Below are 70,687 nucleotides of genomic sequence, written 5' to 3'. Positions count from 1 at the left end.
TATAAAGGGTCCTACTACTGTTTGCCCTTTATAAAGGGTCCTACTACTGTCTGCCCTTTATAAAGGGTCCTACTACTGTCTGCCCTTTATAAAGGGTCCTACTACTGTCTGCCCTTTATAAAGGGTCCTACTACTGTCTGCCCTTTATAAAGGGTCCTACTACTGTCTGCCCTTTATAAAGGGTCCTACTACTGTCTGCCCTTTATAAAGGGTCCTACTACTGTCTGCCCTTTATAAAGGGTCCTACTACTGTCTGCCCTTTATAAAGGGTCCTACTACTGTTTGCCCTTTATAAGAGTCCTACTACTGTTTGCCCTTTATAAAGGGTCCTACTAGTGTCTGCCCTTTATAAAGGGTCCTACTACTGTCTGCCCTTTATAAAGGGTCCTACTACTGTCTGCCCTTTATAAAGGGTCCTACTACTGTCTGCCCTTTATAAAGGGTCCTACTACTGTTGCCCTTTATAAAGAGTCCTACTACTGTTTGCCCTTTATAAAGGGTCCTACTACTGTTTGCCCTTTATAAAGGGTCCTACTACTGTTTGCCCTTTATAAAGGGTCCTACTACTGTTTGCCCTTTATAAAGGGTCCTACCCTTTATAAAGGGTCCTGTTTTGCCCTTTATAAAGGGTCCTACTACTGTCTGCCCTTTATAAAGGGTCCTACTACTGTCTGCCCTTTATAAAGGGTCCTACTACTGTCTGCCCTTTATAAAGGGTCCTACTACTGTCTGCCCTTTATAAAGGGTCCTACTAGTGTCTGCCCTTTATAAAGGGTCCTACTAGTGTCTGCCCTTTATAAAGGGTCCCTACTGTCTGCCCTTTATAAAGGGTCCTACTACTGTTTGCCCTTTATAAAGGGTCCTACTACTGTTTGCCCTTTATAAAGGGTCCTACTGTTTGCCCTTTATAAAGGGTCCTACTACTGTTTGCCCTTTATAAAGGGTCCTACTACTGTTTGCCCTTTATAAAGGGTCCTACTACTGTTGCCCTTTATAAAGGGTCCTACTACTGTCTACCCTTTATAAAGGGTCCTACTACTGTCTGCCCTTTATAAAGGGTCCTACTACTGTCTGCCCTTTATAAAGGGTCCTACTACTGTCTGCCCTTTATAAAGGGTCCTACTACTGTCTGCCCTTTATAAAGGGTCCTACTACTGTCTGCCCTTTATAAAGGGTCCTACTACTGTCTGCCCTTTATAAAGGGTCCTACTACTGTCTGCCCTTTATAAAGGGTCCTACTACTGTCTGCCCTTTATAAAGGGTCCTACTACTGTCTGCCCTTTATAAAGGGTCCTACTACTGTTTGCCCTTTATAAAAGGGTCCTACTACTGTCGCCCTTTATAAAGGGTCCTACTACTGTCTGCCCTTTATAAAGGGTCCTACTACTGTCTGCCCTTTATAAAGGGTCCTACTACTGTCTGCCCTTTATAAAGGGTCCTACTACTGTTTACCCTTTGTAAAGGGTCCTACTACTGTCTAGCCTTTGTAAAGGGTCCTACTACTGTCTAGCCTTTGTAAAGGGTCCTACTACTGTCTACCCTTTATAAAGGGTCCTACTACTGTCTGCCCTTTATAAAGGGTCCTACTACTGTCTGCCCTTTATAAAGGGTCCTACTACTGTCTGCCCTTTATAAAGGGTCCTACTACTGTCTGCCCTTTATAAAGGGTCCTACTACTGTCTGCCCTTTATAAAGGGTCCTACTACTGTCTGCCCTTTATAAAGGGTCCTACTAGTGTCTACCCTTTATAAAGGGTCCTACTACTGTCTACCCTTTATAAAGGGTCCTACTACTGTCTACCCTTTATAAAGGGTCCTACTACTGTCTACCCTTTATAAAGGGTCCTACTAGTGTCTACCCTTTGTAAAGTGTCACACTACTGTCTCTTATCTTCGTGTCTTCTGGGGTATAAGGAATCATTAGTGAGGAAATGCTCTGGTGTAAATGCTCTGGTTTTATCAAGCTCAGAGACCACAGACTTAGAAACAGCAGAAAAGATGGAATCTCCCATTATTAGCCAAATACTTAGAGAATTAACTTTACTGATGCATTCCTCTATGTCTGGTAATTTCCCTGACCAGATGTCATTTCCCTGACCAGATGTCATTTCCCTGAGTATAATCATTGGTTACATACTTCAAGACAAGCAAGCACACACATTCTCAACATGCAATTTCATTTTTCCACAACACACTTTTTACTGTTTGAATATACAGTATGATAACATCAAGCAAAGCCAGTGTAACATGACTACAGAGCCACACTGCAACAGCATGAACAACGCTCACCAACGAGCATGTACGTAAACAAAATGTGTGTGTGTAGTACAGGTAACTGAGGGATACAAAGTATATTGAAAGCAGGTGCTTCCACACAGGTGGAATTAAGCAATTAACATCCCATCATGCTTAGGGTGAAGTATAAAAATGCCCAGTGGCTACCATGGCTAGAAGAAGAGATCTCAGTGACTTTAAAAGAGGGTTCTCAAAGCAACATAGGAGGTGTGTGTGTGTGTGTGTGTGTGTGTGTGTGTGTGTGTGTGTGTGTGTGTGTGTCACCAGATCTCAACCCAATTGAACACTTATGGGAGATTCTGGAGCAGCGCCTGAGACAGCGTTTTCCACCACCATCTTGTGGAAGAATGGTGTCGTGTCCCTCCAATAGAGTTCCAGACACTTGTAGAATCTATACCAAGGTGCAGTGGAGCTGTTCTAGCGGCTCGTGGTGCCCAGTGCCCTATTAAGACACTATATGTTGGTGCTTCCTTTATTTTTAGCACTTACCTGTAATATGTCAATTTATTCACAGTCCCATTTTATAGTCCCAGCAATAGACTAGCATCCTGTCCAGGGGGTGTACTACATCAAGCTGTACTCACGCTACAGAAACCAGAGATACAGTATGCTCCTGTTCCTATGAGCCATTCTAGTTCACACCAACAAGCTGTACTCACGCTACAGAAACCAGAGATACAGTATGCTCCTGTTCCTATGAGCCATTCTAGTTCACACCAACAAGCTGTACTCACGCTACAGAAACCAGAGATACAGAAACCAGAGATACAGAATGCTCCTGTTCCTATGAGCCATTCTAGTTCACACCAGCCAAGGCTTGTGTAAGGCTACTGACTGTGAATGTGAGTGTGGGCTGTGTGGCATGGCATTCATTCCAACACCTCTGGGTAGAGCAGACCAAACTCAAAAGGATTACGCTAGCACAGAGCGTCATAGAGAACAGTGGAATAAAAATATATAACCTCCGATTCCTACAAAAATTACCATTAATTATAATCCACATAATAATTCACATTTCCTGTTACTGCAGGATTATTTTCCTGCTGTGAGAAGCAGGGTCAAATTCAGATTAATTAAGTGCATCTGTTACGGTTCTCTTCTATCTCCTCCTCGGATGAAGAGGTGGAACAAGGATCGGACCAAAATGCAGCGTGTAGATTGCGATCCATGTTTAATCAACAAAACGTAAACACGAATCAATACAAACACTACAAAACAATAAACGTAACGAAAACCGAAACAGCCTATACTTGTGTCAACTAACACAGCAACAGGACCGAAGACACTAAGGACAATCACCCACGACAAACTCAAAGAATATGGCTGCCTAAATATGGTTCCCAATCAGAGACAACGATAAACACCTGCCTCTGATTGAGAACCACTCCAGACAGCCATAGACTTTGCTAGATAACCCCACTAGCTACAATCCCAATACATATACACCAAAACCCCAAGACAAAACACACCCCAATACAAAAACCCCTGCCACACCCTGGCCTGACCCAATACATGAAGAAAAACACAAAATACTTAGACCAGGGCGTGACAGCATCTGTATAGTGTCTGGAGCAGGCAACATTCCCTTTGGGCATATTGCTCATTGCATGGCACCACTCTGCAATGCAAACAGAAATGGACTCCTCCACTTCTCCACTTCTGCTGCCTGCTGTGCAGTGTAACTCCCTCATACACTCTCAGTCAGGGTAACAGAATGCAGAGAGATGGGGAGGGGGGATATCAAAGGAACCAGAACATTCAAGGCTCCTCTTTGATGGTTATTCCGAGCGTATACGTCTGTCAATACTCCAGGGGCCCCGTGGCACAGGTTGCTTATTAGTGGCTCTGGGCTCCCAAAGTTCAATAAAACATCAGCTGCTAGCGAGGACCCTACAGACCCCTACAGATGGTCAGTCCCCTGGTACTGCCTCTGGTCAAAACACACTCATCAGGCATTCATCCTCTCTCCCCTCTCTCTCTCTCTCTCTCTCCCTCCTGCCTCTGGTCAAAACACACTCATCAGGCATTCATCCTCTCTCCCTCTCTCTCTCTCTCTCTCCCTCCTGCCTCTGGTCAAAACACACTCATCAGGCATTCATCCTCTCTCCCCTCTCTCTCTCTCTCTCTCCCTCCTGCCTCTGGTCAAAACACACTCATCAGGCATTCATCCTCTCCCCCCCCTCTCTCTCTCTCTCTCTTCCTTTTTCATTTTTTTCTCTCTTTTTTCTCTCTCTCTCCATCCTGCCTCGAGGCACAGTAGGAAGGTGTCAGTGAAATGGGGTGACTGTGGAGTTCAAAGCAATTTGAGCCATTTCTATTCAGTCCTCCGAGGATAAACTCAATCTCTCAGAACAGTGGAGCACCTTCAATGCCTCAAGGGCTTCGCTCCCCCATACAATGGCACCTTCAATTTTCCCTCTCTCTTTACTTGAGTAATACAGTTGGAGAAGTGGAGAAACACCTTCAACAGCATCAGGTGCATCGTAAGTCTACTTTTTAGTCAACTGTCTTGAGTCTTTTGTTGGTGTGTGGGATACTTTCCCCTTCCTGTCTCTTACCTGTAACACGCAGTAGAGCAGTGCTTGACTTGGACGGAAATAGGTACCGGTTAAAAAACAAAACCATTTTTTGATTGTTGGAGATAAAAGACTGTGAAAACACCAGGAAATCAGCTCCAAGTAATTTTCATTTTGAAATCTGTTCCCAAGTATTCCCACACATAGTAGAGAGACGTGATTATATACAAATGTAAACAAGGTTTTAAATTATTATGTTTTAGTCAAATATTATATCTGTTTGTGTCACGTTCTGACCTTTATTTCCTTTGTTTTGTATTTATTTAGTATGGTCAGGGCGTGAGTTGGGTGGGCAGTCTGTTTGTTTTTCTAGGTTTTGGGTATTTCTATGTTTCGGCCTAGTATGGTTCTCAATCAGAGGCAGGTGTCATTAGTTGTCTCTGATTGAGAATCATACTTAGGTAGCCTGGGTTTCACTGTGTGTTTGTGGGTGATTGTTCCTGTCTCTGTGTTTGCACCAGATAGGACTGTTTAGGGTTTCACACATTTATTGTTTTGTTAGTTATTTCATGTCTAGTTCCTTTATTAAAGAACATGAATAACCACCATGCTGCATTTTGGTCCGCTTCTCCTTCACCACAGGAAAACCCTTACAGTTTGGGCTTCTTACAGTCTACAAATGATTAGTAATTATGTTCTGGCCCCCTGACCATCCACTCAATAAAAGAAACAGCCTGTGGCTGAATCTAGTTGATGATCCCTGCAGTAAAGCAACCTCCCTCGTTGATGATCCCTGCAGTAAAGCAACCTCCCTCAATGTTTTTCCCCATAATGCCCTTTTCCTTTGCCGTGAACAAAGGTGAGTGGTGACTTCACTTGATGTATTAGCAGGTTCTTTTCCAATTTAACCTCAGACTGGTGGTTTTTATATTATTACAAATCCTCAGTGTAGCTCTGTACTCACCTCTACCCCTTGTTGAAGGTGGCAGGGCCCACCTATTGCCGGTAAACAAGCAACTTTATCAAATAATGTACAAAAAACTATATTTTTCACTCAAAGGAATTGTATTCCCTTACAACTTTGGCTATGGTGAATACTTACTATGAAGAACTAGGACCACGTGTGTTTGCAACACCTTATCTCTACAGTATGACCTATGACCTGTCCTCAAATCTCCACAACCTAATTCAGAACATGAAGAGCGTGTAGAAGAGGAGCCATCCGTGCCTATTGCTCAATGAATCCCTGAGAATATTCCTCTGTAGGTTTGTGCTTCTTTCCCTTATTGGCTCAGCAGGTCACTACAGTGTGTGTTGTTAAAGTTGGACAGCCCTGGAAAGTACATGTGGACACCCTAATGACAATACAGTCAACACGGCTAGAAACAGCCTCTATCAAACAGCAACTGTCTGTGTCTGCACATCATGCCCTTGGAGAAGCACAGACCGATATGATTGGACAAAGCAGATACATCACTTTCTCTTGTTCTAAGCCGACATGCGTTTTAATGGAACACTTTATCCTAATGGCCAGAGCTGTGCACAGGTTCTCTCCGGGGTAGGATGTGTGTCTGTGCAGTCCAAAGGGCCTCTGGGCCCAATAAAAGCTTCACCTCCTTTCCGTAATGACTTCCTTGTCTATTGCAAATTACAGTCATTCCATATAATTGCTTAGATTGTAAATTAGAACAAGAAGTGTTCACCTCTTGCAGGCCAAAGCTTGACCAGAGTGTCTTTATTGAAATGTGTCAATGTGTTATTCGCTCTCGTTAATCTAATATCCTGATAGTCACACATTGTTCAAGTCTGAAGCAGGATGTACCGTGACAAGGGTAGGTGTCACGGCCGTCGTTCAAGGAAGACCAAGGTGTAGCGTGGTGAGCGTACATTTTCCTTTATTTTGTCAAATGTTGCAAACAAAACAAGAAATAACAAAAACGACCGTGAAGCTTACAAGGGCTATAGTGCCCCTAACAAAGACAACTTCCCACAATGACAGAAGGGAAAAAGGCTGCCCAAGTATGATTCCCAATCAGAGACAACGATAGACAGCTGTCCCTGATTGAGAACCATACCCGGCCAAAACATAGAAATACAAAAACATAGAAAACAGAACATAGAATGCCCACCCAAATCACACCCTGACCAAACCAAAAAAATACATAAAAAGGTTCTCTAAGGTCAGGGCGTGACAGTAGGACAATGTTACCTGACACAAGTTTGTACTGTACACCTGAGCATCCATGATTGAACCCCCAGATCTGTCCTGGGTCTTTATTGATTCTAACACTGGGGATATCCTGAATTGAATTGTATGGGGTAGCCTAGCGATTAAGAGCTTTGAGCCAGTAACCGAAAGGTCTCTGGTTGGTCAAATCCCAGAGCCAACTAGGTGAAAAATCTGCCGATGTGTCCGTGAGCAAGGCACTTAACCCTAATTGCTCCTGTAAGTAGCTCTGGATAAGAGTGTCTGCTAAATGAAAAAGTAAGTTACTGTCCTTAGGAGACCACTTCCATAGTACAGTTCAACCCTCCATCTTTGCCATAATTAGACGGGGCTTCCCTTAGCTTGGCATCCAAGCTGATTTCACTATATTTTAGTGTTTCAAGTGAAATAATGTTGAGGACAGTGATCAGTCTGGTTTAACCAGGCTAGTTGTCACTAACTTGCCACATCTCAATGGTGCTGTAGCATCCACAATGACTGGTCTCAGAGTTGTGATGATAGTCTCTGGGGAGCTATCATTTAAGGCACTGTCTGATTGCCGTCACAAAGACAGAGAGGATGCTGCCTACAGTACATACAGACTTCAAATAATTGGCCACCTTAATAAATGGATCACTAGTCACTTTAATAATGCCACTTTAATAATGTTTACATATCTGGCATTACTCATCTCATATCATCTCATACACCGTATTTTATACCATCTATTGCATCTTGCCTATGCTGCTCTGTCAGTGCTCATCCATATATTTTTTTGTATATATTCTTATAGTTGTTGTGGAATTGTTAGATTACATGTTAGATATTGCTGCACTTTCGGCACTAGAAGCACAAGCATTTCGCTACAGTCGCAATAACATTTGCTAACCATGTGTATGTGACCAATAAAATTGGATTTGATTTTGATTTGATTTTGATTGTGCACCCCAAGCAGTTACCTAGGATCCTCTGCTCCAAATCACAGTGGAATCGATTACCAGACCAACAGAGCCACTTTATCTCAAGAACTGACGTAAACGCATTAAATAATATTTTTTTTACATTTTGAGCTCTTCATTTCAATGTCCTCATTTTCTTGTTAAAAATGGTATTGGTGTAATGATGTTTCACTTAGCCAGAATGTCTAAATTTCCCCTGTGCCCAAATACATAAAACAGTCATCCTTTCCCATTCTCCACAGTCAATCACAATTCCACCTGAACCTGAGTAGTTTATCTCTCTGTCTCAGCGTCATCATTTCCTTCAAGTCAGAAGTTCAGGAGAAGTGTGGCAGTTAACTTTGACATTTCATTGAAAAGTATTCTTCAGGATTGAGAGGGAAAAAATATTGTGAATTAGAACCTTTACCCTTTCACTTTCCTCAGTCAAACCAGCCTAGTGGTTAGAGCACTGGGCCAGTAAGTGAAAGGTTACAAGTTCAAATCCCTGAGATGACAAGGTAAAATCTGTCGTTCTGCCCCTGAACAACGGCAGTTAGCTCACTGCTCCTAGGCCGTCATTGTAAATAAGAATATGTTCTTAATAACTAACTTTTCTAGTTAAATAAAGGTTTTAAAAAATGTTTGATAAACAATAAAAAACAACTCAAATCTTTGGGTATCTGTGGGTTTAACCATATACTACATTGCAGAGCTGAGCTGCATATGAATCTAACCAATCCCCATACACCGTCTGCTGGCCCTCTCTCATGAGTAAAGGGGAGCTATTGTATAGTGAGAACAGGATGAGACCCTCATGGGTTAGAATACTCCAGGAACAAGGAATACAGGAATTTCCCACTGGTAATGTACATACAAACACAGCCATCAGTGTGCTGAGACTGTATAATTAGGATCTCAATGATTCTAAACAGTGGTTCTACAGAGTAATATTACAAATGTTCCATATTGTTATCACTCACTTTCAAACTAATTTGTTGATGGAAAAAAAAAATCCTAAAATGTTTATGCTTGAATGAAGATAGTTATTATTTGGTACACATCTTAAACTTTGAAATACAGAACCAGTCAAAAGTTTGGACACACTCATTCAAGGGTTTTTCTTTATTTGTAATATTTTCTACATTGTAGAATAATAGTGAAGACATCAAAACTATGACATAACACACATGGAATCATGTAGTAACCAAAAAAGTGTTAAACAAATAAAAAAATGTTTGCCTTGATGACAGGTTTGCACACTTTCGGTATTCTCTCAACCAGCTTCACCTGGAATGCTTTTCCAACCATCTTGAAGGAGTTCCCACATATGCTGAGTACTTGTTGGCTGCTTTCCTTCACTCTGCGATCCAACTCATCCCAAACCAGGACAGGTCATCTGATGCAGCACTCCATCACTCTCCTTCTTGGTCAAATAGCCCTTACACAGCCCGGAGGAGAGGACCAAGCATGCCCCCATTCTCATCGACGGGGCTGCAGTGGAGCAGGTTGAGAGCTTCAAGTTCCTTGGTGTCCACATCACCAACAAACTAACATGGTCCAAGCACACCAAGACAGTTGTGAAGAGTGAAGCGACAAAACCTATTCCCCCTCAGGAGACTGAAAAGATTTAGCATGGGTCCTCAGATCCTCGAAAGGTTCTACAGCTGCACCATAGAGAGCATGGTTGCATCACTGCCTGGTATGGTAACTGCTCGGCCTCCTGCCGCACGACACTACAGAGGGTAGTGTGAACGACCCAGTACATCACTGGGGCCAAGCTTCCTGCCATCCAGGACCTCTATACCAGGCAGTGTCAGAGGAAGGCCGGAAAATTGTCAAAGACTCCAGCCACCCTAGTCATAGACTGTTCTCTTTGCTACCGCACGGAAAACAGTACTGGAGCGCTAAGTCTAGGTCCAAGAGGTTTCTAAACAGCTTCTACCCCCAAGCCATAACACTCCTGAACATCTAATCAAATGGCTACCCAGAGTATTTGCATTGCCCCCCCTCCCCCTCTTCCACACCGCTTCTACTCTCTGTTGTTATCATGTATGCATAGTCACTTTAATAACTCTACCTACATGTACATACTACCTCAACTAACCGGTGCCCCTGCACATTGACTCTGTACCGGTACGTATATAGTCTCGCTATTGTTATTTTACTGCTGCTCTTTAATTTCTTGTTACTTTTCCTTATTATTCTCATCTGTATTTGTTTTAAACTGCATTGTTGGTTAGGGGCTCGTAAGTAAGCATTTCACTGTTGTATTCGGCGCATGAGACTAATAACATTTGATTTGATTTGATGTGTGTTGGGTCATTATATTGTTGAAAAACAAATGATGGTCCCACTAAGCGGAAATCATATGGGATGGCGTATCTGTGGTAGCCATGCTGGTTAAGCGTGCCTTAAATTCTAAATAAATCACTGACAGTGTCACCAGCAAAGTACCCTCACACATCACACCTCTTCCTCCATGCTTCACAGTGGGAATCACACATACAGAGATCATCCGTTCACCTACTCTGCGTCTCACAAATTTTGGACTCATCAGACCAAAGGACAGATTTCCACCGGTCTAATGTCCATTGCTTGTGTTTCTTGACCCAAGCAAGTCTCTTATTATTATTTGTGACCTTTAGTAGTGGTTTCTTTGCAGCAGTTCAACCATGAAGGCCTGATTCACACAGTCTCCTCTGAACAGTTGATGTTGAGATGTGTCTGTTACTTGAACTCAGTGAAGCATTTATTTGGGCTGCAATTTCTGAGGCTGGTAACTCTAATGAACTTATCCTGTGCAGCAGAGCTAACTCTGGGTCTTCCTTTCCTGTGGCGATCCTCATGAGAGCCAGTTAACTCTAATGAACTTATCCTGTGCAGCAGAGCTAACTCTGGGTCTTCCTTTCCTGTGGCGGTCCTCATGAGAGCCAGTTAACTCTAATGAACTTATCCTGTGCAGCAGAGCTAACTCTGGGTCTTCCTTTCCTGTGGCGATCCTCATGAGAGCCAGTTAACTCTAATGAACTTATCCTGTGCAGCAGAGCTAACTCTGGGTCTTCCTTTCCTGTGGCGATCCTCATGAGAGCCAGTTAACTCTAATGAACTTATCCTCTGCAGCAGAGCTAACTCTGGGTCTTCCTTTCCTGTGGCGATCCTCATGAGAGCCAGTTAACTCTAATGAACTTATCCTCTGCAGCAGAGCTAACTCTGGGTCTTCCTTTCCTGTGGCGGCCCTCATGAGAGCCAGTTAACACTAATGAACTTATCCTCTGCAGCAGAGGTAACTCTGGGTCTTCCTTTCCTGTGGCGATCCTCATGAGAGCCAGTTAACACTAATGAACTTATCCTGTGCAGCAGAGGTAACTCTGGGTCTTCCTTTCCTGTGGCGGTCCTCATGAGAGCCAGTTAACACTAATGAACTTATCCTCTGCAGCAGAGGTAACTCTGGGTCTTCCTTTCCTGTGGCGGTCCTCATGAGAGCCAGTTAACACTAATGAACTTATCCTCTGCAGCAGAGGTAACTCTGGGTCTTCCTTTCCTGTGGCGGTCCTCATGAGAGCCAGTTAACTCTAATGAACTTATCCTCTGCAGCAGAGGTAACTCTGGGTCTTCCTTTCCTGTGGCGGTCCTCATGAGAGCCAGTTAACTCTAATGAACTTATCCTGTGCAGCAGAGGTAACTCTGGGTCTTCCTTTCCTGTGGCGGTCCTCATGAGAGCCAGTTAACTCTAATGAACTTATCCTGTGCAGCAGAGCTAACTCTGGGTCTTCCTTTCCTGTGGCCAGGTCCTCATGAGAGCCAGTTCCTCAAGAGCCAGTTAACTCTAATGAACTTATCCTGTGCAGCAGAGGTAACTCTGGGTCTTCCTTTCCTGTGGCGGTCCTCATGAGAGCCAGTTAACACTAATGAACTTATCCTGTGCAGCAGAGGTAACTCTGGGTCTTCCTTTCCTGTGGCGGTCCTCATGAGAGCCAGTTAACACTAATGAACTTATCCTGTGCAGCAGAGGTAACTCTGGGTCTTCCTTTCCTGTGGTGGTCCTCATGAGAGCCAGTTAACTCTAATGAACTTATCCTGTGCAGCAGAGGTAACTCTGGGTCTTCCTTTCCTGTGGCGGTCCTCATGAGAGCCAGTTAACTCTAATGAACTTATCCTGTGCAGCAGAGGTAACTCTGGGTCTTCCTTTCCTGTGGCGGTCCTCATGAGAGCCAGTTAACTCTAATGAACTTATCCTCTGCAGCAGAGGTAACTCTGGGTCTTCCTTTCCTGTGGTGGTCCTCATGAGAGCCAGTTAACACTAATGAACTTATCCTGTGCAGCAGAGGTAACTCTGGGTCTTCCTTTCCTGTGGTGGTCCTCATGAGAGCCAGTTAACTCTAATGAACTTATCCTGTGCAGCAGAGCTAACTCTGGGTCTTCCTTTCCTGTGGCGGTCCTCATGAGAGCCAGTTAACACTAATGAACTTATCCTGTGCAGCAGAGGTAACTCTGGGTCTTCCTTTCCTGTGGCGGTCCTCATGAGAGCCAGTTAACTCTAATGAACTTATCCTCTGCAGCAGAGGTAACTCTGGGTCTTCCTTTCCTGTGGTGGTCCTCATGAAAGCCAGGTAACTCTGGGTCTTCCTTTCCTGTGGTGGTCCTCATGAAAGCCAGGTAACTCTGGGTCTTCCTTTCCTGTGGCGATCCTCATGAGAGCCAGTTTCATCATAACACTTGATGGTTTTTGTGACTGCACTTGAAGAAACTTTCTGCGTTCTTGACATTTTCTGGCTTGACTGACCTTCATGTGTTAATGTAGTGATGGACTGTTGTTTCCCTTTGCATATTTCAGCTGTTCTTGCTAAGTCTCTCCTTTGAGTCTTCACTATTGAGAGCAGGAACTGCCACTGGGTTTCAAACATCTTTCAGCATCTTCTATTTCGTTTTGACTTTGCCAAATAACCGATCTTACTCTGGGTCCTTTATTCAAAGAACCACAGACTGTGTGGAATTGCCTGAGTGAAATACAATTAAAAAGCCATTAGTCTTTTTTTATTAACTTCCTTTTTGATGAGACAGAGAGAGATGGAGAGAGATTCTGTAATGATGCTTAATTGATTTTCATTATTAGCCTGCAGTACACAATTGGTTTACTTTGTTAGTTATATTGTCCTCCCTGGAGCTTCACGACAGTATAGTGCAGCCCTTTTATAGTGAGATAACATCATTTTGTAAACAACATTTCACCGGTGTCAAATATGCATGATTTTGAAGTGAAGCAATGCAACGATCAGGCCTACTTTATATTTTCTTTTGTTTCTCTGACCTTCTTTACTTACCAGTCTGCGGGGCATCATCATGTATCAATAATGATAATGTACTGCCACCGTGTGGAGATAAGTTAGGGGTGCGAGTTATTGAAAACCGATGCAAAATATTTTATTAGCTTTGGTTTTTATTAAGTTGTGCAGATCATGTATGTCTTTCTGATAACCCGGTAATGCAAATGAATACGCAGGATTATTTTATTTTACAGTGAGAGTGACCACATTATTTGACGTATGGGATGGGGACCAGGCTTTGAGTAATACACTTTTCTTGAATTTTCCCTCCATACCGGTAGATGGTACTATTTATCTGTGTTGACAGGCGTCTGTGTCACGAGCTGCCCCTCTTTCAGATTTGTTTACTTTAGCGTCATTTCAATGGCGGAACACTGAAAAAAAGCATTTGAGAGCGGTCAGATTTCGGATATATTGTTCTAGTTACGAACGAGCTGAGTACTTACATTTATCATCTTGGCTAGCTAACATAGTAAACGAATCGTTTTGTCCCAATATTTATCTTAGTAAACCTTCTGGCTGGGGCATTTCCATCAATTAAAGCACGAGATCCCCGAAATGGCAGATAACAACACAGGTGGGAGAGTGACTAGCTTGCTAGCTAATATGTGTTAACTAAAGTGGTATGCTAACGCGGTTATTTCTATCTTGCTAACTGTACGGATAGCTAGCTAGTACAAACACTAGTTTTAATCATCCACCAGCATTTACATGGGTTTTACATTTAACCAACCATCGGTTGTTTGCTAGCTGATATTAGCAAACGCCAGTGTTGCTAGCTAGCTATCCTTCCAGTGTCCTTGCGCTAGCTGCGTTGGTAGCTAACTAGCTATGAATTGATATTTACTAAACATGCCAATAAACAACTATTTAGTTAGCTAGCTAGCTAGTTGTTAATTGTGTCACGTGTGCCAACATTGGCACACTCGACTACCTATTCACTAGCTTGCTAGTTCCCAAACTTGTCATGTCAACAATCTTGACTAGCGTGTCACGAATGCTAACTGTCAACACACGCCCACCAGAATTTGGACCTAGCTAGCTTACGTTAACTAACTTGGTTTAACATTATGTTATGGCTTGGCAGCAAACAGTTGGCATTATTAGCTAGCTAAATGGGCTGTGTATATATTTTTTATTCAAGTCAAGCATGATAACACTTCTTCCCCTGGGATTTCAGACCAAGAAAAAGCAATAGCTGCAAATGCGTTGGAGGCGTTTACGGTAACGTCGCATTTATTTACCATCTACAGTTTGCTGCAAATTGTGCAATCCTAGGGAGTTGGAGTTGTAGCCAAGTTGGCCATCTATCAAACCTATCTGATTTATGTTTGTTTACATTTGACATTTACATATATTTGTTTACATTTGTTGATGTTTACATTTGTTGATGCAACTATTCACAAGTTTTTTTGTTACATTTGTTGATTTTAATTTGTTTACTCACAGGCTGGAAACTATGAGGAATCTTTGAAACACCTTGGGAAGCTGCAAGAGTTGAACAAGGAGGACTACAAGATTGCTTTGAATAAAGCAATAGCTGAATTCTACAAGAGCGGCCAAACCACCACATGCACCCTGAAGCAGACTCTTATTGCAATGAAAAACCAGGTGACTATCGTTGAAACCTTTTATCCAGTCTCTCAATGACACGCCAAATAAATGTTAAACATATTCTAGTATCGTTGATTCCTGTTTTAAATGTCTTGATTCTTTAATGAATATATTCACAGATGCACACAATAGTTCATTAATTTGGCTAATACTTAACATTCAGGCATCTTTTTTTGTCTATCAAGGTTCACACTTCAATGGAGGATATTGATGGTTTGGATGATGTAGAAAACAGTCTTCTCTACTACAATCAAGCTATCATTCACTACCACATGAGACAGTACTCCGAAGCTATTGCTATTGGAGAGAGGCTGTACCAGTTTCTGGAGCCGTTTGGTAGGTTTTGGTGTTTTTATATGGACAGTCGTATTTGTCAGACTATAAGCTCTTGTCAGAGAACACAAATATTGAAATGTATTGCATGACTACACAGTACACACACGCACACACTTAGTCACAGCAACTGGCAATGTTCCTGATGAATCGGCCTTTGCAGCCCAACAGTTTAGCTTGATGGTGTTATTTGTCCTAGAAGAGAAGTTTGCTCTGGCGGTCTGCTTCTTGCTGGTGGATCTGTACCTGCTAACGTACCAGCCAGAGAAGGCCCTCCATCTCCTTGCTGTGCTGGAGAAACTGTCTGTACAGGGAAATAACAAGAACGGCAAAGGGGAGGTACGTGTCCCTCTAAAGAGGGGTATGCTAGCATGCACCATTCTCGGATGTCATGTTTCTGACTTTGACCCATGATGTTCTGATGTTTGTTACTGTGCTCATGTATGTTGAATGTTATTTTCCTCCTCTTGGAGAAAGGACTGTTCTTCCTAAGCAGATATGTTATTATTAGTGGCAACTGTAAGGTTCTTGTGTTGACGGCAAAGATGTGCTGCTGCGTGTGTACTCACATTGAGGTTGTCTGTCATGTCCAGGTAATATTTCAGGCACAGTGCAAGTTCTACATTCACAGGGACCCGGTAGTGGAGGCAGCAGACCTCATTCAGGATAATCTCAGGGAGCTTACTGGAGGACAGGTTACTAAAATATACTTCAGGCGCGCTTACACACTAACACAACATTGACCAACAAACACAGAATTGAATAGGTGTGATTTGGCAGTTGCTGGCAAATGTTGGAGCGTTGGTCAATGTTGGGTCAGTGTAAAGGTGCCTTTAGAACCAAACACAACACACTCCTACTTTGGGTGTCCAGGTAATTTTTGTCTGACAAAAAAAATATCTTACTGAGGTTATGCAGTTACGCTAGTTACATCTGAGTGCAGGCTATTTTACTAATGGTTTTAAACTTCACTTACTATGAGAAGACATTTGAAGTCTATATTTTCTTAATGCAATGTGGTTATTTTCAAACGTTGGTGTCTATCTTGATATTGCAGAGTGTCAACAGCGCCAACAAAGATGGTCGGAACCAGAAGGCAGAGTTCATTGGCATGATCGAAGCGGCAAAATCCAAAATGCACCAGGTACGTTTAACACCAATCCTTTTCCTGAGGTGGAGGAAATGAAGACGGAAAAGCAGCTTTTGAATTGCTGCTTTTGTTTCACACTTGTCGTTCTTCCCGTCCACAGTACAAAGTGCGAGCGTACATTCAGATGAAGTCATCAAAGGCCTGCAAAAGGGAGATCAAGTCTGTGATGAACACAGCAGGGAATGTGAGTCATGATGTTTGCGTTGCTAAACACATTACTAAACTAGCCTGGTTCCAGGTCTGTTTGTGCTGTCTTACCAACTCCTATGGTCAATGGCGTGACAATGACCATAGGAGTTGGAAAGATGGCACGAAATGATCTGGAACCAGGTTATTAAACTGGCTTACTAAACCTGCTCTCTCCCAAACATCCCCTTCCTACCTTTCCCTGCTTCGGTCAAATGCACTGATTGTAAGTCGTTTTGGATGAGAGCATCTGCTAAATGACTAGAATGTCAATGTTTCCATGCCAACCTGTGTTTCCTTCATCTCCCACTAGTCTGCTTCCTCACTCTTCCTCAAGAGTAACTTTGAGTACCTGAGAGGAAACTACCGCAAAGCAGTGAAGCTCTTAAACAGCTCCAACATCGCAGAGCACCCTGGGGCCATCAAAACAGGTACGTTTAGACCCTTGATTACCTGGTTATACATCCAACATAGTTGTTGGAACGTGCTGGAAAAGACCATGTAAAAGTATATATCCGGTTCAGGACTATATGGATCAGGTTGTCTAGATGGTGTGAAAAGGGTTTAGGACTGTCCTGTTAGCGACAGAGCACAATTGAGTATTACCTATATCAGGTGTTCCCAAACTGGGGTACACGCAATGCCGTCGGGGGTACGCCAAATAAATGTGATTCACATTTTTAAAAATAAATACATGTAAACTGCTTTTATTTTTTCCAATGGGTCTATACATTTGGGTGAGGGTCTTTTTCTGCTCTTGAGTAGCCTAGTTTCAATGACAGAAATAAAATGAAACCATCTAGTGTTCAGTGAAATAACAACACAATGTCAAATACAGGTAGCCTAGTTAAATAATGAACATCCAATCACATTAACCTTTACTCTCTCGTGGGAAACCTTCACTCTTGCCAGACATTTAGAAACAAAACATGACAATTAGAAAAATAAGCCACAGGAGTTTTCTGAGCGAGAATAAAGATGACTTTTGATTAGTAAGCCATGTATAAAAGCAACAGATACCATTAATAAGAAGGGGCTAGAAGCTTCTTGTATGGTGAGCTAACGAGTGGCTAGGACAGGCAAGCCTCATACTATTGTGGATAACTTAATTCTTGCTTCTGCCGTGGATATGTCTGGGACAATGCTGGGGGAAAAGGCTCCCAAAACTATACAGACAATATCTTCATCAAACAACACTGTTTCACAGCGCATCAGTGACATGGCAGGAGATGTTTTGAAACAATTACTGCTTCGCATACAAGCCAGTGAATTCTATGCATACAAGCCAGTGAATTCTATGCATACAAGCCAGTGAATTCTATGCATACAAGCCAGTGAATTCTATGCATACAAGCCAGTGAATTCTATGCATACAAGCCAGTGAATTCTATGCATACAAGCCAGTGAATTCTATGCATACAAGCCAGTGAATTCTATGCATACAAGCCAGTGAATTCTATGCATACAAGCCAGTGAATTCTATGCATACAAGCCAGTGAATTCTATGCATACAAGCCAGTGAATTCTATGCATACAAGCCAGTGAATTCTATGCATACAAGCCAGTGAATTCTATGCATACAAGCCAGTGAATTCTATGCATACAAGCCAGTGAATTCTATGCATACAAGCCAGTGAATTCTATGCATACAAGCCAGTGAATTCTATGCATACAAGCCAGTGAATTCTATGCGTTACAGCTCGATGTGTCAACAGCTCCTGGTATATGTCCGTTACGTTTATGGGGGTCAATTAAGGAAAACATCCTCTTCTGCAAACCACTGGAAACCAGGACAACAGGAAATGATATTTCTAAAGTACTGGACAGCTTTGTGACATCAAATGGACTTTGGTGGTCAAGATGTGTTGGTATCTATACTGATGGTGCAAAAGCCATGACAGGGAGACATAGTGGAGTGGTAACGCATGTGTAAGCAGTTGCTCCCAACGCCACTTGGGTACACTGCAGCATCCACCGAGAGGCTCTTGGGTACACTGCAGCATCCACCGAGAGGCTCTTGGGTACACTGCAGCATCCACCGAGAGGCTCTTGGGTACACTGCAGCATCCACCGAGAGGCTCTTGGGTACACTGCAGCATCCACCGAGAGGCTCTTGGGTACACTGCAGCATCCACCGAGAGGCTCTTGGGTACACTGCAGCATCCACCGAGAGGCTCTTGGGTACACTGCAGCATCAGCACCGAGAGGCTCTTGGGTACACCGAGAGGCTCTTGGGTACACTGCAGCATCCACCGAGAGGCTCTTGGGTACACTGCAGCATCCACCGAGAGGCTCTTGGGTACACTGCAGCATCCACCGAGAGGCTCTTGGGTACACTGCAGCATCCACCGAGAGGCTCTTGGGTACACTGCAGCATCCACCGAGAGGCTCTTGGGTACACTGCAGCATCCACCGAGAGGCTCTTGGGTACACTGCAGCATCCACCGAGAGGCTCTTGGGTACACTGCAGCATCCACCGAGAGGCTCTTGGGTACACTGCAGCATCCACCGAGAGGCTCTTGGGTACACTGCAGCATCCACCGAGAGGCTCTTGGGTACACTGCAGCATCCACCGAGAGGCTCTTGGGTACACTGCAGCATCCACCGAGAGGCTCTTGGGTACACTGCAGCATCCACCGAGAGGCTCTTGGGTACACTGCAGCATGCACTGAGAGGCTCTTGGGTACACTGCAGCATGCACTGAGAGGCTCTTGCTGCCATAGGAATGCCTGACAGCTTGAAAGACGTTTTGGACACTACAGTAAAAATGTTTAACATTGTTAAATCAAGGCCCCTGTACTCTCGTGTATTTTCTGCATTATGCAATAATATGGGCAGCAACCATGTAACGCTTTTACAACAGAAGTGCCCTGGTTATGAAGGGGCAAAGTATTGGCATGTTTTTTTGAATTGAGAGACCAGCTTAAACTTTTCAAAGTTTCTCACCGACTAATTTTCTATTGGGTGACTAGGCTGCATGATCTGAAAGTCTCACCGGGATGTTTTTCTAGGAATGATCTCTTTACAGGGACTCTTCGCAACTATATTCCATGTGTGGGCCAAAATTGAGGCTATGATTAAGAAGTTGGAGCTCTTCTCTGTCTGCATTACAAGGTCTTAACACAGGTCTTTCAATCATTGTATGATTTTTTTTTGTGTGCAAATGAACTCAAGCTTACAGACGATGTCTAATGTGATATAGCGAAGCACCTGAGTGAGTTGGGTGCGTAATTACACAGGTACTTTCCTAAGATGGACGACACAAACTATTGGATTTGTTATCCCTTTCATGCCCTGCCTCTAGTCCACTTACCAATATCTGAGCAAGAGAGCCTCATTGAAATTGCAGCAAGCGCCTTCTGTGAAAATTGAATTTAATCAGAAGCCACTGCCAGATTTCTGGATAGGGCTGCACTCAGTTTGCCTTGGAAAATCATGCTGTTAAGACACTGATGCCCTTTGCAACCACGTACCTATGTGAGAGTGGATTCTCGGCCCTCACTAGCATGAAAACTAAATACAGGCACAGACTGTGTGGAAAATGATTTAAGACTGAGACTCTCTCCAATACAACCCAACATTGCAGAGTTATGTGCATCCTTTCAAGCACACCTTTCTCATTAACTTGTGGTGAGTTTTTCACAATTTTTGATTCACAAATTAAGTTAATATGTAAGAAAGCTAATTTTTTTTATTTGGTCTTGGTCCTATAAGAGCTCTTTGTCACTTCCCACGAGCAGCGTTGTGACGACAACTCACACTCATTCTTATGTTTAATAAATGTATTGTATAGTGTGTGTGTGTGGCAGGGTTACATTGATGGCAAGAACAACATTTGAGAGTGCTGACCCTGGTGCTAGAGGGGGTACGCAGCTGGAGGTTGAATGTTTGGGGTACGGGACTATAAAAAGTTTGGGAACCACTTCCCTATATGAAAGTGAACTTCCGCTAAATGTTCTGTCTTGTTTGTTTCTACCATCAGGTGAATGTGTGCGCTGTATGTTCTGGAACAATCTGGGTTGCATACACTTTGCCATGGGGAAACACAACCTAGGTATATTCTACTTCAAAAAGGCCCTGCAGGAGAACGACCACACGTGTGCACAGCTGGGGGACGGTGGGGCGACGGGGAACGGGCAATGTGAGTCAACAAACTGGGTTTAACGCCATTCAAAGCCACGGGACAGTTTCTCGGACACAGATTAAGCCTAGTCTTGGACTTAAAAGTATGTTAAATGCAGATTCTGACATCAAAATGGTATCTTAGTGCAGGACTAGTTTAATCTGTGTCTGGGAAACTGGTCCTACATGTTTCTCCTGTCATTGTACGCCGACTAGCTCTGTTGTCTCTCTGTCCTTCCAGCTAAGCAGTTCTCGGGCATCCCCATGTGTGCGCTGCTAGCCAACAAGCGTTATGAGCTGCTGTATAACTGTGGGATCCAGCTGCTGCACATCGGCCGGCCCCTGGCGGCCTTCGACTGTCTGATGGATGCTGTGCAGGTGTACCACTCTAACCCTGGCCTCTGGTTACGGTTGGCTGAGTGCTGCATTGCTGCCAACAAGGGTGTGAGTTGTGATTTTAAAAAACACACACTCACAAACACACACACTTGTTTTCTTACAGTGAAATAAAACTTAACAACATTCAAATGTAGCATTTTCTTATTTTTCCAGAGCTTAGAACAAGACAACAAGGGTCTTCCGAGTAAAAAGGGTATCGTTCAGGCCATCGTTGGGCAGGGCTACCATCGCAAGATCATCCTGGCATCACAGTCCACCCAGAACACAATCTACAGGTCAGTTTTCCCTCTCCCTATGGACCTAACCAGTGCTGTCCAGGAGATGGCGCTAAAACATTTGTTTACGTGGTAGTGATTGCTGAAATTAGAGGGTACTCTGAGACAACTTAAGATGTTGATCATTACTATATCTCCATTAACCTCTTGGTTTACTCTTTCCTCTCCTAAATGTGGGTGTGTGTAGTGATGGGCAGTCTGCAGCCATTCCGGTAGCCAGTATGGAGTTTGCAGCGATCTGTCTGAGGAACGGCCTGGTCCTCCTCCCTGATCACCAGCAGCAGGAGAACAAGGCAGAGAACGGCTCCAAGACAACCAGCCAGTCAGGCAGCACAGAGAGCGGCTCAGAGAACAGCGACGCCTGCAGGTCAGTGTCTCATCTCACCCTGAGATTGGCTTGGTGCTAAAACATGCCTTGTCAAATCTATTTTTGTAGAGCACTGTGGTTAAGATTATAGACTATTAACAAGGATTCAGCTCTCCATGTCCTCTTATAGAAGAAGAACTTTACAGGAAGTATCTTTCTTTCCATTTCTCCGACGTCCTTATCGTTGGTTTGACAGTGGGAAGGTTCAAGAAGGAGACAAGTTCCTTTCTGCAGCACCGTCTTCACCTCTGAGGAAACAGGAGGTTGAAAACCTCAGGTAAGAGAGACCTCTCTACCCAGACCTTTCTGTTTCCCTTCCTGTCTCCCCCAGTCAGTTAATAATCCTCTCTCCCCTTCCTGTCTCTCCCAGTCAGTTAATAATCCTCTCTCCCCTTCCTGTCTCCCCCAGTCAGTTAATAATCCTCTCTCCCCTTCCTGTCTCCCCAGTCAGTTAATAATCCTGGGGATCTTCCTGTCTCTCCCAGTCAGTTAATAATCCTCTCTCCCCTCCTGTCTCTCCCAGTCAAATGGGTCCTCTGTCCCCTTCCTGTCTCCCAAAGCCACAGGACAGTCAGTTAATAAGTCCTCTCTCCCCTTCCTGTCTCTCCCAGTCAAATAATCCTCTCTCCCCTTCCTGTCTCTCCCAGTCAGTTAATAATCCTCTCTCCCCTTCCTGTCTCTCCCAGTCAGTTAATAATCCTCTCTCCCCTTCCTGTCTCTCCCAGTCAGTTAATAATCTCTCTGATGTCAGTTAATGCTGTCCTTCCAGTCTCTCCCAGTCAGTTAATAATCCTCTCTCCCCTTCCTGTCTCTCCCAGTCAGTTAATAATCCTCTCTCCCCTTCCTGTCTCTCCCAGTCAGTTAATAATCCTCCTCCCCAGTCAGTTAATAATCCTCTCTCCCAGTCAGTTAATAATCCTCTCTCCCCTTCCTGTCTCCCCAGTCAGTTAATAATCCTCTCTCCCCTTCCTGTCTCTCCCAGTCAGTTAATAATCCTCTCCCCTTTCCTGTCTCCCCCAGTCAGTTAATAATCCTCTCTCCCCTTCCTGTCTCCCCAGTCAGTTAATAATCCCTTCCTGTCTCTCCCAGTCAGTTAATAATCCTCTCCCCTTCCTGTCTCCCCCAGTCAGTTAATAATCCTGTCTCCCCTTCCTGTCTCTTAGTCAGTTAATAATCCTCTCTCCCATTCAAATTCCTTCTTCCAGAGCCCCCCAGTCAGTTAATAATCCTCTCTCCCAGTCAGTTAATAATCCTCTTCCCCTTCCTGTCTCTCCCAGTCAGTTAATAATCCTCCTGGCCCCTTCCTGTCTCCCCCAGTCAGTTAATAATCCTCTCTCCCCTTCCTGTCTCCCCCAGTCAGTTAATAATCCTCTCTTCCCTCCCCCAGTCCTGTCTCCTTCCTGTCTCCCCAGGAGATCAGTTAATAATCCTCTCTCCCCTTGTTTCTGGTAGTGAGTCAGTTAATAATCCTCTCTCCCAACTTAATAATGTCTCCCCCAGATCATTAATAATCCTCTCCATTAACCTCTTCCCCCAGTCAGTTAATAATCCTCTCTCCCCTTCCTGTCTCCCCAGTCAGTTAATAATCCTCTCTGTCCTTCCTCCTCTCCCCTTCCTGTCTCCCAGTCAGTTAATAATCCTCTCTCCCCTTCCTGTCTCCCCCCAGTCAGTTAATAATCCTCTCTCCCCTTCCTGTCTCCCCAGTCAGTTAATAATCCTCTCTCCCCTTCCTGTCTCCCCAGTCAGTTAATAATCCTCTCTCCCCTTCCTGTCTCTCAGTTAATAATCCTCTCTCCCTGAGTCAGTTAATAATCCTCTCCCCCTTCCTGTCTCTCCCAGTCAGTTAATAATCCTTTTTGTAGAGCACTGTCAGTTAATAATTATAGTCAGTTAATAATCCTCTCTCCCCTTCCTCTTATCAGTTAATAATCCTCTTTTCCTGTCTCTCCCAGTCAGTTAATAATCTTTCTTTCCTTTCTCCCAGTCAGTTAATAATCCTCTCTCCCCTTTGTCTCCCCAGTCAGTTAATAATCCTCTCTCCTTTCTTCCTGTCTTCCCCAGTCAGTTAATAAAACCTCAGGTCTCCCCCCTTCGAGACTGTCTCCCCCAGTCAGTTAATAATCCTCTCTCCCTTCCTGTCTCCCCCAGTCAGTTAATAATCCTCTCTCCCCTTCCTGTCTCTCCCAGTCAGTTAATAATCCTCTCTCCCCTTCCTGTCTCCCCCAGTCAGTTAATAATCCTCTCTCCCCTTCCTGTCTCCCCCAGTCAGTTAATAATCCTCTCTCCCCTTCCTGTCTCCCCCAGTCAGTTAATAATCCTCTCTCCCCTTCCTGTCTCTCCCAGTCAGTTAATAATCCTCTCTTCCCAGTCAGTTAATAATCCTCTCTCCCCTTCCTGTCTCCCCAGTCAGTTAATAATCCTCTCTCCCCCTTCCTGTCTCTCCCAGTCAGTTAATAATCCTCTCTCCCCTTCCTGTCTCTCCCAGTCAGTTAATAATCCTCTCTCCCTTCCTGTCTCCCCAGTCAGTTAATAATCCTCTCTCCCCTTCCTGTCTCTCCCAGTCAGTTAATAATCCTCTCTCCCAGTCAGTTAATAATCCTCTCTCCCCTTCCTGTCTCCCCCAGTCAGTTAATAATCCTCTCTCCCCTTCCTGTCTCCCCCAGTCAGTTAATAATCCTCTCTCCCCTTCCTGTCTCTCCCAGTCAGTTAATAATCCTCTCTCCCCTTCCTGTCTCTCCCAGTCAGTTAATAATCCTCTCTCCCCTTCCTGTCTCTCCCAGTCAGTTAATAATCCTCTCTCCCCTTCCTGTCTCCCCCAGTCAGTTAATAATCCTCTCTCCCCTTCCTGTCTCTCCCAGTCAGTTAATAATCCTCTCTCCCCTTCCTGTCTCCCCAGTCAGTTAATAATCCTCTCTCCCAGTCAGTTAATAATCCTCTCTCCCCTTCCTGTCTCTTTTAGTCAGTTAATAATCCTCTCTCCCTTCCTGTCTCCCCAGTCAGTTAATAATCCTCTCTCCCCTTCCTCCCCAGTCAGTTCCTCTCTCCCCAGTTAATAATCTGTCTCCCCCAGTCAGTTAATAATCCTCTCTCCCTTCCTGTCTCCCCAGTCAGTTAATAATCCTCTCTCCCCCTTCCTGTCTCTCCCCAGTCAGTTAATAATCCTCTCTCCCCTTCCTGTCTCTCCCAGTCAGTTAATAATCCTCTCTCCCCTTCCTGTCTCCTGTCCAGTCAGTTAATAATCCTCTCTCCCCTTCCTGTCTCCCCAGTCAGTTAATAATCCTCTCTCCCCTTCCTGTCTCTCCCAGTCAGTTAATAATCCTCTCTCCCCTTCCTGTCTCCCCAGTCAGTTAATAATCCTCTCTCCCCTTCCTGTCTCCCCCAGTCAGTTAATAATCCTCTCTCCCCTTCCTGTCTCCCCCAGTCAGTTAATAATCCTCTCTCCCCTTCCTGTCTCCCCCAGTCAGTTAATAATCCTCTCTCCCCTTCCTGTCTCCCCCAGTCAGTTAATAATCCTCTCTCCCCTTCCTGTCTCTCCCAGTCAGTTAATAATCCTCTCTCCCCTTCCTGTCTCTCCCAGTCAGTTAATAATCCTCTCTCCCCTTCCTGTCTCTCCCAGTCAGTTAATAATCCTCTCTCCCAGTCAGTTAATAATCCTCTCTCCCCTTCCTGTCTCTCCCAGTCAGTTAATAATCCTCTCTCCCCTTCCTGTCTCTCCCAGTCAGTTAATAATCCTCTCTCCCAGTCAGTTAATAATCCTCTCTCCCCTTCCTGTCTCTCCCAGTCAGTTAATAATCCTCTCTCCCAGTCAGTTAATAATCCTCTCTCCCCAGTCAGTTAATAATCCTCTCTCCCCTTCCTGTCTCCCCAGTCAGTTAATAATCCTCTCTCCCCTTCCTGTCTCCCCAGTCAGTTAATAATCCTCTCTCCCCTTCCTGTCTCCCCAGTCAGTTAATAATCCTCCCCTTCCTGTCTCCCCAGTCAGTTAATAATCCTCTCTCCCCTTCCTGTCTCTCCCAGTCAGTTAATAATCCTCTCCTTCCTCTCCCAGTCAGTTAATAATCCTCTCTCCCCTTCCTGTCTCCCCCAGTCAGTTAATAATCCTCTCTCCCCTTCCTGTCTCTCCCAGTCAGTTAATAATCCTCTCTCCCCTTCCTGTCTCCCCCAGTCAGTTAATAATCCTCTCTCCCCTTCCTGTCTCCCCAGTCAGTTAATAATCCTCTCTCCCCTTCCTGTCTCCCCAGTCAGTTAATAATCCTCTCTCCCCTTCCTGTCTCCCCAGTCAGTTAATAATCCTCTCTCCCCTTCCTGTCTCCCCAGTCAGTTAATAATCCTCTCTCCCCAGTTAATAATCCTGTCTCCCCCAGTCAGTTAATAATCCTCTCTCCCCTTCCTGTCTCTCCCAGTCAGTTAATAATCCTCTCTCCCCTTCCTGTCTCCCCAGTCAGTTAATAATCCTCTCTCCCCTTCCTGTCTCTCCCAGTCAGTTAATAATCCTCTCTCCCCTTCCTGTCTCCCCAGTCAGTTAATAATCCTCTCTCCCCTTCCTGTCTCTCCCCAGTCAGTTAATAATCCTCTCTCCCCTTCCTGTCTCCCCAGTCAGTTAATAATCCTCTCTCCCAGTCAGTTAATAATCCTCTCTCCCCTTCCTGTCTCCCCCAGTCAGTTAATAATCCTCTCTCCCCTTCCTGTCTCTCCCAGTCAGTTAATAATCTTTCTCCCCAGTCAGTTAATAATCCTCTCTCCCTTCTTTCTTTTTCCATTCTCTGTTGCCCTGGTCCTCCTGGGTCTCTGTTGCCCTGGTCCTCCTGGGTCTCTGTTCTCTGGACTAATTGGACAAAGTTTGCCCTCCTTCCTTCCACTTTTCATTAGGAGGGGGTAGAGTTGGGGAGGGGTTAGAGTTGGGGAGGATGTGCTGAATGAAGGGCTGACCCCACAGGGAAAGTTTACGAGCAGCCCCGTCAACTACTTGGGTTTATTTCCTGGAATCCCTGAGTGTTCTGTTGCCAACCAGTGAGAGGCCTGGGAGGGACACGACCACTACAGTCCAGACTCTCCCCGCCTGCACTTTTCTTTAACCAAGAAAAATAATTGAAAGAACTGAATTTATTGTTTAATTAGTATTCATTTCAATATAGAATGAATTTCCCCCACATCTGAGTGTTATGCAACCCACTATGTTTCCCAGTGCAGGATTGGTGTGATCTGTTGTTGTCCTGGACGTGCTGACTGGGTCCTCCTATATGGTGTTGTCTCTCTAGGTGTTCCCTCCTGGCCTGCAGTGCCTACGTGGCCCTGGTGTTAGGAGACAACCTGATGGCCCTGAACCATGCAGAGAAGCTCCTTCACCAGACCAAGCTGTCTGGATCACTCAAGTAAGACCTCCATCTATCCGTCTCTCCCTATCCATCTGTCTCTCTATCTCTTTCCCCACTCAGATAAACTCTTACACCAGATGGACTTCATTCCTCTATCCCCTTTTCCCTTAGCCTTTCATCCTCACTCCCCCTTTCCCCTCAACACCTCTTTCTGTTTCTTCCTCTCCCCCCTCCTTCCCACTACCCATGCACCTCTTGTTATCACTTCATTAACCTCCATATGACTTACCCCCCCCTCCCCCAAAGCTTACAGCACTCAACATGACTCACCGTCTGGTAATGGTAATGTGGCCCTAGCAGACCTCTTGACTCTTCAGACTACTTAATGACTTCATGACCACAGACTTCCCGTCAGTCCCTCCTCCTTCCTTGGATTGCACTGCTGTCCTCCCCACCACAGAATGTGGAGGGTTAATGACAGAGTAGGGGGGGTATCCTGCTGTCCTCCTCACCACAGAATGCGGAGGGTTAATTACAGACCATGTCCCTAGACTGCACTGCTGTCCTCCTCACCACAGAATGTGGGGGGTTAATGACAGAGTAGGGGAGTATCCTGCTGTGCTCAACCGCAGAATGTGGAGGGTTAATTTCAGATTTGGGTGCGGTCATTTTGCTGTCCTCACCGCAGAATGTGGAGGGTTAATGACAGACTAGGAGGGGTATCCTGTTGTCCTCACCCCAGCATGTGAAGGGTTAATGACAGACTAGGGGGGGTATCCTGCTGTCCTCCTCACCCCAGAATGTGGAGGGTTAATGACCAGACTAGGGGGTATCCTGCTGTCCTCCTCACCACAGAATGTGAAGGGTTAATGACAGACTGGGGGGGGTATCCTGTTGTCCTCCTCACCCCAGAATGTGGAGGGTTAATGACAGACTGGGGGGGGTATCCTGTTGTCCTCCTCACCCCAGAATGTGGAGGGTTAATGACAGACTGGGGGGTATCCTGTTGTCCTCCTCACCCCAGAATGTGAAGGGTTAATGACAGACTAGGGGGTATCCTGTTGTCCTCCTCACCACAGAATGTGGAGGGTTAATGACAGACTAGGGGGTATCCTGCTGTCCTCACCCCAGAATGTGGAGGGTTAATGACAGACTAGGGGGTATCCTGCTGTCCTCCTCACCCCAGAATGTGGAGGTTAATGACAGACTAGGGGGTATCCTGTTGTCCTCCTCACCCCAGAATGTGAAGGGTTAATAACAGACTAGGGGGTATCCTGCTGTCCTCCTCACCCCAGCATGTGAAGGGTTAATGACAGACTAGGGGGTATCCTGTTGTCCTCCTCACCCCAGAATGTGAAGGGTTAATGACAGACTAGGGGGTATCCTGCTGTCCTCCTCACCCCAGCATGTGAAGGGTTAATGACAGACTAGGGGGTATCCTGTTGTCCTCCTCACCCCAGAATGTGAAGGGTTAATGACAGACTAGGGGGTATCCTGCTGTCCTCCTCACCCCAGAATGTGGAGGGTTAATGACAGACTAGGGGGGGTATCCTGTTGTCCTCCTCACCCCAGAATGTGGAGGGTTAATGACAAAATAGCCACCCATTTTCACCTACCTCATCCCCATACTGTTTTTATTTATTTACTTTTCTGCTCTTTTGCACACCAATATCTCTACCTGTACATGACCATCTGATCATTTATCACTCCAGTGTTAATCTGCAAAATTGTAATTATTCACCTACCTCCTCATGCCTTTTGCACACAATGTATATAGACTCTCTTTTTTCTACTGTGTTATTGACTTGTTAATTGTTTACTCCATGTGTAACTCTGTTGTCTGTTCACACTGCTATGCTTTATCTTGGCCAGGTCGCAGTTGCAAATGAGAACTTGTTCTCAACTAGCCTACCTGGTTAAATGAAGGTGAAATAAATAAATAAAATAAGACTGGCTAACCCAGTGGCTAACCCTCCAGAATGTGGAGGGTTAATGACAGACTAGGGGAGTATCCTGTTGTCCTCCTCACCACAGAATGTGGAGGGTTAATGACAGACTAGGGGGTATCCTGTTGTCCTCCTCGCCACAGAATGTGGAGGGTTAATGACAGACTAGGGGGAGTATCCTGTTGTCCTCCTCGCCACAGAATGTGGAGGGTTAATGACAGACTAGGGGAGTATCCTGTTGTCCTCCTCACCACAGAATGTGGAGGGTTAATGACAGACTAGGGGAGTATCCTGTTGTCCTCCTCACCACAGAATGTAGAGGGTTAATGACAGACTAGGGGGAGTATCCTGTTGTCCTCCTCGCCACAGAATGTGGAGGGTTAATGACAGACTAGGGGAGTATCCTGTTGTCCTCCTCACCACAGAATGTGGAGGGTTAATGACAGACTAGGGGAGTATCCTGTTGTCCTCCTCACCACAGAATGTGGAGGGTTAATGACAGACTAGGGGAGTATCCTGTTGTCCTCCTCACCACAGAATGTGAAGGGTTAATGACAGACTAGGGGAGTATCCTGTTGTCCTCCTCACCACAGAATGTGAAGGGTTAATGACAGACTAGGGGAGTATCCTGTTGTCCTCCTCACCACAGAATGTGAAGGGTTAATGACAGACTAGGGGGGTATCCTGTTGTCCTCCTCACCACAGAATGTGAAGGGTTAATGACAGACTAGGGGAGTATCCTGTTGTCCTCCTCACCACAGAATGTGAAGGGTTAATGACAGACTAGGGGAGTATCCTGTTGTCCTCCTCACCACAGAATGTGAAGGGTTAATGACAGACTAGGGGAGTATCCTGTTGTCCTCCTCACCCCAGAATGTGAAGGGTTAATGACAGACTAGGGGGTATCCTGTTGTCCTCCTCACCACAGAATGTGGAGGGTTAATGACAGACTAGGGGGTATCCTGCTGTCCTCACCCCAGAATGTGGAGGGTTAATGACAGACTAGGGGTATCCTGCTGTCCTCACCCCAGCATGTGAAGGGTTAATGACAGACTAGGGGGTATCCTGCTGTCCTCCTCACCCCAGAATGTGGAGGGTTAATGACAGACTAGGGGGTATCCTGTTGTCCTCCTCACCCCAGAATGTGAAGGGTTAATAACAGACTAGGGGGTATCCTGCTGTCCTCCTCACCCCAGCATGTGAAGGGTTAATGACAGACTAGGGGGTATCCTGTTGTCCTCCTCACCCCAGAATGTGAAGGGTTAATGACAGACTAGGGGGTATCCTGCTGTCCTCCTCACCCCAGCATGTGAAGGGTTAATGACAGACTAGGGGGTATCCTGTTGTCCTCCTCACCCCAGAATGTGAAGGGTTAATGACAGACTAGGGGGGTATCCTGCTGTCCTCCTCACCCCAGAATGTGGAGGGTTAATGACAGACTAGGGGGTATCCTGTTGTCCTCCTCACCCCAGAATGTGGAGGGTTAATGACAGACTAGGGGGGGTATCCTGTTGTCCTCCTCACCCCAGAATGTGGAGGGTTAATGACAAAATAGCCACCCATTTTCACCTACCTCATCCCCATACTGTTTTTATTTATTTACTTTTCTGCTCTTTTGCACACCAATATCTCTACCTGTACATGACCATCTGATCATTTATCACTCCAGTGTTAATCTGCAAAATTGTAATTATTCACCTACCTCCTCATGCCTTTTGCACACAATGTATATAGACTCACTTTTTTTCTACTGTGTTATTGACTTGTTAATTGTTTACTCCATGTGTAACTCTGTGTTGTCTGTTCACACTGCTATGCTTTATCTTGGCCAGGTCGCAGTTGCAAATGAGAACTTGTTCTCAACTAGCCTACCTGGTTAAATGAAGGTGAAATAAATAAATAAAATAAAAGACTGGCTAACCCAGTGGCTAACCCTCCAGAATGTGGAGGGTTAATGACAGACTAGGGGGAGTATCCTGTTGTCCTCCTCACCACAGAATGTGGAGGGTTAATGACAGACTAGGGGGGTATCCTGTTGTCCTCCTCACCACAGAATGTGGAGGGTTAATGACAGACTAGGGGGAGTATCCTGTTGTCCTCCTCACCACAGAATGTGGAGGGTTAATGACAGACTAGGGGGAGTATCCTGTTGTCCTCCTCACCACAGAATGTGGAGGGTTAATGACAGACTAGGGGGAGTATCCTGTTGTCCTCCTCACCACAGAATGTGGAGGGTTAATGACAGACTAGGGGGAGTATCCTGTTGTCCTCCTCACCACAGAATGTGAAGGGTTAATGACAGACTAGGGGAGTATCCTGTTGTCCTCCTCACCACAGAATGTGAAGGGTTAATGACAGACTAGGGGAGTATCCTGTTGTCCTCCTCACCACAGAATGTGAAGGGTTAATGACAGACTAGGGGAGTATCCTGTTGTCCTCCTCACCACAGAATGTGAAGGGTTAATGACAGACTAGGGGAGTATCCTGTTGTCCTCCTCACCACAGAATGTGAAGGGTTAATGACAGACTAGGGGAGTATCCTGTTGTCCTCCTCACCACAGAATGTGAAGGGTTAATGACAGACTAGGGGAGTATCCTGTTGTCCTCCTCACCACAGAATGTGGAGGGTTAATGACAGACTAGGGGAGTATCCTGTTGTCCTCCTCACCACAGAATGTGAAGGGTTAATGACAGACTAGGGGAGTATCCTGTTGTCCTCCTCACCACAGAATGTGAAGGGTTAATGACAGACTAGGGGAGTATCCTGTTGTCCTCCTCACCACAGAATGTGAAGGGTTAATGACAGACTAGGGGAGTATACTGTTGTCCTCCTCACCACAGAATGTGAAGGGTTAATGACAGACTAGGGGAGTATCCTGTTGTCCTCCTCACCACAGAATGTGGAGGGTTAATGACAGACTAGGGGGTATCCTGTTGTCCTCCTCACCACAGAATGTGGAGGGTTAATGACAGACTAGGGGGTATCCTGTTGTCCTCCTCACCACAGAATGTGGAGGGTTAATGACAGACTAGGGGAGTATCCTGTTGTCCTCCTCACCACAGAATGTGGAGGGTTAATGACAGACTAGGGGGAGTATCCTGTTGTCCTCCTCACCACAGAATGTGGAGGGTTAATGACAGACTAGGGGGAGTATCCTGTTGTCCTCCTCACCACAGAATGTGGAGGGTTAATGTATTTCTTCTAAAATAAGTAAATAAACTTTTGGTCACCACACCATGTACATCCATAACCTATGGTGAGATCTGAAAACACCAGTAGGTGGAGGGCACCCCTCAAACATGAAAGAATTAGAGCAGATTGCTGCTGAAAGGGGCCAAATTGTCAGTAGAAAGGTGCAGCAAGTTCATTGATGTCTACAAGAAGTGTTTGTCTGCCGTTATCTTGGCTAAAGGCTGTGCAAGTTTCAGCTCCGGGGTGCCAATCATTTTGTCGTTGGTCTTTATTTTCTAAATTGTAAATTTATCTTGGCTCAAGTTTACAAAACTAAAATTGGTTCTGCAATGTTGAAAATCCAATAACAATGTATGGGGGGAAAAAACAATGTCAAATTAATTTGAGAATAGGGGAATTATTTAAGGAAAGTTCAGGGGTGCCAATATATTAGGTCGCACCTGTACATACTGTAAAACTCAGTATCAAATAGCCACCAGTCCCATTTTAATAGCGAGGCAACAGCAGACATTTCAGCAAATTAACTGTTTACGTGATTACCATGAATCGTTTGAGGTTTGATTTGTGACATAAATTTTTTTATTATGGCAATCATCCGTTTTTATCGGCAGTAAGAAAGCGCTAATAACTGCTAGCTAACCGGCCAACACAAAAACACAACTTTAGGAGTACAGAAAATTGTCCGATCACCCTCTAGTGGCAAAAGTAAGAACTGCTGAAAATGCACAGTCATAAAGGAGACTAGTACATTTTTATAGAGGCATACTAAGACAAAATAAACCTGACCATGTAGGAAATTGATTAAAATAATGCTGGAATTAAACAATTAACAATGCAAAAGCTGTGCGCATTAAGGACAAAGAATCCGGGCTCAAATAGAAGCCTGTCTCTAAGGAGTGTGTTGCGTTAAATCACTCAACGCCCGGGCTGTTAATTGAAGTTTTACGGTGGATCACCTTTTTTGACAGTATATACGATTAGCTATGTTCACATCCCCATGAACAAGCACCAATACTAGTGAGTCAATGGTGCATCTGATTCTGTCTGACGGTGCATCCTCTGTCTCTCTGCTCCAGGTTCCTGGGACACCTGTATGCTGCAGAGGCCCTCATATCCCTGGACCGGATCTCAGAGGCCATCGGTCACCTCAACCCAGAGAACGTCACGGATGTCTCCATGGGGGTGTTGTCCAGCGAGCAGGACCAAGGTTAGTCCTCACACCCACCTCTCTAGCTCCAATCGATGGCTCTGCTGGAAAACACAGCACCCCAACCAGTATTCTGCCCTAACTGAAATGACCTATCCATTCTACCACATGATGGTTTGATGTCTGAGTCACATGATGACTGGATCACTGTTTGATAGTGTGTTTGTGTTCACAGGGCCAGATAAAGGGGATCTGGAGCCTGTCGAGTCATGTGAGTGTGTATATATACACACACACACACACACACACTTATCACACTCCCTGCAGTCTCAGTAGAGACTCCCCATCTGTGTGTGAGGTGACATCCAGTGATCATGTGTTGACAGGGTGTGTTGTGTGTTGGTACAGCAGGGAAGCAGACTCCTCTGTGTTACCCCAGCACAGTGAGCTCAGCCCGGGCCATAATGCTGTTCAACCTGGGCAGTGCCTATTGTCTGAGGAGTGAGTACGAGAAGGCCCGCAAGTGCCTGCATCAGGTACGGTTCATACTCGCAGGCACACGCCCACACACACACAGCTACAGTACATACTTATCTCTTGAAACCATTCAGATGTGTTATTATCCCAAACATGACTGTGTTTAGATGTCTGTGAACCTGTTCCTCTCTCCCAGGCCGCCTCCATGGTGAATACCAAGGAGATTCCTCCTGAAGCCATCTTACTGGCTGTCTACCTGGAGCTGCAGAACGGTGAGTCATCTCTCTGGGTTCTCATTCCCACCTGCAAAGTTGTGATGTGGGGCCCTCAGGTTTCCCAATCTGGCCCTTATGATAGTTGTCTTTTATAGATTCTTATTGACTATTGTTTTCTAGCATAGTATGAGGTAAGGGGGAGGGGTTCCAAGGAAGTGTTGAGACTGATGTCAAACTCTTGACATTCCAGTTCTAGAATTCTGCAGGTAGAATGCCAAAGGCCACACTCTGCCACAAAGGCAGTGATGACAGATTACTGCTGTCAGTCAACCTCTATCCAGTGTAGAAAGGTCAGCGGTCAGGACCTTATGACCTTACTAAGAGCTGTGTATGATCTCACCGTTTCCCTCTGCCTCTATGTTCCCCCCCCTCACCCCCTCTCCTCTCTCAGGGAACACACAGCTCGCCCTGCAGATCATCAAACGTAACCAGCTCCTCCCCTCAGTGCTCCAGGCGCCCTCTCCAGACACACGAAAGAAGCCTGTTCCCTCCTCCTTCCAGCCTGTCCAACCACCCATCCAGATGCCCTCACCCTTCACAACAGTCCAGCGCAAATGAGCCCTTGTTCCCCTAACCCTCCTTGCCCCATTGCACAGCAACACGCACCTGTCCACCTCTCATCACTTCACCTCAGTGTATTATTTATTTAAGGCAAGCTGACCCCAACTCAGTGCCGGTGTAGGGTGAAGTTGTCCCTAGATGCTGATATTGACTCAGCTTTGTATTTCCTCCCACTAATGGTTAAGGTTAACATTGGTGGAGAGGAAGCTGATCCTATATCTGTACCTAGGGGAAATTGAACTCCTCAGCACCCAGACGGAGCCCCTCCAGGTCAGGTCCTGGTATGAAATGCAGAGGTCTCCTGTCGGGTGGACGAAGGGTGTGTTCACGGCCCAAACTACACCTTATCCCCTATGTAAGTGCACTCCTTTTGACCAGAGCCCTATGGGGCCCTAATAAAAGTAGTGCCCTATATAAGGAACTGGGTATCATTTGGGATGGAGCCTTTATTCAGTGGCTATCACCTGCAGTGTCTTTGGGGCAGATCTGACATGATTTCTCTGTTCTCTGAGAGTTTTAACTTTCCATTTGTGACAGCAACATCCGTTATGATATATACTGACCGACTTTTGCTTGGGGCAAATTAAATACCTGTATAAAAAAATAAATTTTATTTACAGAAGTAAGCTGACTTGCATTTTATATGGCTGGTGGGTCTGTAATAGTTTTCAGACCCTTGAGGGAGAAGGTGGAGTTGTGCTGCTGTCATGTCAGATAAGGAATATGCTTTGTGTGGGGGAGGGGTTAAGAGGCTGTCTGACCTTTTAGAGGAGGGCACAAGCACCACACAAACTAAAACCTGGTTTTGGTACATGGTACAACTCTTGATTGACCAGGGCCCATCGGGTTTGGAATAGGGTGCCATTAAACGCTCCAACTATTGATATTTTCCTGTTTAAACAATGTATAAATACAGGTAATGTACACATGTAACAGTAAAGTTTTAGACAAATGCAAATTTCAAGGAGTTGGTCTGATGGTGCCCTCTGTCATCGGCCTCCCCCTTACTTGAACAAGAGAGGAAGGCCCCCTCCCCCCACATGGGCCATGACATGATACCTGGACCACCCATTGTAAATGTACCTTAAGTAAATCAGGTGATGAGATAAAGGAGACTGGGGTGTTACATTCTAAAGCCTCCCCTTCCCTGCTGCCAGACTGAGCCATGAGAATACTCCTCACTAATAAACACATGGCTTTGCCTGGTCACTGATCACCTCTTGGTATGTGGACACACCGCTTTTCTGTTATTCTACAGTGCCTGAATAACAGTGGACTCAAAAAGAGACGGATCAGGAAATGGATACAATAATCCCATTTTATTGATATTCCAAACTGCATAGGAAATGTTAAGTCCATATAGACGAGAAGCAGACGGCAGGTTAACAGCAGTCGCCTAACATCCTTCAGAATGCTTCTAGAGTCCCAAATGGCACCCTAGTCCCTATATAATGCACAACTTTTGATAGGACTCTAGTCAAAAGTAGTGCCCTCTATAGGGCAGGGGTGTCACTCATTCCATGGATGGCCTAGTCTAGTGTCTGCAGGTTTTTGGTTTTTCCTTTCAATTAAGACCTAGACAACCCAGGTTCCATGCGTCTAGTTGGTAGAGCATGGCACTAGCAACACCGGGGTTGTGGGATCGATTCCCGCGAGGGACCAGTACTGCAAGTCTCTCTGGATAAGAGCATCTGCTAAAACATAAGACAACCAGGTGACCTAAATTCCTCAATCAAGTACAAGGAAGAAGTGAAAACAAACAGCCCTCCGTGGAATGAGTTTAACACCTGTGCTCTAGGGAATAGGGTGGTATTTAGGGCTCACCAACACTTCCAACCAGTCAATAGAGGGTATAGGGTCCCCTAATCTCACTGCTATCCCTTTCAAACACTCATAAGTGGAATCCATATGGAGCAGCCTTCCCTTTCACTTCAAATGAAACGGCACAATATTTAGGCTCAACTCCAGGTTATATAAACCCCACATAAGGGTCAAACGACCTCAACGTTTTTCATACAGTTAATTTTTTTGGGGTTGAACACAATTCCAGAGTAAATGGCCTAAAGTATCAAATGATTAATATACCCCGTTCACCATGCACCATGCTCAAATGGCCTGACTAGGACTAAGGATCAGAGACATCTGACAGTATAATGTATATTTCACAACAGCATAGAATTGTCACAATACAGAATATTTTTTCCCCACATACTATGAGACACCCCAACAAAAATTATACATTGGAAAAGTAAAACAAATCTGTTTGAGTCAGTATTTTTTTCCACCAAAAATGATCTGATTAAGCATTTTAAAGTTGTAATTTATGTCATTTTAAAAACGTTTTTTTTTCATCAGAATAGGTCAAAGCTGCTTATTGAGAGTTTTTCAAAACGTGGAACACTAGCATTATACCTACCGGAGTTTGACTTTAATATGATCATGTAGTCAATTTATCTAAAACCATGTTCTTATGAACTGATAGGCTTCGGTTGTTTATCTCCATGAGAGGAAAAGTACTAATGCTGGAATCCTCCCATACTGCTCAACCACATACCTTACTGTGGAGGATGGAACACAGACCAGTTCTAATAGTTTGGATAGACAGCCTCGATTTAATCTGCACCGAAGAAGTTCAGCGCTGTAGCGCAATTAAAATGGAAACAGGTCATTTCTGATTGGAGTCGACATTACATTCACGGTTAACGCTGCCAGTCTCCACGAAATGTGGGACCATTGCCTTTAATTCCTCTATAGTGCTGAATTTCCCCCATATGGATCAAATGGAGCCCAAAGTATACTTCCGGCTAGGGTTGCAAATAAACTTTCCCCCAATTCCCAGAAATCCCGTTTAGAAGATTCCCTCCCTCTTTATCCACTCCTGATTCTGGGAATCCTCCAACCTGGAATTCTTGAAAACCTGTAAAGTTACCAGAATTTTGCAACCTGACAAAAAACTAACTACAGAAACAGGTAAATAACAAAGTTCAAAGGTTACCTTTAAGCCCTTGGTAGTTCTCTTGATTATTTGTGATACTTCCCACTGTGGAAGTATAGACAGAGTACATGTTGAATGTCCTCTACTAGTATAGTGTTATGTACTGCTTCAGCAGTAGCTAATCAGGGTCCTAATAAAATACTGAAATATTTAAGGTAAATGTATTTCTGTTTGAACTCTGTTGTTGTTTGACATCATGATGAGGTAACTTGATTGAGCCCAGTAAGGCTATTCATAAAATAGATACAATCTTATAGTCAAAGGAAGCCATCCTCCTCAACCTAACATACTACAACCCTAAAATAATTAAAAAGCAGTGACAAATCTTTTCCACAATTTCTTTTTGAATCATGCATTAACATATACAAGTCTTGTCTTCTAAGTGTCAAGACCTTGAGGTCTTTTAAGAAACATTCACTGCAAACTTAAGTTCAAACTATAGGAACAATATAGGAACCAACAATGTACTGAAAATACATCAGATCAGTGTGGATTTGAAGCAGCATTGTCCTCGGTTTAATCTACTTGATCAAACTGTTCATAACTTCTCCAAGCCTTCCCTTTCCATTCTTTAGGGTAACAACAGTACATTATAAGACCACACATCTAACTGTAATTCAACTGAGGTTTGAAAAATGCAACCATGCCAACGAGGTATTAACAGTTCAGCAATGAGGTAATGGGCGTAGCTCAGTAATACCGAGGTAAAGATGTACATTATACCTATATCTTTCTGTATAATGAGGTACATATGGGGTGGCAGGTTGCCTAGTGGTTAGAGCATTGGATCAGTAACCAAAAGGTTGCTGGATCGAATCCCTGAGCTGACAAGGTAAAAATCTGTCATTCTGCCCCTGGACAAGGCAGTTGTCCTACCAGGGAACAGTGGGTTGTCATTGTAAATAAGAATTTGTTCTTAACTGACTTGCCTGGTTAAATATATATCATTATTTTTTTATATTCCAGGGGTCACACCAGCAAGGACAAAATGAAATACTTAACAACTAAATGACAGTGACGGTGTGCCATTTTTATAAGAGTTATATTTATTACCTCCATTTATACCATTTGTTTTTGTCACAATGCCTTTCCTGCTGGTCACAAATGGCCCAGAAACAGTGTAATTTATCTCCTGTATAACAAAAGGTACAAGCTACAACACTGGAACAGTGTCAATGTGAATAATCCACTAAAACACCTGGAAACTCAACATCTAAAAAGTGGCCATTTTGGTTCAATCATTAAGGGGGTGTAACCGAGTAAGCAGTGTCTGGAGCCCAACGTCTCACTGGTCCCACTGTACACCCAGCTGTGATTATTAAGGTAAAAGAGATATGAGGTGTGTCTGGCGAGCTGCATGCCTTCCAGCTCTTTTGGGGGTTAGAGCAGCTGGAGACCTACAGCTATGGTGCCTCACCAACTCACAGAGGTGTGCCAAATGGCAACCTAGTCCCTATTTAGTGCACTACTATTTACCAGGGCTCATAAAGCTCTGGTCAAAAGTAGTGCACTATATAGGGATTAGTGTGCCATTTGGAAAAGAACCGAGCTCTCCTCGTAAACCAGCACTTGCGGCAATGTGGCTCAACAGACAGGAAATACTGGCCCATTAGACACAGTCAGAGACACAGAGGGAGGAGAGTGGGACTTGGCTTTAACAGTTCAAGCTATAAGCACAATATTAATAGCTATGAACAGCTAGTTTATAACACAGGGTAGGCTACAGCTGGTGAAAAAAAAATGAATTCAATTTTAACATTTGCATTTTTACTGGTTCTTGATGTTCTGTAGTTAATAGCCACTGTGGAACCATGAATGACCTGGTTTGGTTATGTTCTCTCAGACAGAGGTACATACAATAGAGAGGAACTGCTGTGCTGACTGATGTTACAACGTCTAATGTGACCAACAGACTCCCTGCCATCACAGTTCAGATCATGGTGAATGTGGGTGTGGGAGCAGCAGCTGATGGAATTCTATTTATGTGGAGCCTTTTGCTTTGGTTACTCAGCCATCTGTAGGCTACATGAGTGGGTCATCAGGCAACTGACAAGCAGCTAGGGGTTACTACGGAGAATATCTATTGAAAATACTATGGAGGCAATGGAGATCAACATCAATGCTGTCACTTAATTTACTGGTCAGTCTTACTTTTTAAAATTATTTTATTTGCCACCAGGATAAAACAATATTCTCGCGGTTTCCCATGATTGACACATTCTATTTTGAAGGAAAAAAAGCTAAACGGATGACTTTGACGGGAACATAGTCGAGGCCCAGAGGCAACGATAGACTTCTCAAACAACGATCACAAAGAAAGGAACATGTGAGCGTCATTAGGGTGCCAATCTAAACCACCAAACGTGCAGAAAGGGTGTTCTTCAAAAAATATCAGAATGAAACTTCACTACTCTTAGACCCCTCTACTCTTAGGAAAGTTAGTCTACACAGATTTCAATGATTTCTAAATGGATATCAGTAAATAGATTTAGACTCCGGTTCGGACACGGTTGAGATTAAATCCAAGTTAACCCACACCAATGTGTCATTGTCTAATCTTCACTATGTTGTGGCCGAATGCACTAGTTAGATGAATGAATACACCTTAGATGAATGAATACATGTCAGGATTAATATATCCTAACAACAATGATGATTGCCAGTAGTTTCAAGTCACAATTCTTCATAGATGCCCAGAAAATAACAATTCTGATGATTCACCCAATTCAAGATGGTCAATTCCATGTTAAATGTTTTTTCCCTGAAATCACACGACTGACTGAACTGACAATGGTCACTGATATCAAATATTCAACCTGCCTATAGCAAACTGGCAGCAGCCATTTTGTGGAGAGAATCCATTTTACAGGACGAGTCTCAGATTACAACCTATTCGCTATTTAGTGCACCAGTGCCCTATGGGCCCTGGTCAAAAGTAGTGCACTATTTAGGGAATAGGGTGCCATTTGGGACTCAGCATACTATTGACCTGAGGACACTGGAGTTCTGAGGTACTATGTGGTTGTGACATGAGGTAAAAAAGGTTTTACAGAGGTATGGAGGCATATTTAAAAACAAAATGGAAAAATAACAGTTGCTGAGTTTATAAAAAATGTCTGACTCCACGTTTCCACATGTATGTAACACAGGAAATACATTGTTCTCAGCAACATTCTGGGATTTCACTCGCTTTATGTCAACAGTAACAATTAGAGAAAATGTGTGAGCGCTTTCTGTGCAAATATCAACCAAATGTTGCTTCATGTTAACTATACTTTTCTCTTGCATTGAGGTAGTTACTTTATCAAAACTCCACTGGCAAAATCTCTGCATCAAATAATAAAGGAGTACATTCATACCCAGCTACATGAGGTAGGTATGATGCAGTGGAAGTATTTCAAGAATGCAAGAAATTCCCTGAGAAAATCAGAGATTTTGACGCACACATCAGGAGCAAAGACAACTATCGAGCCAGATACTGTCACAGAAGGCCTTCTATAGGGTTCAAAATGTCAGCCTATGACAATTACCCCTTGTTGGCAGTGGTTCATGTTCTACATTGATTTGCTCTTTCAAAATAGAGGTAAAGCTGAGAGAAAAGGTAAAGTTTCAATATTACCGTCTCCATTTGCTCACAAAGACATTTGCATCTGATGGGTGTGTTTCAAAATCTCCTCTTCAATGTTTCTTTCTTTGCAAACCAGCAGACAAACTGCCTAGCCTAGAACATAATGATTCGGTTGTTTCCAAAGTCCACGGCAACAATCCTTCCGTCAGGAGTAACAGCTATACCCGATGGGCGATCCATCTGTCCAAAGCTGCTACCCTGAGTCCCCAACTTGCATAAGAAATTACCGTTGGTTTGAAACACCTGGATCCGGTGGTTCCGGGAGTCAGCCACCACGATGCGGTCCTCCTGGTCCACTGCTACGCCCTGCGGCCGCAGGAACTGACCGTTACCGGTTCCCTCTGATCCCAGGAAGCGGGCCGACTGGCAGTCCGACCGGATGATCAACAGACGGTGGTTGTTGAAGTCTGTCACCACCAGGTGGTCCTCCTGAGTGAAGGCCACGCCTCTGGGGGAGTCCAAGTGTTTCCATAGAGCCCCCTCAAAGCCATACTTGTTGAGGAAGGTGCCGTCCTGCCTGAAGAGCTGGATGCGGTGGTTCCGGGTGTCTGAGACGAGGATCTTTCCCTCCGAGCTGACCGCCACATCCCAGGGGTAGCTGAACTGACCGGTCTTGGTTCCCTTCTCCCCGAACTTGAGGAGGAACCGGCCTTCAAAGGTGAAGATCTGGATGCGGTGATTATCCTTGTCGGCAACGATGATTCTCCTCTGGCTGTCGCAGGCCACCCCAGCTGGTCGGTCCAACTGTCCTGGTCTGGAGCCCAGCGTACCAAACTTGTGGTGGAAGGAACCGCACGGCTTGAAGATCTGCACCCTGTTGTTGCTTCGGTCAGCTACGATTATGTAGCCCTCTTTGTCCACACACACACCCCAGGGGCGACACAGCTGCCCATCTTCGTCCCCCTCCCTGCCGAACGAGGCCACCGGCAAGGGGATACCTCCATAGCTACGGCCAGACTTGACCAGCACTTTAAAGGGGCTGCCTTCGATGTGCTGGTTGCAGATAAGGACTGACACCAGATGTTCTCCTTCTACCTTGGGCAGGTAGCTGACCGTGTACAACCCGTTCTTATGGTCGGTCACCTCAGCGTTTAGCAGGTTACCATCGGACGCCACCACCACAGCTGACACACCGTCCCCACCAGACAGCCTGAGCTCTCCATCATGATCATACCCCACCACAGTGAAGGAAGCCTGCTTACCCTGCAAGCCCCGACAAAGCCCCTCTCCCTGGGCCTTGGTGAGGGGGGCAAAGGCCCCGGAGCTGACCAGACCTAGGGACTGGATGGCGAGGAGCAAGGTCTGGTCAGGGGTGGTGAACAGGATGCGATCATCATCCTGCGGCAGTAACAGCTCCCTGAGGGCCTTAAGCTCTGTGATCTGGAGGAGCATGCTCTCTCTGGCCAGCAGCAGGTCCAGACTACTGCCCTTCTCTAGGACCTGGGTTACTGTAGAGATGGTGCTGTCCAGCTTGGTCAGGTTCTGGTGCAGCTTCTCTAACTGGAGATAGAGGGACTTGGCTTTCACCTGACGGATATTCTCAACCTTTAGAGAGGGCAAAAGGAGGGAGAGGGGAAAGGGACAAAGAAAAGATAGTTACACTTGTCAGGTTTTGTAACATTGCTGGAATGTGTAAATGTACTGTAGGTCCTACAGTATGATACTACTTAGCAGAAAACCAACTTACTTTCCACAGTAGTTCACACTCTCGTTCCTCCAGGGCCTTCTTATGACGCTGTGTGATGGCTTTGACCTCTGACTGGACCACCATGGCCTTCAGTTCCACCTGCTCAGCAACGGTCTGTGCTTTCTCAATGCTCAGCTGCAGGTAAATCATTAAGAAACTGCTTTAGTGGGGACAAAATGTAGCATGACCGTTGAATGGTACATTGACACATTATTCACAGGTTAAGTCCTGACAGGTTAAAACCTCTTTAGACTAGGGGGCAGTATTTTGATGTTTGGATGAAAAACGTGCCCAAAGTAAACTGCCTATTTCTCAGGCCCAGAAGCTAGAATATGCATAGAATTGGCAGATTAGGATAGAAAACTCTAAATTTTCCAAAACGGTCAAAATATCGTCTGTGAGTATAACAGAACTGATATAGCAGGCGAAAATCTGAGGAAAATCCATCCAGGAAGTGCTGTTTTTCTGAAACTACTCTTTTCCATTGCAAGCCTATCCTCCATTTAAAGGGATATCAACCATATTCTTTCCCTATGGCTTCCACAAGGTGTGAACAGTCTTTAGACATAGTTTCAGGCTTTTATTCTGAAAAAATGAGAGAGAATGATCACATTGCGTCAGTGGATAGCCAGATGTCCTCAGATTTGTGCATGCGCACACGCCGGGAGCGAGACCTTTCTTTCTCTCTTCTATTAAAAAGGCTACCGTCCAGTTGAAATATTAGCTATTATTTATTGTAAAAACAACCTGAGGATTGATAATAAAAAATGTTTGACATGTTTCTATGAACTTTACTGATATTATTTGGAATTTTCGTCTGCCCGTCGTGACCGCACGATTACTGAACAAAACACACCAATCAAATGGAGGTTTTTGGATATAAAGAGAATCTTTATCAAACAAAACTAACATTTATTGTGTAACTGGGAGTCTCGTGAGTGCAAACATACGAAGATCAAAGGTAAGTGATTCATTTTATTGCTTTTCTGACTTTCGTGACCAATCTACTTTGCTGCTAGCTGTTTGTAATATTTTGTCTGCTGAGAGCTGTCCTCACATAATCGCATGGTTTGCTTTCACCGTAAAGCCTTTTTGAAATCTGACACACCGGCTGGATTAACAACAAGTTAAGCTATGTTTTGGTGTATTGCACTTGTGATTTCAGGAAAATAAAATATTTTTTGTAATTTAATTTGAATTTGGCGCTCTGCAATACACCGGATGTAGGCGAAAATGATCCCTCTAAAGGGATCGGAGCGGCAAGAGGTTAATTAAGACCTTTAAATAGTGAAACATTGTTCCTTATCAGATGCAGGAGGTCAGTGTTTCTCAACCTTTTTGCACCAGGGACCAGCAAGCTACTGGTTATCATGAGACTATGGTGTAAATGGCTCTCCTCTCCTCTCCTCCCTCCATATCAGTGGATGAATTGATGAGTGACCTCAGTCTTTTCAGTAGGAGGCCAGCTGGTTAAGTGAATTAAATACCTCAGACTGGCTCCAGTACCACTGCTGGAGAGAGGCTGTTGACCCCAGGCCAACACAGCAGCTGTTTTCCAGACAGTAGTTGGTCCTCATCATGAAGTCACCCTATAGAGGCACCTCTGGTGGATATAGGGGTTGGAACTAAAGCTCAGAGCGTTAAGTTAAGACTGTGTTAAGATCTGCTACCAAAATGCTTAATCAGCAGACATGCCTTTAACTGTAGGGAGAGTGAATGCAATCATGACTAAGTCTCTTGGGATAAAAGTGTCTGCTAAATGGCCTTGATATAAATTGTGACCGACTAGGACAAAAAGGTTAAATTAACTTCTCACTAGGTGGAAGCTGACAACCGTCCATAACCTGATCTGTCCCGGCAGGACTGAGCTCAACCAATGGAATGAGGGGTACTACCAGGGTGGTGGTGTCAATCAGAGAGAAAGCACCAATGACGTCATCTATAGGGGTAACAAATCCTGGTTCAGAGGTTAAGGGGGTGGCAGAACAGGCAGAAAAAGGCGGCAAATGAGATTATGGTGTTTTAATGTAACCCTTTAGGCCAAAGGTCTTCTACCTTTCAGGACAGAGTTCTACAGCTCGGGCTTTGTGCCATTCAAGCCCATGAACATTATGTGTGTCCCAAATTGGACCCATTGTTTATGTAGTGCACTATTTTTGACCAGGGCCCATAGGGAACAGGGTGCCATTTGGGACACAGAAATAATGGATTATCAAGCTGGTCCTTGTCATAGTATAGCCTCTTCACAGGAGCTAAAAACACTCCACCTAGACTGAGTTAGCAGCATTTGGTGAATTAGGTCTTCAAGTTAAGTGAGCCTCAAAACACCAACTGAGCGTTACAGAACTGAAGGGGGTAGGGGGAGGTGTGTTTTTCTATTGTGTTTTGAGAAAGGGGAGGGGCATACATATTTCATTGGCATGTGAGTGAGTTGGTTTGGGGGATATGGGAGAGGGAGAGGGTGTATGGGGACAGGGCGGGGGAAGGAAGCATCTTCCTAGAATTCCTCTCCATTGTGTCCGTCCTCCCAAAGCCATCCTGTTCCCAACACCCTTCACTCTCTATTCACAGCTGGAGGACAACCCACCTCCCAGCCAGCCGACTAAGAAGGAGTGGCCTAATGTTCTGAGTGGTTGTCTGCATCCCAGGTGACACCCTATTTCCCTTCACGGGGCTGACACCCTATTTCCCTTCACGGGGCTGACACCCTATTTCCCTTCACGGGGCTGACACCCTATTTCCCTTCACGGGGCTGACACCCTATTTCCCTTCACGGGGCTGACACCCTATTTCCCTTCACGGGGCTGACACCCTATTTCCCTTCACGGGGCTGACACCCTATTTCCCTTCACGGGGCTGACACCCTATTTCCCTTCACGGGGCTGACACCCTATTTCCCTTCACGGGGCTGACACCCTATTTCCCTTCAGGGGCTGACCCTTTTCCCTTCACGGGGCTGACACCCTAAGTCCCTTCACGGGGCTGACACCCTAAGTCCCTTCACGGGGCTGACACCCTAAGTCCCTTCACGGGGCTGACACCCTAATCCCTTCATAGGGCTCTGGTCAAAAGTAGAACGCTATGTAGGGAACATGGTGCCATTTGGGACGCAGGCATAGTATTAGAGGGGCTATAAATGGGCACTATGGCCTCTCTCTCTCACCCACTCTCCCTCCCTCTCTCCCGCCCTCCCACTCCCATTCTCCCGCCCTCCCACTCCCACTCCCCGGGCCATGTGAGGCTGGAGTGATAGAGGACACTAATGATCCATTCTGCTCCTGATGCCGTCAAGTCTCTGAATACAAACTGTCAGAGCTGACTAGTGGTCGTCACACACACACACACCAACGTAGAGTCCCACTGTATATCCCTCTATAGATCTACGTAGAGTCCCCGCTGTATATCCCCTTATAGATCTATGTAGAGTCCCCTCTGTATATCCCTCTATAGATCTACGTAGAGTCCCCGCTGTATATCCCCTTATAGATCTATGTAGAGTCCCCTCTGTATATCCCCCTATAGATCTATGTAGAGTCCCCACTGTATATCCCTCTATAGATCTACGTAGAGTCCCCCTGTAGATCTACGATCTAGAGTCCCCTCTGTATATCCCTCTATAGATCTACGTAGAGTCCCCACTGTATATCCCTGTCCCCTCTGTATATCCCTATAGATCTACGTAGAGTCCCCTCTGTATATCCCCCTATAGATCTACGTAGAGTCCCCCTATAGATCTACGTAGAGTCCCCTCTGTATATCCCTCTATAGATCTACGTAGAGTCCCCTCTGTATATCCCCCTATAGATCTACGTAGAGTCCCCTCTGTATATCCCCCTATAGATCTACGTAGAGTCCCCTCTGTATATCCCTCTATAGATCTATGTAGAGTCCCCTCTGTATATCCCCCTATAGATCTACGTAGAGTCCCCTCTGTATATCCCCCTATAGATCTATGTAGAGTCCCCTCTGTATATCCCCCTATAGATCTACGTAGAGTCCCCTCTGTATATCCCCCTATAGATCTACGTAGAGTCCCCTCTGTATATCCCCCTATAGATCTACGTAGAGTCCCCTCTGTATATCCCTCTATAGATCTACGTAGAGTCCCCTCTGTATATCACTCTATAGATCTATGTAGAGTCCCCTCTGTATATCCCCCTATAGATCTACGTAGAGTCCCCTCTGTATATCCCCTATAGATCTATGTAGAGTCCCCTCTGTATATCCCCTATAGATCTATGTAGAGTCCCCTCTGTATATCCCCCTATAGATCTACGTAGAGTCCCCTCTGTATATCCCCCTATAGATCTACGTAGAGTCCCCTCTGTATATCCCCCTATAGATCTACGTAGAGTCCCCTCTGTATATCCCCCTATAGATCTACGTAGAGTCCCCTCTGTATATCCCCCTATAGATCTACGTAGAGTCCCCTCTGTATATCCCCCTATAGATCTACGTAGAGTCCCCTCTGTATATCCCCCTATAGATCTACGTAGAGTCCCCTCTGTATATCCCCCTATAGATCTACGTAGAGTCCCCTCTGTATATCCCCCTATAGATCTACGTAGAGTCCCCTCTGTATATCCCCCTATAGATCTATGTAGAGTCCCCGCTGTATATCCCCTTATAGATCTATGTAGAGTCCCCTCTGTATATCCCCCCTATAGATCTACGTAGAGTCCCCCTGTATATCCCCCTATAGATCTACCTGTACAGAGTCCCCCTATAGATCTATCCCAGTATATCCCACTACTGAGTCCCCTCTGTATATCCCCCTAGATCTACGTGAGTCCCCTCTGTATATCCCCCTATAGATCTACGTAGAGTCCCCACTGTATATCCCTCTATAGATCTACAGCAGTCCCCTGGATGGATCTACGAGGTCCCCTCTGTATATCCCCCTGATCTACGAGAGTCCCCACTGTATATCCCTCTAGATCTACGGAAGTCCCCTGGTATATCCCCCTATAGATCTACGTAGAGTCCCCGCTGTATATCCCTCTATAGATCTACGTAGAGTCCCCTCTGTATATCCCCCTATAGATCTACGTAGAGTCCCCTCTGTATATCCCTCTATAGATCTACGTAGAGTCCCCCCTATAGATCTACGTGGAGTCCCCCCTATAGATCTATGTAGAGTCTCCTCTGTATATCCCTCTATAGATCTACGTAGAGTCCCCGCTGTATATCCCCTTATAGATCTACGTAGAGTCCCCCTATAGATCTACGTAGAGTCCCCGCTGTATATCCCCTTATAGATCTATGTAGAGTCCCCTCTGTATATCCCCCTATAGATCTACGAGAGTCCCCTCTGTATATCCCCCTATAGATCTACGACAGGTCCCAGTATATCCCCTAGACTACGTAGTCCCAACAGATCCCCCTGATCTAGAGAGTCCCCGCAGGCCCCCTATAGATCTAGAAGTCAGATATCCCCTAGATCTATGTAGAGTCCCCCTAGCAACAGAACCCCCTATAGATCTATGTAGAGTACCCACCACCTACAGCATGTATCACATTACCCACTTAAAGCATGCCTGCCCTGCATCCCAGTACCCACCTGTACAGCGTGCCTGCCCCGCTGGGCGTCTGCCAGCAGCTGGATGGTGAGGGTCCTGGAGTCCTGCAGGGAATCCTGGAGGTAGAGGATTCTGTGGCCCGAGTGACAACCCACACTGGCCTCCCTAAAGACAGGCACGGAGCACGTATCACAGAAGAAATGCAGAACCTGTAGAGGGACAGGCACAGAAGCAGACAGTCAGCAACAGAACCTGCAGAGGGACAGGCACAGAAGCAGACAGTCAGCAACAGAACCTGCAGAGGGACAGGCACAGAAGCAGACAGTCAGCAACAGAACCTGCAGAGGGACAGGCACAGAAGCAGACAGTCAGCAACAGAACCTGCAGAGGGACAGGCACAGAAGCAGACAGTCAGCAACAGAACCTGCAGAGGGACAGGCACAGAAGCAGACAGTCAGCAACAGGACCTGCAGAGGGACAGGCACAGAATTAGACAGTCAGCAACAGAACCTGCAGAGGGACAGGCACAGAATTAGACAGTCAGCAACAGAACCTGCAGAAGGACAGGCACAGAAGCAGACAGTCAGCAACAGAACATCTATCCTCTCACATACAGCAACAACCAACCGCAGCCAGTTCTATTGTTACATTCTGTACAGTATCTAACATGTTGACTCGGGTCCTGACGATTTAATAATAGTAACAATGACATTAAGCTATGGCTCTGCCTCGATCTGCACAACGATGTACTGTACGGCATCACATACTCAGTGTTGTGGACACAGTCCTGTCTAAAGCAGAGTGAAAGAAGAAACAAGGGTAAGAAAGAATGAAAGAGAGGAAGCAGAAGTGCAGTGGTGTGGTGTGAAGTAATTAAGTAAAAATACTACATAAGTATATATTTTTTGTATCTACACTTTATTTTTGACAACTTTTTCTTCACTACATTCTTAAAGAAAATAATGTACATTTTACTCTATACAGTTTCCCTGACATCCAAAAGTACTCATGACATTTTGAATGCTTAGCAGGAAAGGGAAATGGTCCAATTCACACACTTATCAAGAGAACATCCCTGGTCATCCCTACTGCCTCTGATCTGGTGGATTCACTAAACACACATGCTTTGTTTGTAAATGATGTCTGAGTATTGGAGTGTGCCCCTGGCTATCCGTAAATACATTTAAAAAACACGAAAATCATGCTGTCTGGTTTTCTTAATATAAGGAATTTGAAATTATTTACACTTTTACTTTTGATACTTCAGTATATTGAAACAGAATACTTTGGCTTTCTCACGTAGTATTTTACTGGGTGACTTTCACCGGAGTCATTTTCTATTAAGATACCTTTACTCAAGTATAACGATTGGCTACTTTTCCCATCACTGCAGGAGTGAAAGGGCAGAGCGTACAGGATAGGATGGAGAAAGCAGGGTGAGTGATGCAGGCCAATCACTACATTGTATAGAGAAAGGAGGCCAATAAACAATTACATTGGTCTGTTGCCAAGAACATCAATATTTACAATACAGAGCCCCTAAAGATGTTTATCTTAGATGTGTTCCTATGTATTACCACTAAAATGTATGTATATGTGTGGCACGTATCCAGAAATCCATTCAAGCACTGTATAGTACATGTCTCTATAGCAACAGTCATAATATAATGTGGTTCTGGTGTGGGGACATAATCTGACGATACTAAGGTTTAATGCAGAGGTTAAGTTGTCAGAGAGTTTTCACAATGAGAGTTCATTTAGACTGGATGCTCTAGAGTTAGTTCTGGAGATTCAGTACGAGAGTGTGTGTGTTTAGTCCACTCAGCACCACAAAGCCCTCAAATTAAATGATGGATCACTCAGCATGGGTCGGGGTACATAGCTCACCCATTGGCCCCTTCCCTCTTCCCAGTCAGCCATTTGAAAATGTCAACGGATTCGGAGGTGCTTTCTGCTCCCCACAACAAAGGCCAACCATCAGCGCTGACTAAAACCTCTAACACAGCCCTCAACAGGCTGACAACCTCTAACACAGCCCTTTAGGACCTCTAACACAGCCCTCAACACCACGTTTAGGACTTTGGTAAGGGTTTTTTTCAGCTGTTTGGCCACACATTTTTTCATGCTGCAGCAAACATAAAAATGTCTAAATGAATGACGGGTATCTTGGGTTATCTTCAATTAATTGGGACTATTTTGATGAAGTTTATACTGGCTACGGGGTCTCAAATCAACAAACGGTAATATTGACGCTTTTTTCACGTTTTTCAAGCGAAGGTCTTCTAAAGGAGTTTGCGAGTACACTCATTGGGTTTGGGCTAGCAGCCAGCCCAACTGAAGTATGCTGATGTCTTTAGCCCCCAGATCAGAGCAGCAGAGGAGAGGAGAAAGATGGCAGCCATAAGAATACGTTTGTTATTCAAAACGGTTATTACGGTGACCGCAGTCATTTGGCTGGCCAATTACAGTCATCCAAAATTCCGTGACCGTAACAGTCCTAGTGTTGTGTTATCGTACCAGAGGTTGTGATCCTGTATCTATCAGCATCACAGAGGGAGGGGGAGGAATAGAGGGGCCTTTAAACACCAAACTGCCAACAGAAGTGGCCAAAGACAACCCAAAGCTGGAGTAAAAGGAACCAAAGTCAGGATGCACTTGGACTTCTGTGGAACAGGACAGAGCTGTTACCACGTCCATGTTACGGTATTTCTGAAGTGAAAAAAGGGGACAGTGGAACCATTCCCTGGGATGGTGGACTTCAAAAACACATCCAAATCAGAAAACATCTGGAATTATGATTCATCAGAATCTCAGACAATAAATTCAACTAAGTTGTTGCTTCCTCGCTAGCCTGTAGATCGACTGGAAATGTAACGAGGGACAGAATAATGCAACGTCCCAGAATTCCCACACAGGGGTGATGTAAAACACACACGGAGCATGGAGCATACAGATCAACACAACCCGAGGGTGCCCTGTCTGTGCTAATCCTGTTTCCCAGAAGTCACACGCGCACAGCGCTACACACACAGCCAGGCTGAAAACAGTGTGCAAGACCCTCATATCAAGACAAATAGGGTGACAATATCAGCTGAGAGAGAGAGAGAGAGAGAGAGACAGAGAGCACCATGACTGAGTGCGTACCGCTCTGTCCAGCAGTGCACAATCACACTGCCCTAACCCATCTGGACAAGAGGTATACCCATTTAAGGATAATGTTCAATGACTGCAGCTCAGCATTTAACACCATAGTACCCTCCAAACTCGTCACTAAGCTCAAGACCTTGGGTTTCGACCCCGCCCTGTGCAACTGGGTCCTGGACTTCCTGACGGGCTGCCCCCAGGTGGTGAGGGTAGGAAACAACATCTCCACCCCGCTGATCCTCAACACTGGGGCACCACAAGGGTGTGTTCTCAGCCCTCTCCTGTTCACCCACAACTGCATGGCCATGCACACCTCCAACTCAATCATCAAGTTTGCAGAGGACACTACAGTGGTAGGCTTGATTACCAACAACGACGAGACGGCCTACAGGGAGGAGGTGAGGGCCCTCGGAGTGTGGTGTCAGGAAAATAACCTCACACTCAATGTCAACAAAACAAAGGAGATAACTGTGGACTTCAGGAAACAGCAGAGGGAGCAGCCCCCTATCCACATCGACGGGACAGTAGTGGAAAAGGTGGTAAGTTTTAAGTTCCTCGGTGTACACATCACGGACAAACTGAAATGGTCCACCCACACAGACAGCGTGGTGAAGAAGGCGCAGCAGCGCCTCTTCAACCTCAGGAGGCTGAATAAATTCAGCTAGTCACCAAAAACACTTAAACTTTTACCATCCTGTCGGGCTGTATCACCGCCTGGTACGTCAACTGCTCTGCCCACAACCGTAAGTCTCTCCAAAGGGTAGTGAGGTCTGCACAACACATCACTGGGGGCAAACTACCTGCCCTCCAGGACACCTACACCACCCGATGTCACAGGAAGGCCAAAAAGATCATCAAGGACAACAACCACCCGAGCCACTGCCTGTTCACCCCGCTATCATCCAGAAGGCGAGGTCAGTACAGGTGCATCAAAGCAGGGACTGAGAGACTGAAAAATAGCTTCTATCTCAAGGCCATCAGACTGTTAAACAGCCACCACTAACATTGAGTGGCTGCTGCCAACATACTGACTCATCTCTAGCCACTTTAATAATGAAAAATTGGATGTAATAAATGTATCACTAGTCACTTTAAACAATGTCACTTTATATAATGTCTACATATCCTACATTACTTATCTCATATGTATATGCTGTACTCTATACCATCTACTGCATCTTGCCTATGCCGTTCGGCCAGCGCTCATTCATATATCTTTATGTACATGTTCTTATTCATTCCTTTACACTTGTGTGTGTAAGGCAGTTGTTGTGAAATTGTTAGATTACTTGTTAGATATTACTGCATGGTCGGAACTAGAAGCACAAACATTTCGCTACACTCGCAATAACATCTGCTGACCGTGTGTATGTGACAAATAAAACTGGATTTGATTTGTTTGTTGGTTTGGGTGTTCTTCCAGTAACATGCAGGACTTGATCTCTATGGCTCAGCCTCTACAATAGAACACTACAAGCAATACACCAAGTTGTTCTGTGTGTAGATGACCTCCAGTTCTGATACACTGGGGTTGCTAAATTCCTGTAACTTTACCGAAACTCACAGGTTTTTCTACATTCCTGTTTGGAGCGTTCCTAGATTTCCTGCTTATTCCCTCCCGATTCCAGTGATCTTCCAACCAGGATTTCTGGAAAAGTTTTTGGGGAAGTTCCCAGAATTTCAGAACCCTAATAAAGAACTGTGCCTCCTCATGGACCGACCATGAGCCAGAACACATGAGACGTTTCGGAGCCCCTCGCTGTCTAGGAATAGGGCTTCCATCCCATCCCAGAGAAAGAGCTGCTTTGATGCCATGCCAGACATTTCTTGTATATAAAATTATGAAAGCGCTTCCATGTGAGCTGTGCGTGTGTGTGTGGGGGGGGACTACCCTACAGTCCACACACTTACACCCCCCCACACACACACACACACACACACACACAACACACACACACCCATATGAGCCCCCTGGTTAATGGTAGAGTGAAGGAACTACCCAACTAAAGGGAAGTGTCATCTCTCTTTGACAAGCTCTAGCTCTACACTGATCGATGTGTCCAACACTTCCACACAGCTGTGACTGTGTGTACACCCATTCTGTTTCCTACAATGGTGATATTCCATCTGTACTAAAAATCTACGCTCAGCAGAATAAGAAACGTGACCCACACTGAGTGAATCACCCTTCTACTTCCCACTGTTCATCAGAAACACAATCTGCAGACCGTTCCAACTGCTTTCTTTATGTCCCTGGACTGGACTGACTGTTCCATCTGTCTTCTTCATACAACAGCATTAAATGTTCAGACATATGTTCCACTGACTCGCCAGCCGTGCTGCCTGCTTTATGGCAACACAGAGTCTACGTTCCAAATGGCACCCTATTCCCTTCATAGTGCACTACTTTACCTTAGGGGGCAGATCAAGTGCACTATCTAGGGCATAGGGTGCCATTTGGGACGTATAAACAGAGTTATTTTGGCTAGACATTGTTTTGATATTCCCAATGAGAAGGCTGGGCCCCATTGTTAATGCAATGTCTGCTGATGTCTGCCGCCTTGTAGGACCAGCAGGGAAACCAAACGTCCACTCTGTCAAGTTAAAACTATTTTCAAAGTCTCTTCAACACAGAGATTTATAGTCACGGGGAGAAAAGATGGACAATTTCTTTCATTAAAAGACCTGAGTCCTGCCAATGCAATGGTTGTGCATGTGTAGCCTGCAGTAGAACTTTAATGTGTATTAAAGGTTTGGTCTAGAACTAATCAATATGGACAACATCTGCAATGTTCATCCACCTTCAGAACCAGCTGAACTAGCAGGAATAGAGCTACATTAGAGAGAGAACTTTCCAAGGGAATAAAACAACAGATCTCCAGTTCTTCTGTCTGGCTTCTAATTCTGTTACATAAGAGGTCTATTAGTAATACTGCCAGTCAGGCCTCCCTCCTCAGCCCTAATGAAGACCGTTCCACATTCCTGATGAAGGTCTGGTCCTACCATAGGAGGAAAGGAACCCCTCTCTCTCTGGTTAGGTCCTAAGCTGGGCCGGGGATAAACTGGGGCTGGGCCGGGGATAAACTGGGGCTGGGCCGGGGATAAACTGGGGCTGGGCCAGGGATAAACTGGGGCTGGGCCGGGGATAAACTGGGGCTGGGCCGGGGATAAGCTGGGGCTGGGCCGGGGATAAACTGGGGCTGGGCCGGGGATAAACTGGGGCTGGGCCGGGGATAAGCTGGGGCTGGGCCAGGTCAGTTTTCAAAAGTTTTCAATATCAAAGCACCGGGAGGGGCGCCCTCTCTTACATGAAATGGGTTAAAACTGAAAAAGAGAGGCACAGGGAGGAAGAGGAAGAAGAACTGAAACAGAATAATAAAATAGTGACTGAGGTTGGTTCACAGAGGAGATCCCCAGCTAGACAGAATGACAAACCAGACAAGATTCCTCACGAGTTCATTGCACTGGTAGGAGCGATGGTAGCCAATCACAGGCGGCAGCTGGCACCTTAATTGGGGAGGACAGGCTCATAGTAATAGCTAGAAAGGAATACATGGAATGGTATAAACCACATCAGACCCATGGTTTCCTTGTGTTCGACACTCTTCCATTCTAGCCATTATTATGAGCTGTTCTCCCCTCAGCAGCCCCCTGTGTAGTCAATGAGAGACGCGCGCCCCCCAGTTAACTGTCTAATGTACTGTTGAATCATTGACTGAATGTTCATAGCTGTCAGTGTAGTCAATGAGAGACGGGCCTCTCCCCCAGTTAACTGTCTAATGTACTGTGGAATCATTGACTGAATGTTCATAGCTGTCAGTGTTGTCAATGAGAGACGGGCCCCCTCCCCCTCAGTTAACTGTCTAATGTACTGTGGAATCATTGACTGAATGTTCATAGCTGTCAGTGTAGTCAATGAGAGACGGGCCTCCCCCAGTTAACTGTCTAATGTACTGTGGAATCATTGACTGAATGTTCATAGCTGTCAGTGTTGTCAATGAGAGACGGGCCTCCCCCAGTTAACTGTCTAATGTACTGTGGAATCATTGACTGAATGTTCATAGCTGTCAGTGTTGTCAATGAGAGACGGGCCTCCCCCCAGTTAACTGTCTAATGTACTGTGGAATCATTGACTGAATGTTCATAGCTGTCAGTGTAGTCAATGAGAGACGGGCCTCCCCCCCCAGTTAACTGTCTAATGTACTGTGGAATCATTGACTGAATGTTCATAGCTGTCAGTGTTGTCAATGAGAGACGGCCTCCCCCAGTTAACTGTCTTGTACTGTGGAATCATTGACTGAATGTTCATAGCTGTCAGTGTTGTCACAGAGACGGGCCTGTTAACTGTCTAATGTACTGTGGAATCATTGACTGAATGTTCATAGCTGTCAGTGTTGTCAATGAGAGATGAGCCTCCCCCCCAGTTAACTGTCTAATGTACTGTGGAATCATTGACTGAATGTTCATAGCTGTCAGTGTTGTCAATAACGGCAACAGTGGCTTTTATTTCAGTGACTGAGACAATATCTGAAAACACATGAACCTATAGCCTGTAGCAGTGTCTCATCAGATCGTCCTGACATTAGATGAGTTACAGACAGAGACTAAACTGGTTAGTGACAGGCTGGGAGTGTCATCACGCAAAAGGCTTCTCTTCTAACTACTAACCTCTTATTGTCCTGTTGATGAGAGGATGAGTTAGATGCATTCCTCTAAAATGTCATTAAGCTGCACAGCAAACTAGGTTGGCTATCCAAATGACTCAAGGCCTAAACATACCAGCAACTTTCAAATTTCCTCATTATAGAATAATCAAGTCTTCCTATCCTAATGTAATCTACAAAAAGGTTTGGGTTAGGTGAGTCTTTACTGAACGTTCTACACTGTCACCACATGGCAACCAGTGTGGCCACGCCCTCGTAACCCCTGACCCCAAGCCTGAGGGAGAAAACAGACAACAATGCAGTGACGGGCTTCCGTCCCTTCCACCTTGTGACCTTCTGTTGGAATCAAAGTCAACACAGAGAGACAGAGACAGAGAGACAGAGACAGAGAGAGAGAGAGCACAACATTCTCTCAGCTTAAACATTGAATGGATATGGACCTCCTACTAGTTCTGACCAAAGGCCATTCACAACTAGAAAAGGGAAACTGTTTTTTAGACAATAAGTTACATAAGGTATCGTAGTGAGTTGAGTTTCTAGTCAAACGTCTGGCAGGGAAAAATAAATACAAATCTAACCAAAACTATGTCCACACTATGGGCCCTGGTCAAAAGTAGTGCACTATTTACGGAATAGGGTGCCATTTGGGATGCAGCCTATGTCTGAGGTGGCTAACTTTAACCCAACCTACTTGTTGTCATGGCTATTCAGATGCTGGATTTCTTTGGCTTTGCCCCACTACAAGGCAGGAATGTTCAACCATCTCACTGAGCTGGTGTTACAGTGTTCTCTGTAACATTCAACGTTCTCACCAGAGACTGTAGAGAGAAGTAGTAGACAAGAGGATGAATGGGTAGAACAAATAGAAAGTGTGTCTGTGGGGGTGTGGGAATACAGAGAGAATGTGTGTGTAGTCCCATCCTCAACATGTCTCCCAGATGACTGCTCTGCTGAAGGCTAACGTCACGACATTCCAACTGGCCTTCCACTGCGTAAAGGCTTCCTGTATGTTTCTCTATTGGGAGCAGGCACTACTACACCACACTGTCTGCACCGGAGTCAGTACAGGAGTGTATTGTCTGACTTCTGCACTGGCTCCTGGCAACTGTGTCAGAATGGTACCTACTAGTGACGTCAGAATGGTATACCTAGAAGTGACGTCAGAATGGTACCTAGAAGTGACGTCAGAATGGTACCTAGAAGTGACGTCAGAATGGTACCTAGTAGTGACGTCAGAATGGTACCTAGTAGTGACGTCAGAATGGTACCTAGTAGTGACGTCAGAATGATACCTAGTGACGTCAGAATGGCGCCTAGTAGTGACGTCAGAATGGCGCCTAGTAGTGACGTCAGAATGGCGCCTAGTAGTGACGTCAGAATGGCGCCTAGTAGTGACGTCAGAATGGCGCCTAGTAGTGATGTCAGAATTGTACCTAGTAGTGACGTCAGAATGACGCCTAGTAGTGACGTCAGAATGACGCCTAGTAGTGACGTCAGAATGACGCCTAGTGACGTCAGAATGACGCCTAGTGACGTCAGAATGACGCCTAGTGACGTCAGAATGACTCCTACTGACGTTAGAATGGCACCTAGTAGTGACATCAGAATGACACCTGGTGACATTAGATAATGGACAGGAGTGAGGGACTGCACTGCTGCTTAGTCCAAGTACACCCCAGCAGAGACACTGCTCCAACTACTCTCCAAATGTACATTTATATAATATATTATTTATCCATGACTTTGGTATTATGAGACTGAGAAATTGGTGTTATGAGACTGTGATATTGCTATGGAATGTCAAATCCAAATGGTAGATCCCATTTGAGTTTGTCCAAAAAACTCACGTTAGGCTTTGAAGAGGTGTCCAATAACACCCAAACCCACATTAGGCTTTGAAGAGGTGTCCAATAACACCCAAACCCACATTAGGCTTTGAAGAGGTGTCCAATAACACCCAAACCCACATTAGGCTTTGAAGAGGTGTCCAATAACACCCAAACCCACATTAGGCTTTGAAGAGGTGTCCAATAACACCCAAACCCACATTAGGCTTTGAAGAGGTGTCCAATAACACCCAAACCCACATTAGGCTTTGAAGAGGTGATGGGTCAGACAGAGGATATGGGAGGATGTGGGCTCTCTCATGATGGTATTAAAACAACATTACTGCTGTTAGATGGAGAAACTTACCGCATTGTCATGCTCTCTGTCCTGAAAGACAGGCAGCAGAGAGTAGCTCGACTGGAAGGAGGACCGGCTCAGAGTGGCAGTAGGAGTGTTGTTAGAGTTGTTGGTTCGGTTCCCCAGGTGTTGGTGAAACAGACTCTCCACTAGTCTATCAATGAAATGGTCTTTGGTAAGCCGGACCCTCTGGTGTGCCCATACGCAGTTGTTACAAAGGTACTCCTGGCAGTCTCGGCAGTGAGAGGTAGCGGGATTGCCCTCGTTGCAAGAGCTGCACAGGGGCTCTCTGCTGTGTCTGTGAGACAAGTTGTTGCTCCTGCTGCTAACAGTATTGTTGATTTGCTCCTCAGACAAATTTACCACGGCATCCAACATGTTGCTAAATAAAAAGTTTGAGGAGGGCAAGGCATCTACTCCTGATACAGGCATTAGAACCTTTAGGTCACAAGTCGGGCACCGGAGTTTCAAGGGGTCTCCGGGGTTCCGCTGGCCCTCCAGACACTGCCTGCAGAAGGCATGGAGGCATGGGAGGACGTGGAGCCTTCTGGAAGATGAGGTAGATGAGCTAGTTGAGGTATGAGAGGAGGAGGAGGAGGTAGAAGAGTTGGAGGAGAGTGGAGCAGAGGAGCAGCACAGTTGTTTGCATAGGGGGCATGTAGTCAAGTCGGAGTCAGGGAATGAAGCCATTTGCACGACTGCTTTGGAATAGGGGTCTTTAAACCCGCATTTAGACATAGCCTATGGTTGCCTTTGTAAATAGATGCAATGACGATAGACTCGATTAAATGGTTGTATTAAATGTTGCTCCTATTGTGCAAAATTGGTATCCACTCACTGACACCAAATAAAATGTGTAACTGATTAAATAGGTCTGCCGGTGAAGGACGTGCGTTTGAAGGAAATTGGAATGGCAGTCAACGTGAACGAAAGCTCTTTGGAATAGAAACAACTTCGGGTCTTCCTTATTTGCATACATAACTCACATTTTACGTGTTTTGCGTATTGACATTTGAGAGTAATTATAACTTAATATTACAGAGTTGTATGTTCTTGTTTACGTCAATGCTGCGGGGAATAAACCAATATTGTGGCAAACATGAAATCGGCTGCGTGTCCCCCACCCGAATTCTCCCCAAGCACAGAGAAGGGCCACTGCCAGTTTTCGTTATCAATTCCTCTGTTCATTTACGCACAAACGTGTTAACAGTAAGTGTCCGCCCAATTATTCTAATCCACCATCACAACTCGTTCAACTGTAACCAACCATGCGCATCAAACAGAGACTGTTGAAGACAATTAAATAATGAATCCATTTGATGTAATAAGTTAGCTCGATACTTGCGCGCATAAGATCAAATAGCCAAACAGTTGCTGAACAGTCTCCCAAAAAGGATTTGTTCCTCTATGATACCTTCTCTGAACGAAATGCTCTCTGTGATGCATTCGTTGTGCTCAATAAAAGGCTGCACTTTCTTGAGATCAAATGTCCAGCGTTTTCCCCTGGCTTCCCTTGACCATCCGCCAGCGCAGAATGAATCCATTCGTTCCGTGCAATGAAGCGTTCCATGGAATTGTGTTCATTTGCGCTTGTGCACGCGCTTTACGCATGTTGAACTAAACCACATATCAAGAGGTACAACGACGGTGTTACTATATATGTGTATTATGTGCCATTTAACTGCAGGACGTGAGTTTCTCGAAAATGCCCTGAATGTCTCTAATCCTACAGCCGTGAGCATACTTCCGTTTCATCACACGGAAGGGGACTTTGTTGGACAGCGGGGCTGGGCAGTTACATACTAGCGTCTTCCTATTCATGCCATTTTAACAGTAACATTTTAATTGGAAATGTTACAATATAGTCTGCAATATGTCGTGGCGTAGACCTCAAACAGCAGGTGTGCAAAAACAAGGGATCTATTTCAATATTTTAATTTCCTGGAAAAAATGATAGACTGGCTTTAATTTCATTTGACACTTTTGAGACGATTCCATTGGTTCCATGGTACCAGGCAAACTAAATCAAACTTTCTCTCTGGCTTGTGTATTTAAAACAACTAAAAACGCAATCATTTGTATTTAAACTGCAGTAAGTAGCCTAATTAATGCTAACGTTTTATTTAAACAACTCTAATGCCCACTTTGAATGTGAACAAATAAATGACTGATCATGATTGTATCCATTCACCCTGTCTCAGACGGACAAGCAATGCCTACTCATGCATGCCTCTGTGAAGGCCATGCCATTGATTTGGGTTCAGTCTCCAGGAATATCTCACACACACAGACAGTGGCCAGGACAGGAGAACCCCAGTGAGGTTTATCCTTTACATGTTGGCAGTCCAAAATAACCAGTGGGATGCCAGCCTGGGTGACAGAGCTCTGACCCCATTATCCAGTCCTGGATCAGGAGCTGGCCCCGCCCAATCCTGCTCAGAGGAAAAACCCAAGAGGCTACTAGGACTGGGGCACTATGGAAAGAAAGAGTCAAGGAGCGTCAGTGTTGGAAATGGCCAAAGACAACTTGGTTGTCCGTCTAACCAGCCGAGATCTGAACCCGCGTCTCCAACGGGAGGAACCAACCAACCAATCTTAACCATTAGACTAAGAGGACAGTTCCACAGCACTTGTGTTGATGGCCGGGGTAGGCACGGGGTAGGCACGGGGCAGGCACGGCGTCGACTTCTAACATGCATGTCTCCCTTCCCTGAGTCATATTACACTTGGGAAATCAAATCTGTGAAAGACTCTGAGACATAAAACATGGGAATCACATGAACACCAGTAATACTCTACCAAGCCCCAATCAATATCTGAATGTCAAATCAAAAGTCCAAAAGTGGGTAAACTACTTCAAAGTAGATCATATTTCTGGTTCTGAACTGAATGTTTCTGATCACTCTACTCTCTTTCCCAGCGTCATCTCGCTTCCTTTAGTAACCAGAAAATACATCCTGGCATTATGATCATAACATTCAGTTCAGAACCAGAAATACGATCTACTTTGAAGTAGCCAGGGACATTCAAGTTATTGTCCCAGCAACCTAAATAACAGGAAAGGTAGCATGTTTGTCTTCCCATTACTTTTCATTTGACATTCAAGATATTGATGGCCCTTGTTATTTTACAGAATAATGGCCAACTTTATTGCACTTGATTAAAACCTTTACCACAGTCACAAGAGGGCCAAGCGCTGGTCAGGTCGCCGCCTCTTGTCATGATGAAATGGGATAATTCATAGTGAACGCCCCCCTCCCAGGTCTGTGAAAACACATCAGAGCAGGAGCAGTATGGTAATAACAGTGCGTTAGAGCTAGCCTGGTTGTTGTCTCTGTTCAGTAATAACATTCGATTCCTTGCCACTCTTGTCATTTGCCAAAGACGAGTGGGAAGGAGTGGAATGTTAGGTCTGAAGACTGGTACCCAGACTATGTTAGATCAGGGGAGGTATGGTAACAACAGTGGGAGCTCAGGTATAAATCATTAAAGGCTTTCCTGTTTCAAAACAGTCTGATTTAGCATCATGACCTCTATGGCTTTATGGCAACACTCAAACTCAGAGGGGGTTCCTCTCTAACTAGGAGGAAGTGGCCGATCAGGATCAGCTTGCCATAAACCAACCAAACCCATATCCTGCACAATGAAGAGGCAGGATGACTAACACCAGCACTGCTAGAATGCCAACCCCATGCTAGGCAGGACAGTTTTTTTTGGAATTGTTAGTTAGATTACTTGCTCGTTATTACTGCATTGTCAGAACTAGAAGCACAAGCATTTCGCTACACTCGCATTAACATCTGCTAACCATGTGTATGTGACAAATAAAATTTGATTTGATGATTTGATTTGACACAACCTCCCCTGTCTATTAATGTCTCCTAAAAAGCTAAGCATTACTCTGCTAATATCCATCCCACCCTGCCTCAGGGTCCATCCCAAATGCACCCTATTCCCTAGTGCACTACTTTTTACGGGCCCTGAATCTAGGAGTTGGACAGTCAGACCGACAGGCAGACAGGTGATGGTGGATCTATGATCTGTTGTTTCTTTGAAGAGGCTGTTCTGACCACTGATTTAAATAAACACATGATCTATCTATATAGTTCTGGCTCAGTATACAGAGGAGGGAGGGACTTCATATCGTCTAATTCAACACACATTTATCACTCTGGGAGAGTGAGAGAGACATCCACATGTTCATGTAGAGTTTATGAATGGGTGTGTTTGGATCAGATTGGCTTTTGACAACCGTTCAGCACAGAGCTGATTAGGGATGGAGTCAGTCAGCTCTGCAACAAGTTACAACACACTTTGTGAAGGACAATGGCAAACAAAACAAGAATGTTGAAAATAGTGTTAATCCAGCAATAGTCATGGACATTTTACATTCGTCATTTAGCATCTCTAAATGATATTAGATTAAATCAATGATCCATCTTTTAGCAGGTCTTTATTCTGTGGTATTGGTTGTGTTAAAGTTAAGAGGTAAAAACAAACATATATGAATCATTATTGTTCCCAGCTGTCGACAGTATTCTAGCTAGTCAGGTAACTGATGCAGTTAGTATTACTTGATCTTGCAGTATGAAGTCTCCATTCCATTTGACTGTCCCATCGCACGAGAGCTGCATCAATGTGGTGGGATCCACTTCCAGTACTTTAGCTCTTCTTCTAATAGCTGGTGCCCATTTCAGTCAAGATCAACCTACAGTAGACCACTAACCATAGGCTCTATGTATCAAACATCTGATCTAGAATCAGGTCTCCCCTGTCCATGTAATGTTTTTTTTTATTGTGATCTAAAAGGCCAAACTGATCCTAAATCCGCACTCCTACTCTGAGAAACACCAGAACATCAAATCTCACTCGGAAATGTATATTTCATTACAAAAACCAATGAACCCCATACTGAGTTTAGAGCACACCATCTAGTGTAGAGTTTAAACACTGCAACAGTATATGCCGTCTCCCGTTCCGGTCATCGTATGAGACAGCTCATAATACCGAGCCATTTCTTTTCTTAGCTCTTCTTTTGTGATAGCAAAGTGTGTTTCTGTACAGTTTAAAGGCAAGTGTAATAGATTTGAATAAGTGTAATAGTCATCTTCTTAGATCGTCTCGGAAATACTACTCCACAAAATGTTCATTAAAATAACACAATCAATATAAAGTGCCACTGTACTACATTAACAAACATCTTGTTTTCCCTCATACACCCCTAATGAAAATATTGATACTATTCCTCTGTGTTGGTTTATTCACACACACACCTTCCTGAACACTGACTTCAAGATACTAGGCCTTCTTGTTGGTTAATACAAACTAACTATTGCACCAGCCTGCTCTGACCAAACCTTTTCACACTACTAAACCAAGCTGAGCTGGTCTGGTTACCCATCCTATCCACCATAGTTACTGGAATGTGCTGGAAAGGACATTATGAAAAGAACGTATGCAAGCCAGCACAGTACTGGGCCTGGCTTCTCGATAGCGATGGGATTTAGGCTTACGAGTGTTTTAACGATGCACCTTTCCTACAATGGCCAAAGATTGAAAGAATTCAGATCAGCTTTCTTCATTAATATCTTACCTTAAAATGATAATTATTCCACAATACTGACGACGGATCAGCTAGTGCGACTGTGATCTTATTCTAATGCTTACCCTATAATAAATGTACTAAATCAAGATTTGACACATCATGAAATATATAAAAGGCAGAAATTACAGATGCCAAATAGATAAATAAAACTAATGGAAATATAGGCCTATGTAGACTGTACTGTAGGTAGGTAGGCTATTTATATCTGAATGCAGTCATATCGTTTTTTTTAATCCTTTGGTTGTTTCTAACGATTGCAAAGGCATTGGCAACTCTATATTTGCAGTCAACATCGTTGTGAAGTTATCGGTGGTCACAGAGAGACAGAGAAGCATCTTGAGTCTATGTTTAGTGGAAGGGAAAAATAACACTAGCAGTTCTCGGAGTGATCTGAGGCAGACGGTAAATAACAAGCGTTTTCAAGTGCAACTTTAGTAAGGATGGCTTTGGAAAACAGTTCAGAGATTTAACAATGCTCCTACGAAGGTTCTAACTATGAACTCAGCCTTAAGATGCTCTTGGGAAACCGGGCCCTGGTTCAGCACAATAGTGTGAAAAGAGTATGTCTGTTTATCTGTCCTCTCCAGTAGAAGGATAACGTGATTGACCTTGTGAGAGTCAGTCGGTTTGTTTCTCTGTGAGGCAGCTGCAGTGTAGCTTGGTGGTAGACATGGTGAGGATAGCATGGAGTCTGATTCAACCAGGCGTGCTGCAGCATGTCCCCTGTCCCTGTCCCCTCAGCCCTGCCAGTCCCAGGGGATGCACAAGTCCCCGTCCTGCATGACAGAGTAGAAGTGGGAGACCTCCACCCGGAGGCCCTCCATGAGGGGGGAGCGTTCCTCCAGCAACCGCCTGCAGCAGGGGATCATCTGGTTGTGTCTGACACTGGGCTCCTTGGACAGATTCCTCAGGGCCAGAGCCTCCAGGCAGTGGAGCAGTACCTCCTCCTCCTCCTTCTGCAGCCTGGGGGACGGACACAGGTCAGGGTCACACACAGAGCACGCCTAGCCACACACAGACCGAGGGATAATCAATACAACAACGTACACAGACATGTAGGAAGTAGGAGGGCAGGAAGACAAGGTTGACAGACACTCACTGTTTCCTGTGTTTGATTCGTTGTCGGGCCTCCCAGGCCATGCTCTGGAGGAAAGTCTGTAGTCTGCTGGGCTCACAGGTGGCTGGGATGACGAAGTGACCCATCTCATGCAGGCTGGGGCTGGAGCGGTCACTGGGACAAAACACCACAGGTACATCAGTGGTCGGGGAATCTCTCACATGCCTCTACACCAGGTTCCCCTCTAGGCAGCCCGCCGGTGATTTCATTTGGCCCTCCAAGTTCTGAGCAAAATAAATCAATAATAATAATAATAATAAAAACGTTTTTGGGAATTGTTGTTGTTGGACATAAAATACTAAAATCACAAAAAAAAAATCTCAAAGTGATTTTAATTTAAGAAATCTCTTCCCACACATAAATAGCAAGGCTTATGTGATCCTATCCCAATGTAATCAAGGTTTGAAATTATTCTGCTTTTGTGAAATACTCTTTCTGTTTGGGATCCAAATGATTTATAACGATGTTCCGGCCCCCCGGCCATCAGGAAAAGTCGTCCCACGGCTAAATGATTACTGAACAAAAATGTAAACGCAACATGCAAAGTGTTGGCCCCATGTTTCAGGAGATTAAATAAGATTCCAGAAAATGTTCCATATGAACAAAAAGCTTATTTCTCTCAAATGTTGTGCACACATTTGTTTGTTTACATCCCTGTTAGTGAGCATTTCTCTTTTACCAAGACAATCCATCCACCTGACAGGTGTGGCATATTAAGAAACTGATTAAACAGCATGATCATTACACAAGTGCACCTTGTGCTGGGGACAATCAAATGTGCAGTTTTGTCACAACACAATGCCACAGATGTCTCAAGTTGAGGGAGCATGCAATTGGCATGCTGACTGCAGGAATGTCCACCAGAGGTGTTGCAAGATAATTGAATGTTCATTTCTCTACCATAAACCGCTAATGTCATTTTAGAGAATTTAGCAGTATGTCCAACTGGCCTCACCACCGCAGACCACGTGTAACCACACCAGCCCAGGACCTCCACATCTTCACATGCACCATCCACCTGGACAGCTGATGAAACTGTGGAGTATTTTTTGTCTGTAATAAAGCCCTTTTGCAGGGAAAAACTAATTCTGATTGGCTGGGCCTGGTACTCCAGTGGGTGGGCCTGGCTCTCTAGTGAGTAGGCCTATGCCCTCCCGGGCCCACCCACGACTGTGCCCCTGCCCAGTCATGTGAAATCCATAGATTAGGGCCTAATACATTTATTTCAAATTGACTGATTTCCTGATATGAATTCAGTAAAACCATTGAAATTGTTGCATATTGCGTTTATATTTTTGTTCAGTGCAATTCGGGACCCCCACTCTACAGACTGGTATTACAGTAGCATCAAAATCACACCCTTGAACAGGAATGTGCTGCATAAACAGAGTATTTTGGCCCACTGGTAGACAGTCGGGTACATGGTCTGTGGTGTGGGTGGATAGGGAAGAGTCTCTTACTTCTCCAGGGTCATGGCCAGACCTTGCAGGCTCCTGGGATGCAGGGCTAGGCGTCGGGCCAGTAGTCTCTTATGGAAGGTGTTGAGGATGCTGCAGTGTTCCTCTATAGGCTGTACAGGTCCCAGTCTCTCTATGTTAGTTACTTGAATACCTCCCAACACATGGCTGATCCTCTCCTTCAGCCACTCTGTCTGCTGGAGCAGGCTACGGTAGCTGGGGAGACTCACAAACAGCTAGGACACATGTACACACGCACACACAAACAAACACGGAACATGAGCAACAGGAGAATAAAAAAGACTGGTAACTTTTCCAGCTGAAATGTAACATGTGCCATACTTTTGTCCATTGGTGATGAACATCCATTGTTCCCAGCATCACATGACCCGAGGCATTCATCCCTGATTGGTCAGTGAATATTATAGTGTGTCCTAAAAGAAAATAAGGAATGCATAAAGTAATTTACCATACATCATTTTAATTCACTCATCATTCTCTGTCAGTCAGGACATCTTTTAAAATGTCAACAGAATAGAACAATTCAAGCCCACTCTTAAGACAAAGACCCTTATTGACTCTCTTCCAGGTGTGTATACCTCGCAGGTTGAGCACAGCCTCAGGGTTCTGCTGGGAGAGACGGCTCAGACTCTGGAGCTGACAGCATCTGTGAGTCACTCCCCAGCTGCGCTGCCACCTGCAGGAGGGAGGAGGTATTGTCCTCAGATCAGGTGTTCAAGTGGGAGCAGAGATCCCCAGGAGGCTCAAAGTCTCCAGAACATTGATAATACGTTACTTTGGAATTACATTGACCACCTTCTGTTGTACCGCAGGCCAGTAGAACCCAGTCAAACAGTAACTCACTCAAACATGCACCCTATGAAGCTGAAGGGTCTATGCACTTTACTTCATAGGACCAGCACTGTGCATCAGAGTCATGTTGTATTCGGCGCATGTGACATTTCGATTTTTACTATGCATCTCTGCACCATTTTCTATCTGCATGGGAGTTGATGCACTTAATGAAACTCACCAATGTTTTCTTCTTCTATTAGAATGGAACAGCTGTTGTTCAGAGTGTTGATGATTACCTAATATCTTCCAAGGCAAATTTTTGACACAATTCCTTCTTGAGTCTCTTCAGCTCCTCCCGTCGAGGGACACTGGCGTTCTGCTTCTTCGTAGCCTCCTTCTCATGGTTTCTCAGCCACAAGCTGCAGCAGAGAGACAAACTCTTCAGACAGACCAATGGCTCGCTTGTTGAGCATGTCACTTCTCTCAAGGCATGAGTGGAATGAGCCAACTAGAGGAACGCAAGTACACAGGCAGTGACAAAGACAGCAAGATCATTTGTTTCTATTTAAACCAGTCTTCAGAATGCATCTGTGAATTTGAGTTGGCAGTTAAAAAGTGATCAAGCTAAAGCAATGCTAATGTCTATGTCATTCTACATACATAAGTTACTGTTTGCTTTGGCTAGGTGGTCATTATACAGTACCTTAGTGTGGGCTCTACTTTCTTGGCCTGCTTCAGCTCCTGCTCTGGGTCTCTGAAGCCAGTGAAGCTGTAGTAGCTTTTGTCCCATTTGATGGGCCTGTAGAAAGGGTTCCCATGCCCAGCCACTGGCTGCTGGCTCTTGGGTGACTCTGAGCTGGCCTTCAGTCCCTTCATGTGCTCTGTGGACAGACTGCAGGACTTCAGCACGTCCATTACGGTGGTCAGGACATCCTTGGTCTGCAGAGTGAAGCTGACCGAACGGAACCCTGGGAAATGTGGTCAAATGTATTACAAACATAGTCAGTCACAAAAAAATATCTAAATTGCAAATGGCAGCATGTTCTCTATATAGTGCACTACATTTAACCAGGGTGCATAGGGTGTCATTTGGAATGCATCCATGCATAATACTCACTCTCTCAGAGGAAACGGTATGAAAAAAACAAATGATCAAGAAACACCAATACTGTATAGTCTACATTTTAAGCAGGATAAAAGGACATTACCAGGAGGAAGGACGTCCTTCTGAATGTCTTCCTTCTCCTTTATTTCCCTGACATAAAAGGTGAGCTTTGTTGGTTGGACTGAGCGGGTTCCCGGTTTCTGAAGGTTTTCCAAATAACCATTGAGTCTCTTGAGGGAATTTTCATTCACTTCCTGAAGAGAATTACACAAAGGACGTTTTGATGGGCAATTCCACGATAACAGAATGATTCTGAGGCTCATATTTTAAATGTCTTTTAAATGTATTTAAAATGTCAAACAAAAAAACAATGAATGCAAAGTTAAACAAACCATACAACTCTATGCACAAGGACTACTTTTAACAAATACCACTGAATATTTTACAAAAACACACTTACTTGAATAATAGTGCAGATGCAAAGTTTGGAAACAGAATGACGGTTTATGCTGCATCTACACTGTTCTTCAAGTAAATGTGTTTTTGTAAAATGTTGAATGGAAATTGTTAAGTCGCCGTGGAATTGCCCTACGACATAATTCTATGATACATGGACATTATTGCTCTTTTGAACTACGACAGGACATAATCATTCACCCTTTCCCTGGGATGCTGGCCAAAGAAGTCTGGATGCACTGCGAAGTAGAAAGGTCTCAGTGCATTGATAGCATCTGCCCCTGAAAGAGCTCTCTGATGGACCAAATGTGCTGCGACATGTCTGTTCCCCACTCTGAAAAACAACATGGACCAGAGAGGGAGGATAAAGGGTTGTCACTATGATCACTATGAAGTCCAAAGGGAGCCTGCTGTGCATTACATCAGGGTCTCCCAAACTCAGCCCCCCCCAGTGCACGTTTTGGTTTCTGCCCTAGCACCACACAGCTGATTAAAATGGTCAAATCTTGATGATGAGTTGGTTATTTCAATCAGCTATTTAGTGCCTGTGCAAAAAACAAAACATGCACCCAGGGGGGCCCCAGGACCAAGTTTTGGAAACTATGCATTACATCACTAACAACAGTGGTCCTTTTCACAAAATCAATTCTGAGTGCAGGTGATAATGTAAGTATGATAATGTAAGTACTATAGTGGGTTATTTACCTCATGGCACTTCGCAGGAGAGAGGCGACAGACATAGCTGTAGCTAGCTCTAGCTGGACACCATCAAATCAATGACTTGTGACATCCACAGGTGTTGATTCTCTCCTGTTGACGAAATAGGTTACAGATTATGAGCTGACTGACTGGTCCAAACTGACAAATCTTAATAAAGATTGTTGTAGCATTTATACTACAGCAGTAGCTAGCCAGCTAAGCCTTGGTTTGTGGGTGCAAACTCAAAATAGGTCTTATTTACAGTATCTTTGGCATTCACAGGACTAGCCTAAGGCAAGGCCAAGGGGACACATTGGAGAACACTCCAAACAACAACGCTATCAAATCGCCTGGCTTGCAAGATCTTTCAGTTTATTCCAGCACAAAACTGAGCAATAAATCGTATGACTCGTTATAACTAACAGATAATCACAACAACAAACAGGTTCAGCTAGTTTACCCACCTAGCTAGCTTCCTTGCAAGCTAGCTGTCAGCTGAAAATAAGCAACCACATTCAGACTGTACCAGCCACATGTCGATAAGTGTTTGGCTCAGAATTTATCAAAATTAACGAATACAGATTACCTTGTAAAGACTGCATTGCTGAATTGGTAGTATGGCAGGGAATTTTTTACATAGATTTTGAGTCCAACGTTAGCCAGTGGTCCATTCACAGCAATAAAACAGACAAAAGCAATCGCACTACTATACTAATGCATCGATAGCTCTGATATGGACGTTTAATGACCTCTGCTGGTGACTTCTGCTGGTTAGAAAGCTACAATTATTATCTCGCTGATCATTGCACCTCTTCTAAACGCAGTCCAAATTCATTTTTTTCTGTATTTTGTATGATATTGTACAACAACAGCAGATGAAACTAACACCGTAAAAGAGTGATAAAATGTGATCCGTGTTATTTCCTGATTGTTGCTGGTTGAAAATACAATCTCCACGGGACCTTTTAATCAGCAGGTTTTGCATGGGTGA

At 44.9% G+C, this 70,687-nt stretch overlaps 3 protein-coding genes across 9 annotated transcripts; 1 reads left to right on the top strand and 2 right to left on the bottom strand.

The window, feature by feature from the left end:
* The first annotated feature begins 13,623 nt into the window (after window positions 1-13,623).
* On the top strand, window positions 13,624-35,263 carry cnot10 (CCR4-NOT transcription complex, subunit 10). 3 transcript variants are annotated; one of them, XM_042319131.1, is made up of 19 exons: window positions 13,624-13,858; window positions 14,462-14,505; window positions 14,731-14,892; window positions 15,081-15,231; window positions 15,431-15,567; window positions 16,286-16,372; window positions 16,479-16,562; window positions 16,878-16,995; window positions 20,547-20,705; window positions 20,928-21,130; window positions 21,239-21,360; window positions 21,548-21,727; window positions 21,924-22,004; window positions 26,986-27,099; window positions 33,258-33,388; window positions 33,564-33,600; window positions 33,723-33,864; window positions 34,002-34,077; window positions 34,472-35,263. In XM_042319131.1, the coding sequence occupies exons 1-19, from the start codon at window positions 13,840-13,842 to the stop codon at window positions 34,636-34,638; spliced, it is 2,214 nt and encodes a 737-aa protein (XP_042175065.1). In that variant the 5' UTR covers window positions 13,624-13,839; the 3' UTR covers window positions 34,639-35,263. The 3 variants fall into 3 exon arrangements, with proteins under 3 accessions (XP_042175065.1, XP_024267422.2, XP_042175064.1); XM_024411654.2 differs by having other exon boundaries at window positions 15,428-15,567; window positions 33,564-33,599; window positions 33,737-33,864; XM_042319130.1 differs by having other exon boundaries at window positions 15,428-15,567.
* Window positions 35,264-35,933: 670 nt separating this feature from the next.
* LOC112225469 (E3 ubiquitin-protein ligase TRIM71-like) lies at window positions 35,934-60,046 on the bottom strand. Of its 3 annotated transcripts, none has more exons than XM_042319124.1 (5): window positions 59,877-60,046; window positions 58,472-59,030; window positions 48,512-48,679; window positions 42,952-43,086; window positions 35,934-42,809 (listed from the first exon to the last, which is right to left on the bottom strand). In XM_042319124.1, the coding sequence occupies exons 1-5, from the start codon at window positions 59,906-59,908 to the stop codon at window positions 41,358-41,360; spliced, it is 2,346 nt and encodes a 781-aa protein (XP_042175058.1). In that variant the 5' UTR covers window positions 59,909-60,046; the 3' UTR covers window positions 35,934-41,357. The 3 variants fall into 3 exon arrangements, with proteins under 3 accessions (XP_042175058.1, XP_042175059.1, XP_042175057.1); XM_042319125.1 differs by having other exon boundaries at window positions 58,472-59,009; XM_042319123.1 differs by having other exon boundaries at window positions 58,472-60,003.
* A 2,852-nt stretch (window positions 60,047-62,898) lies between these two features.
* On the bottom strand, window positions 62,899-70,460 carry tcaim (T cell activation inhibitor, mitochondrial). 3 transcript variants are annotated; one of them, XM_042319132.1, is made up of 11 exons: window positions 70,283-70,460; window positions 69,703-69,807; window positions 69,199-69,331; window positions 68,645-68,795; window positions 68,140-68,404; window positions 67,733-67,855; window positions 67,241-67,338; window positions 66,984-67,075; window positions 66,645-66,877; window positions 65,167-65,298; window positions 62,899-65,030 (listed from the first exon to the last, which is right to left on the bottom strand). In XM_042319132.1, the coding sequence occupies exons 2-11, from the start codon at window positions 69,735-69,737 to the stop codon at window positions 64,805-64,807; spliced, it is 1,488 nt and encodes a 495-aa protein (XP_042175066.1). In that variant the 5' UTR covers window positions 69,738-69,807; window positions 70,283-70,460; the 3' UTR covers window positions 62,899-64,804. The 3 variants fall into 3 exon arrangements, with proteins under 3 accessions (XP_042175066.1, XP_042175067.1, XP_042175068.1); XM_042319133.1 differs by lacking the exon at window positions 70,283-70,460 and adding an exon at window positions 70,161-70,239; XM_042319134.1 differs by lacking the exon at window positions 70,283-70,460 and adding an exon at window positions 69,959-70,116.
* Window positions 70,461-70,687: the final 227 nt, after the last annotated feature.

This window comes from Oncorhynchus tshawytscha, unplaced genomic scaffold (assembly GCF_018296145.1).
Source record: "Oncorhynchus tshawytscha isolate Ot180627B unplaced genomic scaffold, Otsh_v2.0 Un_scaffold_7589_pilon_pilon, whole genome shotgun sequence".
NCBI lineage: Eukaryota > Metazoa > Chordata > Actinopteri > Salmoniformes > Salmonidae > Oncorhynchus > Oncorhynchus tshawytscha.
The sequence above is the reverse complement of the archived record's forward strand: the minus strand, read 5'-3'. Positions and strand labels throughout refer to the sequence as shown.

What these genes read in the sequence shown, in the direction of transcription:
- cnot10 (XM_042319130.1), top strand. An exon ending in CTGGAGCCTGTCGAGTCATG is followed by an intron (nt 33,601 to 33,722) that starts TGAGTGTGTATA and finishes ACAGGGTGTGTT; the next exon opens with GTGTGTTGGTACAGCAGGGA. An exon ending in CCCGCAAGTGCCTGCATCAG is followed by an intron (nt 33,865 to 34,001) that starts GTACGGTTCATA and finishes CCTCTCTCCCAG; the next exon opens with GCCGCCTCCATGGTGAATAC.
- LOC112225469 (XM_042319123.1), bottom strand. Translation starts at nt 59,200, where the DNA reads ATGTCTAAATGCGGGTTTAAAGACCCCTATTCCAAAGCAGTCGTGCAA. An exon ending in ACAGAGAGCATGACAATGCG is followed by an intron (nt 48,680 to 58,471) that starts GTAAGTTTCTCC and finishes GTCCCTCTACAG; the next exon opens with GTTCTGCATTTCTTCTGTGA. An exon ending in AGTGTGAACTACTGTGGAAA is followed by an intron (nt 42,810 to 42,951) that starts GTAAGTTGGTTT and finishes CCCTCTCTAAAG; the next exon opens with GTTGAGAATATCCGTCAGGT.
- tcaim (XM_042319132.1), bottom strand. Translation starts at nt 69,737, where the DNA reads ATGTCTGTCGCCTCTCTCCTGCGAAGTGCCATGAG. An exon ending in GCCAGCATCCCAGGGAAAGG is followed by an intron (nt 68,796 to 69,198) that starts GTGAATGATTAT and finishes AATTCTCTTCAG; the next exon opens with GAAGTGAATGAAAATTCCCT. An exon ending in GGCTGTGCTCAACCTGCGAG is followed by an intron (nt 67,076 to 67,240) that starts GTATACACACCT and finishes ATTTTCTTTTAG; the next exon opens with GACACACTATAATATTCACT.